Genomic DNA, 72,089 nt, shown 5'->3' on the forward strand with positions numbered 1-72,089 from the left:
TTACTTCACGACAGACATGTGTGTCTTGCATTACTGCTGTTATTTAATGCACAGGTTGAACTCTGAGGTCGCTCGATTCTGGGCAGCTGTGGAGTGGATCCAGCTTTTGCATGTTTTCACGGCTTCTGCTCTTTTACAATGGCAATTATTGCCAAATGATTATGAAGTAGAGATTTTTAACAGATTACACAGTTAACAAAGATTACAATTATGACTGCCACAGGAAATTATTGAACCATTTGTATTATTTTTTTTATGTCAGCAAATAACAAAAAAAATATATAATTATGCAAATTATTTCCATATCAGGTGACGGAAAAAAATATTGAAACAATAATTAAATATAAATGTCTGTCATTTAGAAGGGGTGGAAACTATTAGCTATTAAATTATATAATGGCATATAACCATGTAATAAACACAATCAAGTCAAAGCGCATTAAAGTGCATTTTTAAGATATTAAAAAAATATATATTCTCCAAATATTTCAGAATATGCATAATCTAAATCACAATCAGGGATGCTAACAACTTGAAAACACCAACTCAACATTTAAAGAGTGCATTTCCTCAATCTTGTACATTCTGTGTCTGAGAACATGCGTGGCTATTGCAACATAGTATATGACAATATTATTATTGTCATTATGGCTAATTTTTAATCATGATCAATTATTCAATTATGTAATAGATTCAATAAATTTGTTTATATCATTGGATCAATGCATGTTTTTACATGCTTTTGCGTATATCAGTTAATGGCCACCTTACCTTCTATCTGTATTGGCTTCAGTTAAGTTACTATGACTGATTTTTAAGATTAGTTGGCCTTGGCAGCTTGACCGTGAATTTAATCAATTTAATAGTTTAGGTCACAAAGTAAACAACAATGCTTAAACATCAGAAATAATGAATTTTATTAACATGATAAAACTTACACTGTCATCGAGAGGATGATTAAACGTGTTCATGAAGAGGTTTATTTTTGCGGAAAGATGCAAAAAATTCACTGAGGATAAGAAGATGGCGTTCCCTTTCCCTCTATGGGTTAAAAACAATAAACCGCTTGCCATCTTCATTATTAGTAGACAGAAATGAATGTCGTTTTCAATAAAGAGTTTGCAGATATCTCCCACACACAGTGAATATGATTCTTCTCAGATAGAAATGCTTTCCCACCCCTTTTTAAACGTCAGGAGTCACTCCAGACGGGCAGCTGCAGTCTCATCTCCTGGCTTTCCTTCTCTTTCACAGTTTTTTGCTCTCCTCTCGTCTCCTCTTGTTGACGGGGTTTGCGTGGATCATAGATCTCAAACGTGTCTCCGTCCTGCATATTGGCATCTTTTTACCTTTCTGTTTTGTTCATCAAAGTTCAGAACATGGGCCATCCTAAATCACAAGGGGAAACAGAGCTCAGTTCTAAAAAACAGCAAAGCGCAGCTCACGGGCCACTAAATCATCAAAATCAGTGTTACAAGGGCTGGGAATTTCCCGGCGGAACAGATCAGATCAGAGCAGACTTCCGACTCGGATGAGTCCACAAACAATCTGTTTTTAAAGCATCTTTAAAGAAATAACTCATCCAAAAATGAAAAATGTGTCATGTACTCCCAACTGTGAGTGGTGCCTAAACTAAACTAAACTAAACTAAGCTAAACTAAACTAAAATAAAATATAAAAAATATTAATAAAAAAGTTAATATTTTAATGATAAGATGAATTAATAAATAGTATAAAATATATAATAATTTATTAGCAGTAGTAGTGGTAGTTATTGTTGTTGATATACTTATTTTTATTATAGTTTTGTACAATAACAATTATTATTATTATTAATGGGTTTGGAATGACATTAGGTTGAGTAAATGATGACAGAATTTTAATTTCTGGACTAACTATCCCTTTAACTTTAATATAGCATTGGCGGCACATCTTTTGTCACAATCGAATTCATGCATGACGTGTGATTGAGCTGACCAATGACTGATTGATTGGTTTGGCAAAAAAAAACGTTTCAAATTTGCACAGACATGCAATTGCCTTTCAACAGATTAACTGACTGAATATCTCATTACATAATTTGAGCACACTATTCAGCACAGCAGCAAACCAGTCAGATTGGTACTTGCAATTTTCTATATGTATGCGACTATGGGTAGGGTTAACTGAAGGACTGATCTTCAGCGTTGCCCCATGCAGATGGTCTCAATAATACAGCACAGATGCTCATCTACATTGTATTTGTTCAGTAATGCTCTCCTTCTCTCTCTCTCCTCACGGCAGCGCTGTAGGTGATTGGCAGGAAGAATAACATTCCACGGAGCATTCCTGAGTGCCAGCATCAGAAAGAAGAGCTCACAGCTGGCTAAAGTCGCTTACTGAGGACTCCTGAAGACTGCAGCTCAATCCAAGACAGAGTTTACACTACGCCAACAGGACACAGAACTACAGTTTTCTGAGTAGTTCTACTAAGGCTTCTATGATTTCAGAGTCCACACAAAGATCTTTAAAGATAAATTACTCCAATGTTGTTCCAAAACCCATCCATTTTTTTTTCTTCTTCTTTGTATTCGCAAATCACAGTCCTGAATCATTCTTTAAAATATCGTCTTTCATGTTCTACAGAAGAAGTTAGTCATACAAGTTTGGAATGATGTGAGTAAATGATGAATGGATTTTCATTCTGTTTGAGGTCATATTTGCGGCACTGTTTTTGGAGTAAGCCTAGGATGAGGTGCATATCCACATATCACACCTCTGCTCTGCTGACCTGCATTTCATACTGAGATGATGGCTACAGAGGAACTGTCTGAATCAAGACATGAAGAGAACCTCTAAGAAACGTCAGGAAGGGTGAAACAGGTCATTGTTATACATCACGGACACGGCTGGATGGCTCTCTGGGGTCTAATCTAAACCAAAGAAAGATGCTAAAGGAACTGACATTCCACACCTGTTGGAGCTATTCTGGTGAAGGTCAGAATTTCTGGAACGACTCTATTCTTCACAAATCCAAATCTGCGGTGCAGGTCACATACTAAACACACTCGCCTCCAAAGCCCAGGGCTGGTTTGAAAGAACAATACGTGACGGGACGTTTCAATAATTCAACGACTCCCAGCTGTCATTCAATACGGTGCAAGTTTTGGTGGTTTCGCAGAAGTGTGACAGGAAGTAACTGTAGGAGCTGAAGGCAGATTTTTAAATTGAGCTGGTTGTCCGAGTCAAGACGAATGCATGAAGGAACCGAGAATGGAAGCGGGCTTCTCTCTAAAATTATGAGTCCTCTCGTTGGTAAGTAATCCGCCACGCTGCTATTTCTGAGCCATCACAGAACCCCTGGATTCAGCCAAAGAGACGCATAAAGAGTCTGCGAGTGCGTGCGCGAGCACATTTTTAAGTCTTCGGCTGAGTGTGTGTGTGTGTGCATGCTTGCATCCATTTGAAGTCCGTAGGAGATGTGACAGCTCATCTAGAATGTCATGGCTATACTCTGGCAGACCCGCAGGACTCCCGTTACGTAAAGCAGCCGGCTCTGATAATTTGTCTAGCAGTCTCAGTGATGACAGCCCACCGGAGTCCTCGCCTAGAGTTATTGCTTGCGCACAAATCCCACCATTTGATTGGGGCTCTTATCAGGGAGGGGCTCCCGCCATGATGCCGAGGCCCTCGGAAGCCTCTTCCTGAATTTATTTTTCTTTTGCTTTTGCAAAAGAGGGGGAAGTGGAAGCGGAGGCCTGGGGCTCCTGGGCGAAATGGGGTTTTTGTAGACACAGACACAGATGGAATAGTTTACAATCTGGCCCAGACTTGACTTCCAGTGTCTGACCTGTTGTAACCCATGTTCCATTCGTGGGGTGCAACAGGCGTTCAGAAAGTGGTGCAGACTTTCCCACTGCTGTTTTTTCCTAGCACTGGGGGCCTCCTGTCCCTCCTCCTCTCTCGGAGTCAGACCTAAAACGCCCCAGCATCGTGGGGGTCCTTAGACAGTAATGACAGTCCATCCTGAAGACAAGGAGTAACTGATAGGAAACACGTAGGAACCCGGGCTCAGACAGCACCCCCCCATCCCCTTTTGTGCTCACATGTGGTATTTGTTTGGAGTATTTGAGTGCATATATTTAGATAAAGACTCAAGGTCTTTGATGAAAAGTGAATACGAGAGAAAAACACACCATGTCCATTCATTTCCCTGTGGTGGTTTGCAGCGTGAAAAGGGAGGACGACGGTCTGACAGATCTTCGCTTTATCCTCAGCACGTCACTGCTGCGGCTGCTCGCACACCCTTTAATACTGATAATTAATCAATAGCGGAAAGACATTACTCTCCACAGAGGCATGCGCCCGACCGCATTCTTTACATTTGATTGTGATTTACAGTTTTCCTGCGAAAGCGCAAAATGATTGCAGCGGACGTCTACCAAACGGTTAAGTGAAGTTTCTGCCACATCCAACCCTCACAGTCACTTCAAACGCTTCCAATGGAAAACTACCCTAGGTTTTCAATGAACTGTATCAATGGATAGGGTATACGTTATTGTGGGACCCAAAACAGCAAACCGCTGAAACTATACGTTTTAACTGAGACCGAAAAAAACTAAACAGAATGATTTACCAGTCTGCTTCCCGTAATCCTCGGAAAAAACTAGAAGTGCTGTGTGATGCATTGGTCATGGCAGGGCGTTAGAAATGAAGCGTACTTATGAATCACAGTAATGTCCAATCACGTTGAGCGTTCATTAAATAGAAAAACACATATTTCAAACTGAAAGCCATAAATGTGGATGAGCAAAATCAGTTTTTAAGTACCTACCGCCATCTCAGAGGCCGTACTTACAAACACATGCATCTTCATCACATGTGCTAGGAAAATTATGGAGAAAACAGAATCAAACTGAAACATTTCTAATTGATATTCTATTTGTGTACCTAAGCGCACAATCATGGCCATAACTTTGTCCCTCGCAAAGCGCATTAAGATTGATGCTCCCTGGAGCCTTATTCATTTCACAGCATCATAAATGTTATCCTGGCCAGAGAACTCAGCTGTCAATAACACCCTCGGCCCGACATGGAAACGGTTCCCTCAGATCAGGACCAAAAAAATATAAAAAAAAATCTAGAGGATGCCAAAAAGAAAATCTAAGCTGTGTTTAGTCTTCATATTTAACAGAGTGCAAAAATAAATCCGAACAGACTTAATATTTGCTCAGTGAGTGGTGTGTGTGATTTAGTGATCTAGCACCGCTGTGACATGGTAATTATTTAATTTCTGTCTTCAAAATCTTGTAGTATGCTGTTGGATTGGAATGTCTCCAGTGACATACAGACAGATGAAACATACAACAACGTCTGGACACAACGCCTAGTAGTGAGCGATGTTGCGAAAACAATCAGTAGGGAAAAGTGGGGTAAGATGTGCCGCTTTTACTAATACTATTTAATATGACTTCTCAATAAAAAGTTGTAAAACTTGCCCTGCGTTGGGGTAAACATGTAAAGGAATAAACTGAAGCATTGGGAAAAATGTAAGTGATTTACAATCCAAATAAAAATATGAACATCAGCAATAACAAACAATCCCATTCTCAAGTACCATTTTTCTGCACATTATCTGCATTTTCATAAACTTTCCAGAAAAAAGGTTTAACATTCTCAATATTTTAATGCAGTATTAAAAAAAATAGTAGTCGCTGGCACGGGTACCATTTAGGAAAAATGTTTTAATAATTAATGACTAAAAATATAGCCTAAAAAATTACATGATTCAAGCACTGAACATTCACACATCATATATATTTTGGGCCCAGGAAAAGTTTGCAACGACAAAATTAATTTTAGCTGTCATGTCACAAGCAGCTGGATGTGATGGAATTTTTTTAAATATATAGTTGCATGTAAAAAAAATTAGGTTTTCTGGATTAAGAGGTGCGACACACCCCACTCTTCAAGTCAAACTAGGACATGTCTGACAGAATAGACAGTAGACATTCATTTTCAAATTCAGCAATCTGAGGAGACATGGGCGACCGGTAGTGATGCAGGCAGTTAGTTCTGGTTTGGTGTTGGTCTAGCTAGATCCTGTTGACCATCAAAACTTGACAGACCGAAACTAGCGAGTTGACCAGCTCGCTAGTTATGCTGATTAAAAAGCCTGGTATGGACACCAGCATGCCTATATCCAAAACATATGCTGGTGTATGGAAAATTCCAACAATGGTTTATCACCCGGTGCTGGTTCTGGTGACACTCGTAATGAGCATCTGTTAAAAAAGACAGCACGCGTCTGACTGCAGGTTGACGTGCCTTGTCTGGCGTACGGTGGGTGTGACACGTTCCATCCTGCTGGAGCAGTTATTTACTCAGTTAAGTCAGCTGAGAAAACTACTTCTCCACAAGTGGCTATTGCAGCGCAGCAAAAACAAACACTGCATACTGTTCTAATGGTGTCAGCGCGCTGCAGAGCCAAGCGCATTACTTGGCTGGAGAGCGAGGTGGCTCAGGCTCACTTAGGCAAGCAGCTGTGCCTGATGTGGAGAATGGTATGAACGTTTCGCTATGTCAGTCCAAATAAATAGCTCTGCTACCATAATGCGAAACAGTAGCTGTGCATTGGGACAACCAATGAGGCACGGGTTTTTGAGAATGCATTTGATCACAGACAACTGCAAGTCCATTAGTGCATTAAACCTCTGTAGGAATGGAGAAGCAAGTAAAAGCAACTCACCAGCCCTTATCGTCATCCTCGCCAAGTTCCTCGACGTCTTCCATGGGAACGCTAGGAGACTCCGAAATCGCAGATGATAGTTTGGATTTGAAGCGTTCCAAAAGAGCGAGTGTCTTTAAATGCAAAAGACAGTGTGCTATTTTGACTTGGGGTATTTTTAAATAATAATAAAAAAAAGGCTCTGCGCTTAGACACAATTACCTGAGACTCTCGGCCAGAGCCTTTCTTCAGTTTCTGCTTCCTTTTGTCTTCATACTTCTTCCTGCTCTCCAGGTACTCGGTCACCGCCTCACTGATCGGCTTACTGTCACCTTTGAGAGAAAGAAGAGCAATTACAATCTACATAGATAAGATAGTTATTACTATGAACATAACTATGAAATACATAAAGTTTTTACTGCTATAAACTTAGATGAAGATGACAGCTCCTGTGGGCCGCTTCCTTCCAAGAATAATCATATCGCCAATGCCAAAATTTAGGTCCTTAGACCCTCACCAGTGCAAATGCTAAAACTGATGACTTTTGCAATCCAAATGAGTTTCTGTGCCAAAAAGTGATGGATTTTATTAAAATTATTAGGAAACACAAGTGATATACAGAAATATACAGTCATGGCCAAAAATGATTGGACAACCTTGGTAAAATATGATCAAAGAAGGCTGTGAAAGTAATCTGCATTGTTAATCCTTTGATCTTTATTTAACCAAACTCACACAATCTAACCTTTTTCATTGGATACCTACGAATTTAAAATCGGGAAAGGAAATATCATATGGACATAAATGTTTTTCTCAAATAACTGTTGGAACACAATTATTGGACCCTAGAAATTCTTATGAGTAAAATATCGCTGAGTATATTTTCCTATTCCTATTCACAATTGTAAGCACTCCAGGTGATGAATATGAAATTATCCAGCCATGGCTTCTGTTTCACAAGAAATAGAAATCAGGAGGGAAAACAAAGCCCAAATCCCCCTTAATCATCCATTACAATTGGAGGGAAAAAACCAAAGAATATTAATCTTCTGAGTGTGCAGCAAAAAGAGTATTGCGCTTCACAAATTAGTGAACTGTCTTAAAAAAAGAAGGATCAGAGCAGTGAGATTCCCATTTCCACCATCACGGGCCAATAATAAAGAATTTCCAATCAACAGAAAATCGTTACAAAACTGCTTGGAAAGAGGGACGTGTGTATTAATCGTCCTAATGTGCGGTGAGAACGGAGAGTTGAGTTAGACTAAAAGACTCTACACGGACCCACCAGCTAGAGAAATGCAGAAAAATAGTATCGGGGTCAGAAGGAAAACACCTAACAAAACAGAAAATTGTCAAACAGCACCTAATCCCCACATTTTGATGGGGAGGGGTTCAAAGAAAAAAATTCTCTCGCTCATCCAAAATAAAACACCAGCATATTCAGTATATAAGGACACGACTGGAATTTCAAACGGGACTGGGCTATATGATCAGAGAAACTAAAAAATTATCTTTTGCGCAGCAAACACTCAAGATGGCTTTGGTTGAACACAGGATAAAGTACCTAGAACCCCATGTTGTACAATGAAATATACGGCTATTGGATTTTTGCTGTTCGTGGGCCTTATTTCTGCTTGAGACCGTCCTGGGACATCTGTGTTTAGATGCAGTGGCCATCATGGATTCTACAAAAATACCAAACAGATTAAAAAATCAGGTAAGTGACTGGACTCTATTAAAAATCTATAATGGGCCACTGTTTGGATAGCTACAATCCGCAAACTACTTCCAAACAGCAGAACCTCACAAAACAACACAAAAAATGGTACACTGCGGACAAAACCAAGATTCTGCTATAGCAATTCCAGTCCTATGAACCTGAAAACCTACGAGAAAATTGAGAGGGATGGAACGGACAGAGAAGACCCACCAAACATGGAGCTGGAAAATCTACGGCTAGGGTCTGGATAGCTTCTGGATTGAAGGATCATGGTCTCATGTCCGGTGTTCTCTCGCCTCATCCGGTCATTATAGGAGGGACAATTAGAAGCTGTTAGACTGGCCAATAAAGGTCTTCTTCAAAAAAGTGGATTGACATTAACCAAGGGGTAGCCCGTACTTGTGGCCAATGTGTATTAGAGAAACAACATGTATTTCATGACTGATATTTCTCCCCATTTTTAAATTCTTATTATCCCCGACAAGGTTTGATTTTTGAGATTTTTTTAAATAACACGATCAACACGGATTAACAATGCCGCTTAATTTCAACAGCCTTCTTTGATCATATTTACCAAGGATGCCAATATTTTTGGCCATGTCCATGTTATCACTGACACCCGGGCTTTAACACAAACTGCATATGGGAAACACATCAAAATGTTTGTTTATGTGTAACACTGAGGACTCTCCCATTTTCAAAATACATTACACGCGGTAACACTACCACAAATGAAGAAACAACACTAGACATATTGAGAAAAATGCAAACTGTCCGCATGTAATCATCTTAAGGAGAATAAAACAGTTATGTCATGTCATTTCTGATATTATAACAGTCTTGGCACCTTTGACAGCGTTAAATGTGGCACAACATGCCTATTCCATTTTTCCATTCAAAGTGAAATGTCAATCAGACAATATGACAATTAAGCAATATGTCACAAGATATGATTGTCGTGTGACAGTGGTTTCACCCAGAGACCAATGGGGTTTTGGCCACTACTTTGTGAAAGACATTTATAAAACAAGATAGGCAATGGTCAACTTACATAGTTACATTAATGAAAATAATTGGAAAAGTAATATAAATAACAACTAATTTGCAAAATAATATAGTTCATAGAACCCAACCTGTTCACAGTTTTCAACTAAAAAGGGCCTCTTTGCTCTTTAAAAAACACATTCATCCAGAATTTACAACTACTGTGCACAAGTCTTTAGGACCTTAGTATTTTTTCACCGAACCCAACAAAAACAAATGCGTTTTTTTTTTTTTAACGCAGTTAGTTTAGCTTTTGCCGTATTCTTGTATCAGTAGGACATATCCAGTTTCCCTTTCTCACCCATTCTTGTGCCATCATTGTCCTATTCCAGCGCGGAGTTGTGTTATGGCACAAGGCGATGTTGACAAAGCCCGTGATCTCTGCTAATTCAATCGCCAGTCTGTCTGAGATTACTATGAACAAACTGAGGACGGCACCTTAAATCCAGTAAGAAAAACTGTGGCGACGTCTAACAGCTGCTTCACGCAACCTGCCCAGGCTACAGACTGTGAAAAGCTTTAGGCACTTGTTTAAAAAAACTGTACGTAGTGAGGCATATGCTTTCATAAAATAATGTTCAAAATTAGATTTTCTCAATTAACTTCTATTATACTAAACTCAAAGCAACATTTTGCTATGAACCACACTTTGCATTTAAAACAGCTTTTTGTCCGAGGTACACTTACAGTTTTTTTCAGGTACCTTTGCAGTCCTCAGTTTGTTCTGTTTGTTCAGTAATCTACAGACAAGACACTGGATGATGATCAGATCAGATCTCTTGTGTGCAGCACTGGCGTGCGTCCTCAACCTCACTGCCTTATTACAATTAGTTGGCAAAATAAATGAAAAACTGATATTTCCCTACTGACACACTACCAGCAAAAGATTTAAAACTTCTTTTTTTGTTTTTTGGTGGAAAATTACTAATGGCCTAAGACTTTTGCACAGTAATGTATGTAAAGCTAGTTTTCTTTATAGTGGGAGACGTGGGGGAAAGATGTGTGAGGGTGAAATATTTAATAAATATTCACTAATAAATATTCAGAAAGGCCAATCATATACATTTTCCTGTAAGTGCATTTTAATGCAAGTTTATTTGATATTTCATCCACATTTTTCTATACATGGCAGGTAAAATCAATATTATGTTAAAGCAAAAAATATCCAAATTAGCAAATGCCAATGTATAAATCAACATAAAAAATGCTTTTGGCTAAATATAAAAGAAAATACTTTTCTTTAAAATTTTCCTTTTTTGCTTTTAAAAATTGTAGCTGAATATTTGAATGGTTAGCTAAATATTAGATATTTTCCGGCTGGTTTAAAGAAAAAACAAAGACTATGGACCTGAGTAATGGAATGTTTAAACTCTTACCATGTTTAAAGAAATGACAACAAACCTGGGACAAAACAGCTCATCATGTGATGTACGACCCAATGCTGAAACATAGTATTTTTTATCATGAAATGAGCTTCCGTGCAAAAACCCTGAACCCTGCAAGAGGATATAATGGTAGCATATACAATTCTCTCCTAATCATTTTGCAACCAATTTGAAAGGTGCCTAAATATAAAGGGTATTCTACAAATCCCATGCTTAGAATTGCAGGAATTGGAAAAGTCAATAACATCAAGGCTGGACTGTTGACATGGTGTCCTATCAGGCATAATGTGCACTGCAAATTCCCCAGCTCAGACGTCAACAGATCACCCGGCAGCGTACAGAGCCTCTTTCGACCCACACCTGCCCTCATGGCAACTATGACTGAAGAATCTCCACAACAAGCCTCAAGAGGAACAAAACTGCATCAGGTATACGGAGCCTCCATGCATTTGGGTGATTTATTTCATGTTAGTGCTGTCATGTAACAAAAAATCTTTTCCCCTCACAAATGGAACACTTTGTTTATTTTCGTATTTATGGGTGCATTGAAAACCGCATGGAGAGGCTGGAAAATGTGTTTTTCAGCACACGAGAGCGTGCCATCCATTCGTCTGAGAGCCACTGACTGTGTTTGAAAATGTTTAGTCTGTGGCATGAGGCTAATAGAACACTAGAAAGACAGAAAGAAAGTACCTGAGCCAAAGACTATTAAACAACATTGACTTGTTAGAAAACAGAACACTTTACATCTTTTCAAATCTATAAAACAAGGGATGTGAATATGAGCTGGAAAGCATGTTTATCAATGGCTGCTGTCCAGACAGTGAAAGATAAAGCTTTGATAGGACTGAAATAAAACATGTGTATTAAAACAAAGTACAAGAACTTCTACATTCTTTGAGTAGTTTGTAGATGCTGTGCATAAATTGCAATAAATTCATAAATGAATATTGCTGCAACAGGTTGAATGTTCTTTTAAAGGACTATTATATTATATTATATTATATTATATTATTATTATATTATATTATATTATATTATTATATATTATAAAAACACTATCATCCGTTTAGTCTGTCAGTCATACAAGCTCTTAAGTTAGACAAAACCTGAGGTTACTGACGAGCGTGTTAATAACTGCAATCATCAGAAGTAGTTGAATAATTTTAAATAATTGTTTAGATTAGAACCAAATTATTGTTAGTTGTGATTGATGTTTCATTTGACTTTAGGTGAGACCCTCTTTATCATGACATAAGAACCTGATAAAAAACATTAGTGTCATGACATGGCTCTAAAGCCATGACAAAAATAGAAGGACGCAGTTTTAACCCACAAAAATGAACTTTATTAACTAAACAAAAACACCAATACAACAACTAACATAACCACTAATACAACAGTGTCGTGTGAGAATCAGTAACAGCCAGTAGAATGAGGTGCATGTTTGGATGAATGGACCGTATACTGTTGCGTGTTGCATGAACAAAAAAATAGTGCACGGGAGAGAAGGGCCTCTCCCCCCTAACAAAGAATGGTAGGTTTTATAAAGGCATGAAACACACCTGGGCCCAGGTGTCCCCAATCTTGCTGAAAAATGATAGCCACGCCCCCTTCAACAGAGAACATACCAGACACAAGGCGTCAGGAAAATCAGGCCGACAGGCCCTGACCAAGAGCCCATCCACCCCCCCCCCCCCTCTAAGAACGGGGTCCCAAATGGAATCCCGTCATCAACATATACTAGTAACTCAATTCATAATCTCGTTAAGAAAAATAAAAGAAAAAAAAAATATATGAAGGGTGATTATTAAACAAAGCTACATAAATCAACAAACCTTCTCTTACTTGACCGTAATCAGTCCCCAGTTCCACAAGTTCACCACCCCCTTTACCACTTCCCCCCCCCTTAGCTCAGCAACCCGTGCACCTAGGAAGCAAATTGAGAATTTGGGGAAAAAAAAAAAAACAGGAGGGGAGCCTTAAGCCCGTAGTTTTAAACCTGTGGGTCTCCTAGACAACGCGTCCTGCCCACCACGTTGTCAGTCCCCTTAATGTAACGGACATCCAGGCAATACGATAAGCAGGAACAGGGACTCCACCCTATTAATCTCTGTTCGGACACTGTAACGAATTAAGAAAATTAAAGGATTGTGGTCGGTGAAGACCACAACCGGAGCACTACCACCAACATCAAACCTCATAAATGTATTAATGCCAATTATCCGAGACATGGGTTTCCTTCTCAACTGTTGGAGTAATACAACTGACAAGAGTTGAACTTTCATGAGAAGAACTCACAGGCTTGTCCAATACCCCGGTCACCTCCTGCCATCAAAACACCCCCAGCACCGACCTGACTGGCATCCACATACAACTTAAAGGATGATCAAAAATGTGGCGCCGCCAAGACAGGAGCAGTACAAAGGAGTGTTTTAACTGCCAAAAAGGCGATTTGACACACAGGAGACCAAATTCGGTGAGAGGTGTCACAAACGTAGAGAAGTTCCTACAGAAGCTTTTGTAGTAGCCCAGGCAAGGCCAGGGAAACGGCATTAGCTCTTTTTTTAGTAGTTGTGCGCTGGAAAACAGCTCAATCGCTTCAACCTTTGCACTAACAAGGACGCACATGCCCCTTGTCCCAACAACTCGACCAAGGTAGGTAGGCCTCGCCTCTGCCAAACGAATAAAAAGCTCCCTAATACGCTTAAGATGAACATCCCAGATATCTGAATATAGTACTACATCATCCAAGTACACCACACAGCCCTGCATATCCCCAATAAAATGATTCATGAGACGTTGGAACGTGGCAGGCGCATTCCGAAGCCCAAATGGGCCATCACAGAATAATGAATACAAGCCTTTGGTGTAACAAAAGCAGCAATCTCACGTGCACGATTGGGACAAAGGGGAACTTGCCAGTCTCCTTTCAGTAAATCAAGTTTTACTCACAAATTTTGCAGAGCCCATTTTGGTCAATGCAGTCATCCATTGCTTGGAAGTGGAAAGAATCTGGCTTCGTGACAGCATTTACTTTGCGAAAGTCCGACCAAAAGCGCAAAGTACCATCTGACTTGGGAAACAAGCAAACACGGAGAAGCCCAACTGGAAGAGCTGGGTTCTGCTATACCATTTTCCAACATGTATGTAACTTCAGCATCTAAACATTTAAGTCTTTCAGCCCTTCACACGATATAGAACCTTTGTCTATTGGCTTTTGCATCTCCAATGTTCAAATATCGTGTTCAAACCAGAGGTTTACGACCCGAGTGTCAGAAAAGAGACATGGAAAACCTCCGTATAAGATCTGCCAACTCTGTTGAACTCGGCGCAGACAAAATGAGCCAACAACTTTTCCATAGTAGCTAGGGCCTCAGAGTTATTAAAACGCCCAACCCACAAATTGTTGCTGCGCCTGGCATACGCAGGCAGAATCCTGTTCCCCAGGAATAGAATCCCCCAACCGTGATCTCAGACAACACATCTTCTGACCTAGAACCGCGTCCACACTTGAGGGGGCGCAACACAACGATGGCTGGGGCATGCCGGGAATAATAGGGTTTTTAAAAAAATTCACTGACAAAGCTGGTGTGCTCTTCCTGCGATCCGCGGTGTCGTCGCAATCACATAATTTTGCTCCGTCACTTGTTTCACCAACCATATAAGGTCCTGCAAATTTGGCTTGGAATGGCGACTGGAATAATAGGGAACAAAGCAAGCACCTGGTCACCTGGATTAAAAACTCTCTGCTCTGTATTCCCTATAATACCAGGACTTCATTTTCACCTGTGTTGAAGTCAACTTCGCTTTAGCCAGGTTGCCTGCAGTATACAGACGATGGCGAAAAAACCATTCACAAAGTCAATTAGTTCTTAGGAAGCCTCTGTCCTCCCTCCAATGGTCGGCCAGTGCAGCCAATGGACGCACGAACAGTGTGGGAAAATACAAGTTTCATTTTTTTTGGGCTAAACCCAAGGCTTTCTGCGTTACCTCTCTGGCCGACAACATTAACCATGGTAATCCCTCTTCCCATTCCCTACCCAACTCAGTGCAGTATGAACGGAGAAGTGATTTCAATGACTGGTGAAAGCGTTCCAACGCCCCCTCACTCTGTGCATGATAGGCCGAGGCTTGATTGTGTTGAACTCGAAGTTGTTTTAAAACTTGCGCAAACACATGAGAACAGAAATTTGACCCTCGGTCAGATTGAACTATTTTTGGAATACCAAAAATTGAAATAAACTGAGAAAGAGCACAAACTACTGACCTGGCTGAAATAGTGCGCAACGGATATGCGGCTGGATAGCGGGTGCTCTGACACATAACCGTTAATAAATAGACAGCGCCAGACATTGATCGCGGGTTTAAAGGCCAACACAGTCGATAATCAAATGCTCGAATGGCTGACTAACAGCAGGAATGGGGATACAGTGGGGCAGATTTCAAAACTTGGTTAGGCTTGTCTGTCAGCTGACACGTATGACACGTTTTAAATATATAAGGAAACATCTCTTTTTAAACAAGGCCAAAAAAAAAAATGTCTCAACAAACGATCATATGTCTTTTTTACACCAGAGTGTCCCCGACTCATTGTGTGCAATTTTTAACACTGACTGCCTAAGCTTAGCTGGTAGAACAAGCTGGAAGGTAGGATCCCCAACAACATTACCCCGTGCGAAGTCCATTTTCTCACCAACAGAGAATTCTGCAGAAAATATCCACAGGCGCTGTCCTCGACCTCCCCGTCAGGCCTGACCTGATCATACAACCCTGTCAGTGAAGGATCTAATTGCTGCTCCGCCACCAACTCACTATGGGACAGAGATACAGGGAAATCAGCCAAAGGCAATGACAACTTTTTTAAACATTTACCAGTGTGAAAAACAGATTCATGCTCAGTGTTGGTACGCGCCATAGCGCGGGTTACAGCGCAGGCTGCAAATGCCTCAAGAAAATCCCATTGGCATTCATCAGGATCTTGCCTCAAACCGCGGCACAAACTCGGCAACAATGGGCGGAATAACATCAGGCCAAAACCCGACTACCCGCCAACTTGTGTACCGAGAATCAAAGAGACTCCCTCAATTGGCAACGCTGGGCGCACAGCAAGCGCAGCTCACCCTGAAACAAATCACAATCAATAACCACTCTATGTAATGGTACAGACAAAACATTCAAGCCCATTCCACGAACTGGAATAAAACTGCCAACCTCAGACTCTTTGGATAAAGGTAACACGCCTGCCTGAATAAATGAATCAAATGCTCCCGTGTCCCTCAAAATATTCACCGGCACTTTTACCTCACTGCCAACCATATTCACATAACCCCTTCTCACAAACGGCAAATAAGATTTCATAGCAGCTGAACACGAGCTGTTTACAGGGTAACCCGAATCTCCGGTGGTCAGATTTCCAGGCACAGCCAAGCCCGCGCCTTTTCACCTGAGAACCTGGAACAAATTTTGTCTTATGAGCCTTAAGCATGTAGCAGTCAGCCTCCCAATGACCGCGTTTTATGACAATAGTTGCAACATTTATCCGCTTCACGTGAACCACCACCCCCGTCGGACTGAAAAACTCTATTTGTACGAGACGAAACATCAAAGAATTGTATTCATCCCAGTCCCTATATAATTCGTTGGAACCCTGTGTTCAACAAATGCATGTTTATGTATCAACACAAAATCATCAGCCAGCGCAGCTGCTTCAGCCGCAGTTTTTGCCTTTTGCTCACTGATACGGCAACACGTTCGGGAACTGAGTCTTTAAACTGTTCCAATATAACGAGTTCCCATAAACTCTCAAAATCAGTGACCTCAGCAGACGCACACCATCGTGAAAAGCAAGTGGTTAAATCCCACACAAATTCTAGATGGCTCTGCTTTGGACCTTTTTTCCAAGATCTATATCTTTTTCTGTAATATTCTGGAACGCGTTCATAAGCCTTCAACAATGCAGCTTTCACCTTTGCATAATCTTGACTATCTGCCGCAGTTACTGCTGAATAGGCCTCTTGAGCTTTACCAGTTAACACGCATTGAAGCATCAAAGCATGAGCTGCGGCCGGCCAGTTACGTGCATCTGCAACCCTTTCAAATAGCAGAAAAAAAGAATCTGGATCACTCTCCGAAAACTTCGGCACCAGTCGCAAATTTCCCAACACATCAAAATCAGAGCTAAGCTGCTGAGGATCTGACGCTAACCTCCCAGATGCACTCCAGGTCGAGCTGTACTTTTACCCTCGCGAAATCACCTCGAGTTGATGTTCCAAATCCAAGCGCGTTTGCTCAGTTTGCTGACGCAACTTTTCCACAGCCAAATCTTTCTCGATTGTGGCATTCACTTTATATTTATCATATTCTATGTGCAACATAAAAAGTTCTTTCCTCTCTGCAAAACTCCATTGATACAGGCGCAAAAGACGAAGCAAAACATTTTTCTTCCACCAAAATTTTCTGTTCAACCAATTTACTCTTTACACTGCCTTTTATTTTTTATTTTTTAGAACTGCTACTAACCTCAACTTGATAGTAGTCTGCTAACTGCAGCAACTGCTCTTTTGTACATTGCTCAAACGCCTCTTTTGACGGACAAGCAATAAATTCCTCCACAATCGACATTATCAAAATGCGCGAAACAGCTCAGCAAGTGTATGACTCAAAGCACACAACGGCCAAGATCTAAAAGCAAAGGATGTCCCCCTAGCTAACTCAGCCCCCAAAAGCTACCTACCTAAACTAAAACCTTTCTCTTCATGCAGTTACCGGCGGTGGGCATTTAAGCACCAACGCCCGATGGACAGGACAAGCAACCAGAACCTGGCGACTCGCCCCAGACCACGGATGTGCGCCCGAGACAATTGCTCTAACCGCCTTCACCACAACACTACCAAACCCAGCCCAACAAAAATTCAAAAGGGCAACGCCACTACACTTAACAGGGACACCGATTGCAGCCAATGAATACTCAGTAACACAGTCATACACTTACCTGAATTGTTGCGCACCAGACTTAGCTGAGGAATAATGTTCAGGTAGAGTGGCACATAATTGAACAACTAAAGTTTGAGTGAAACAGGTTATTTGAAGAGAATGGCTATCATTAGCTACTCAAACCATGCAATTACTTATTTACAGAAGTATTCGACACATGAATGCCACAAACTCGGAGATGTGATTGAAATCACCTTTCTGAAAAGTCAGCACTAGTAACAACCCTTTTCTTGGTGATTTATGTGAGCAAAAAGTGATGCCTTCCACTCGGCTTGCTCAGCGCTCGTGCTCGGGCCCAGCTGCAGACCGCGACTCGCAGGCCTGCTGAATGATGGCACCCTTAGGGCCTACAACAGCAGCACACTCCATCGACTCCAGCTGGTGTTTTGCTAAATACTGTCTTTGAGTTTGACGGCTATTCTAACACATTCCATCCATCCCTCTCCTGTCGCTCGGGCCAAAAAGAGCTACAAATCAAGCAACCGGCAACAGGGGGTTGATGGGGACGACAAACACCTCGTCATTTGGGAGGTGGATTATTTCCCATTTGCTGGTCAAGACCGAGGGGATGAATTCAAGGCTTCTTGAAGCTACAGTAACTGTGATCTATCAGTCAGCACTGACCTCTTCAGCACAGGAAGACCAGAGCTTCTGCTGTGCGTTACACTGTGTAATTCAATGTCAAAGATCTAAGCTTAAACAGAAGGAACACAGTTTATAATCCAGTGTTCAAGACACCACCATAACTTCTGTGTAGGACTGCTATCATCCTAAAAATGAAGGCTACCAAAAGCAATTACACATGAAGGCAGTAGTTCTCAACCTTTGTATATCCAAAGTCAGATTCTGTTGAAGTCAATATTTGAAGGCCCTTCTACACAGGCATATTTACTTTTGGTGAAATAACAGAGTTGCTTTTTTCTGGCTTTTTATTAATAGAAATTGTGGCTCTCAATACACCTCTTCTATTCTTAAAAAAAAAAACTGCTCAGATGACATTTAAAACAGCAGTGAACGGCCAATTTTGGAGCATTTAAAATGAGCATTTAAAAATCTTACATACAGCAAAGAATCCTGAAAAAAAATTGTGATTTCTACAAAATATTATCCAACAAAAATGATTTTCAACACTGATAATAATAAAAATTGTTATTTATAATTGAGCACCAATGATACTTGATAATAAATGAGCAGCAAATCAAAATTATTAGAATGATTTCTGAAGGATCGTGTGACACTGAAGACTGGAGTAATGATGCTGAAAATTCAGCTTTGATCACAGGAATAAATTACATTTTAAAATATATTCTAATAGAAAACAGTTATTTTAAATTTCACAGTATTACTGCTTTACTGTATTTTAGTAAACTTTTCCAATTCACAGCTACCAACTAAGAGTTTTACTTTAAAAAATGAAAAATATGATGTTGATATTTACAAATTTAGTGCAAGTACACAAATGCACTGAAATACTTTGATAAGAAATAAATTGCTATTATGTCTTTTTTCATAAGATTACACTCTCACAATTTCTCTTGCACATCAACATGTTTGACTGACAAGGCACCATCGAAATAAAACTCCCTGTGCACACAGGCATAACCTGTATAAATAACTCAGAGTGGTAGAAAGAATGTTGCCACATCATTTAGGGTGGGTATAAAACGGACAGTGTTTTTAGCATGTCTCTCTTATTTTTGGCTCTCACAAATCACAGCCATGCCAAGAAAGAGAAAACCAGACTAGACGAACATGCTATAATTTATGTCTTGAAAACTGAAGAGATGTCTGTCGAAAATAATAATTCAAAAAGGTACAAATGTCTTCTACTTTGCTTGCTGAATTGTGGAGGAGACAATTGGCTTCTTCCTAAAATAAGATACCAGATGCCAAGAGAGTGGCTTGCTGTTATTAGAGAGAGGAGAGGAATGTGTTTGCTTTTGAGACTGAATACAAAGCTGGAAGTAGCCTCTGTGGACACATGAACACTAGAGAAGCGGGCTCAAACCCAAACATTGAGATTAGGAGGTGGGACCAGATGACTAGATGGGAAGAGAGACAACTTTCACTTTAACCGAGATGGAAGCAGAACATCAGTGAGGCTAGTAAGGGCTTAAGTTCAGTTTTAAACATGGTTTACACCGCGTCTACAACGGATGTAACAGCTAAAGTCTGTCTACACTGGACACGACTGTTTTATATATATATATATATATATATATATATATACAGTATATTAAGGATGCACGATAAATATTGGCATGATATTAATGCGCATCTCATGAGTAAAGCCGGTTCTGTATTCAGCGGTAAACCTCTACACGTGCATGCTTTCACACGGAGCAGCATTTACTACACAGAGCCGTTGTTCACTGACAAGCTGCGCAAAACATACGCAAAATATGATCGTGGTTTTGCGCAGCTTGTCAATGAACAACGGCTCTGTGTAGTAAATGCTGCTCTACAGTACATGAAAGCACGCACATGTAGAGATTTACCGCTGATTACAGAACCGGCTTTACTGACGAGATGCGCATTAATATTGTGCCGATATTTATAGTGCATCCCTAATATTCTTTTTATAATTCCTTTTTTGCTTTTAATAAGGATTTCAATTTAGTTTGTTAGTTTATTTCAATTAACACTATATTTTATTATTCCTAAATATGCTTATTATAATTTACACTGTCAACAAACAAACAAATAAATAAAATCTGGAAAGGTACTGTAGTTAAGCCAGGATATAACCAATATATTATAAAATTTCTTTAAGAACCCTTTAAACCCTTTAAACACAACACAATGCAATGCATAATTCAAAATACAGATTAAAATACCTTTGGGAATTCAATATGGAAAATTCCTCAATATTAACAAACTACATTGTGCCCTATTTTATGAACTTTTCTTAAAGTAAAGTTATATTTATTTAATTTGTTTATTATTATAATAATAATAATAAAAATACTTAAAGAATATATAGAAATTAAGGAATTATTATTATTATTGAGGAATTAAATAAATTTCCCTACAGTCAGAGCAATTTATGCACAGAGTATTGTTAAACATTTAAAACTTTTTTTTTTTTTTTTTTGGACACGGCTTCTTAAAAGCATGGCACTTGTGCACAGTCTGTTTACAAAGACAATTAATAAATGGGTTCCTGTGGTCAAAAGTCCATTTCTGCCACTGTAATTTTTTTCTAGTGAATTATTAAATCAATACATACATATCTGCATATCAAACAACAGCAATTTGAGGATTTCATTTGTCTTTAACAGTTTGGAAAAACGTGTCTTTCATAGTCATTATATGAAAGCTGAAACACAAAACTGACAGTCTTAAAAACTGTCAGCATTACGATTTGTAACACTTACATTTTCATTTATTTATTTTAAATTGTATTGTATAAGCAAAGGCTGGACACTCCACATTGCCCACAAAAATGTGGATAATGTCAACACCATACTGGCACAAGTGACTGTTTAAGTGTTTTCTCAAGAAACTGTCATAGCACCAAATGAAGAGCCAATGAGAGAATGTTAAAGTCCTTCTCTACTATTGTACATTTACATGTGCAATTGAACTAACTAGATTTTTTACACATTACAAATTCTAAATGTTAAGCTGAACTAACTAAAGTTTAAATTTATGATTATGATATGATATTATGAATATACTATCGCACAAACTCTCTAAAATGGCTCTTTGTAATTCTTTTTTAATAAGTGCCGTCATTCTTGCTCAAGTAACAGGCCTGAAACATGCACTGACTGCTGAGTGTAAATAGGACATTCCAGGCCAAACGTTAAAAAACACTTGACTAGGGTGAGGGGAAACACCTTTGCCCTCTGAGAACACACAATGTGAAGACAGTGACATACAACAGGGCCACTGGAAAGCTCTGTAGAGGTCAAAGGTTTGTCTGTGCAAATCTCAAGCATGCAGAAATCCTCACAGGAAGCAAAAAACCTAGAGCGCTCTCTGAATCTGAGAAACTTCAAGTCCTGTTTGCACTTCCGGCAAGTTCCTAGAGTCTTTACCCAGGGCTCAACATTAAAGTGTTAGTTCACCCAAAAATGAAAATTATGTCATTAATTACTCACCCTCATGTCGTTCCAAACCCGTAAGACCTCCATTCATCTTCGGAACACAGTTTAAGATATTTTAGATTTAGTCCGAGAGCTGAGAAGACAATGCTGAATAAAGTCGGAATTTTTGTTATTTTTGGAGCAAAATGTATATTTGATGCTTCAACAAATTCTAACTGACCCTCTGATGTCACATGGACTACTTTGATGATGTTTTTATTACCTTTCTGGACATGGACAGTATACTGTACATACATTTTCAGTGGAGGGACAGAAAGCTCTCAGACTAAATCTAAAATATCTTAAACTGTGTTCCGAAGATGAATGGAGGTCTTACGGGTTTGGAAAGACATGAGGGTGAATCATTAATGACATAATTTTCAGTTTTGGCTGAACTAACCCTTTAACGCTTGTCCGGGATAAGTGGATTTTGTGAAGGGGCAAGTGAAAGAGAATTTTACTTTCCCAACCGGACAACTAATCTGATTCAAACGTCAATAACAAACAATAACTAGGGCAGGACGAAACCTTGGAGAGAACTATTCTGATTTTACTACTTTCAGTGTCAATGGTGACTGATAACGGATGATGTATTGACAGTAAGGCTGTGCAATTAATCGCATGCAATTGTCATGCACATCTCGCCAGTAAAGCCGGTTCTGTGATTAGCAGTCAATCTCCATCACCTGCTTTCAGACGAAGCGACAGCGAGTGTTAAACTGACTTGAAACAGTTATGCTTTGATTCAACTAAATGTTTTCAGTTTGAAAGAACATGTGTCAATTAAGTAGGTCAAAATACCATTTGGTGCTTGTTCAGTTTACCTAACAATTTAACATAACAGCCTATTCAGCTTTTCACATCAGAGCTGTGAGTGTAAATTTCAATTTACAAATATGAATGTTAATATGACAAGTTCTTACATTCAGATTTTCAACCTCTCGAGTTTAGCTACTGATTTACCTCCATACATTATTGACCGTTTTTGCTCCATTTCGCAAAAAATATAGTTCTAAGCAAAGCCACAGCAGAACAGTCGCGCCAAGGGAGTTGTGCAAAGGTTGCTTCTGAAAGAGGGATTGATACCAATGCTTCGTGCACGAACCTCAGCTGCAGAAATAGTAAGCATCGCGTAGGACTGTGGCGGTGGCAGAATTTTACCAGATTTCTTTTGGTGTTGAAAAAAAAAATTAATATTAATTATATATATATATATATATATATATATATATATATATATATATATATATATATATATATATATATATATATATATAATTTATGTATAAAAAATGTATATATTATATATATATATATATATATATATATAATATATATATATATATATAGATATATATTATATTTTTTAAACACAAATAATAATAAATGAGGCTCAATCATCTATTAACAAACGTGCGTGTTTATTTAAGCACTTCCGTCAGTGAATACGCAGCCTACAAAACACTAAAATAAATATCAAAGAAATAATACAGTTAAACAAGAAGGTAGCCTAAATAAGAAAGTTAAATACACACTGTCTACAAGATGCAAGAGGCACAGCACTACTATACTAGCTACTATTCTAGCTACTATACTATAGAACTCATTATAATTAGTGATGCTACATTGGATGCAGCACTACATGAAATGACAAATCCCCGACAGTACACTGCCTCATCTTATTTATGAGGTACTGACAGTGTTCAGATGTCCTGTGTAGACACTAGACAGACTCAACCTGTTGCGACGTGGTGTTGTTGCGTCCGGTGTAGATGGTTCACAGTTCCGCCGCCAAGCAGGCGGGTGCATTAACTCCTCGTCTGCATGCGCTCTCTTTATAAAAGTTAAGACTCGCCCATGCCCTCCTAAAACAACTCATTTAAACACACCCTCACATGTCTACATTACTGTGTTGGACGATTTGCATAAAACCACCCAAATGTTTACGCAAAGAAAGGTTCAGAGTTCAGTGGTGCATGGGGAAAAAGAGGGGAGGGGGGGCAAGGTCGGGAGGGAGTTCAGCTTCCTGACAGCCTGATGAATGAAGTGATGAATGATCAGTCTGCTGGTCTTGGCCTGGAGAAGCTATGTAACAGGTGGGTGGGATCACCTGTGATGCAGAGGGCTTTACGGGTGAGACGGGTTCCGTAAATGTCCTGGAGGGAGGGTATGGAGACACCAGCGATCTTCTCAGCTGCTCTCACTAAGGGTCTTCCGGCAGGACGCATTGCAGGCGCCATACCACACAGTGATGCAGCTAGTCAGGATGCTCTCGATGGTGCCTCTGTAGAAGGTGCACATGATGGGAGCAGACTTGATGTGGTGCATGACTAGCCGTTCAAAGCACTTCATGAGAATAGGAGAGCAAGTGCAACTGGACGGTAGTCATTGAAGCAGGATGGAGACCTGTTCCAGAACAGTTCAACCTAAATATTAGAGTGTGTGCAGCGCATTTTATGGAGGAATGTGTCCTGGGAGAGTAGCCTGTGGCACAAAGGTTGTTTCTATAAAGTGGGGCAGTTCCAACTTTGCAAGGACAGCCTGGCACTTCTGACTCACAGCCTGTAAGTAAGTTTTCATATTTAAAGAATTTGGCAATAATGATTCAAACGCGAGTTTTGAGCGGTGTAGAGTAGCGCTTGTTGTTTTTCGTTTTTCCTATCACAAATGCAGACATGGTTTTATGTTTACACGTGCGATATGCAACAAAATGCATTAAAAAAACAACAACAAAAAAAACAATATAAGCCATTATAAACAGTAATTATGTCCCCACTGGATGCAACAAATGCCTCGTTAGTAATGGGTTTCATCAGTTTTGTCTCGTCGCGCCAGGACACGGCATCACAGTATTTTAACAGGCGTAACATTTCTGTCACACACTTGAGACATTCAGCCAATCACAACGCACTGGATAGATGGCAAATCAGAGAACACTCAATTATCAGAACGATGAGTTTAGTAAAAAATTTATGTGTTTCAGAAAGGCAGGGCATAGAGGAGCAACAATAATGTACAGTATGTGGAAAATAATAATTTTTTTAACCTTAAACTGCATAAACACATTTCATCACACCAAATACACAAAATAATGTTCTTTTAAGCAACGTCATATGACCTCTTTAACATCTTTCATTTATCGCGGCCTCGTTTGTATTTAGCCAGTTTAGAGAAGGCCTCAACAAACATGACCAGCCAGGCATTTGCGATCATGGGAACTTGAAGACACTTGTACAAACGCGGATGGGTGACATGAATTCTTTTCATCGACATGAATTCAACATTCTTTTCGTCTCTTTAAACCCCTCCTTTCCTGAGCCTACTCTGCTTTAATTGGTCAGATGGCCCAGTCCTTTGTGACTGATCTACCACGTACAAATTATTCCCGGGCGGGCAATGTAGAACATAAGCGGGCATTATGCACATGTGTTGGCCTGTGACGTGTAGCCATCACGGAAATTTCTGATGACTCATTACGGCTGTTCAGAGTTGATTCTTCTTTCTTTTTTTTTTTTTTTTGTGAGAGAGACAATAACTTTATTTATCGTACACTGTCAGCTTCACAACTTTGCAGATTGTTTACATTCACAGACAGCTACAATACACGCTGCATTAAAGGGAATATTCCAAAATTCATAATAGCAGCACTTTAAAAAAGAAAAACATTGATCTTTAAAAATTATGTATTTGCAATTTTACTGTGTAAATGCATTTATGGAACCTCTTACCTTAAATACATCTAAATGGCACTTTTGATGCAGTTTCTGTGTTTGCTATGCCGTGGAAAGATGGGAGTTGTTTACACTGATTTCATTTGAATGGTAGCAACCATACAGTGTCTTATTATTCTAACTGAATGCATTGATAAAAGTTAAGAATTTGATGTAGATGATGACATTTAATACATTTAATATGGTTAGGAATATATTGCCCAGCAAAAGTGTCCTAGAAATCAATTTAAGGCAAATCACAAATAAATTGCTAATTAAAGTAAGACCTGATAGAGCACAGATGAGACCATTGCTTCAGAATAAATTATATTTATGACAAAAAAAAGTTAAAATTTCCCCCCACAAGTGACTTTTTTACTTGGACAAGTGAATGACGGATTCACTTGCACATGTCAAGGCTTATGTCGAGCCCTGCTTTATCAATTGACGTTAGACTGAAAAGGACTTCTTGCTCTTGTCTGATTTGGCCACAAAATATTAAGTTTGCAGACATTTGGGAGGTAGGGGCACATTTCTATGGTTTTGATAAATATTAGAAAGGAATGCTGTCAGACCACATAAAGATTTGACTTTGCAAACAGGAGAATATTAGAAACTAGACTTTAACTTTATTGTAATAACTTGACCCAGACTTGTCTTGAAGACCCACACCATTCCTTCACACGAGTTTGAGTGTCTAGTTACATTTGCTACAATCACACCAGCAAATGAGTGAATTGCTTGAAAATATGTCCTGGTTACATTTAACTTCAGTTTGAAGTGGAGGGAAAAAAAATGTAACTATATCTTGCATAATGAAAATAAATTTCCATTCATTTTTGCATTGTAATGGTATTTTTATATTAAGCAATAAAGCATACTTTTCCCCAAACTTTCATTACCACAAATAATTCATTTCAGATTCTCTTTACCACAACGCAACAGTTTATATTTTGCCATAGCAATAAATTTGTGTATTCTGTTTATCTTTTAATATCTGAAATCACTTTAAATTAAAAATGGTACAAAAATCAAATATTAAATACGAAATTAAAGAATACATCTGTTTATGTATGTTTTTTAATGCATTATAGTAATTTTCTTTAAGCAAAATATAATACTTTTTTTATTTCAGGGAGAAATTAAGACACAGATATGTTCTGTCAGATATGTTCTGTCAGATTTGAAAAAAAAAGGGGGTTTTAAAATAAGAAATAAATGCAAACTTATCCACTTTTAATGGATAACAACTTAAATATTGTCTGTTCCTTAGACAAAGGTATTGTATGGCTTCAAAAGACAAGCAGAAATATAGTGTCATATGGACCACTTTATTGGGCTTCTGCCATTTTAGAGATTGACAGACCCTGGTAACTTCTGCTTTCATTGGGGGATATGTAAACTTATCTAATTTAATGCATTTTACTGACCAAATATCTATCAGAAACACTCTGGCAAAGTGTGCAATTCCAGATGAACAGAAGTCCAATCAACATATGAAATGACAAATGAAAAAAGGCCCATTTTAGAACATCCTGCAAAATTTCTCCTTTTGTATACCCAAGATTTCACAGGTTAGGAATGGCATGGGGTTAAGTAAATGATTACCGAATAAAGCCTGAAAAAGTTTCACTGATCTTCAAAATGCTCACAAAAGGTAAGCAATTAACTAGGCATGTCTAAAAGAATCAACTAAATAACAGCTAGCAATGCCAAACGTTTAATGTTATTTGCACGCTCACTCACAGCCAACATTCAGGCTTTCAAAACACATACACACATAGCAGCTTCAGATATTTTTGACATAAAAAGCAAGGCCTGATGTAGAAAAAAAAAAACACAAATCAGTTGTTTGGAGGATCTCAGTACATGTTGACTTGATTTTGGGAAAGGTTGAAATACTTTCATTTCACAATGTGTATGAAATAAATGACGCTTTCACTGTTAAAATTTTACAAAACATAACATTTCAAAGAATACTAGCAATTTTTCAAATTCTGTCAATAAAAAGACAAACAGCTGTGATTTTTGTGGCACAGACACTCACCCTCACTGACATCCTCTTCTTTCTTCACACCATCTTCTTTTCATTGTTTGATTGCAAGTAATTCTTTCTTCAGCTGGCGAGCTTTTTTTCTCAATTCATCACTGTGGAAAGACATTCAACCGAGAGCTGGAATTAATTTCCAGGCTTGGAAGGATCACTTTCTCAAGTCTTGCAGAATGTAGAAGGGAAAAACATGTAACGGAAGGAAAAACATGTAGCACACTTTTTACACAAACCAAATTGAAGATATTTTCCTGCTATCTGAGATAAATCATTCAAGTAATGAATAAAACATTTTTAACAAGTTAACGTGACATGAATGGAAAATTACCAAATCTTAAATATACTCAAAAGACAAAAAAGTATTCAAGCACAAATTGGAATATAAAAATGTTTTAAAGGGTTAGTTCACCAAAATTTGTCCATGAATTACTCACCCTCAAGGCATCCTAGGTGTATATGACTTCCTTCTTTCAGATTAATCCAATCAGAGTCATATTAAAAATTTTCTTTGATCTTCCAAGCTGTTTAATGGCAGTCAGCAAGTGTTGCAGTGCATCAGTCCAAAAGAAGTGAAATAAAGCGCATCCATTTATATTAAAAAGTGTCTCACACGGCTCCTGGGGGGTAAACAAAGGCCTCCTTTAGCGAATCGATGCGTTTTTGTCAGAAAAATATCTATATTCAAAATGTAATAATCACTTTAATCTAGCTTGCGCCAACAGTTGTACACGGTATCAGTTCCGATCACATAACATATCAGCTCATCGCCTCTCCCATTCAATCTAGTCAAAACAAAACCAATGTTTGTTTACATGATCAAAGGAAGCAAAGTTTCCTTACTTTACTTTCCTTACTCTTGGCTTATATCGAAATCCTCCGACATTCTCCTTTACAAATCCTCGGGTTGGTACTTCTAATTAGTGACTGTAGTTTTGTCCTGATCTCTCCACTGTGCTTCTGCGTTCGTCACTTCTGAGTGGCGCATACGCAATGCCAAAGTCTTACGTCATCTGCCCAGAACTGCTTCCGTGTACAACTGTTGGCGCAAGCTAGATTAAAGTGATTATTACATTATGATTATGAATATAGATATTTTTCTGACCAAAAACACATTGATTTGCTACAGGAGGCCTTTGTTCACCCCCCGGAGCCGTGTGAGGCACTTTTTTATTATGAATGGATGTGCTTTATTTCACTTCTTTTGGATTGATGCACTGCAACACCTGCTGACTGCCATTAAACAGCTTAAAAGATCAAAGAGAATTTTTTATATAACTCTGATTGGATTCATCTGAAAGAAGAAAGACATATACGCCCATGCCTTGAGGGTGAGTAATTCATTGACTAATTTTCATTTTTGGGTGAACTAATCCTTTAAGTATTAAAAAAACAAAAAAAAAACCTTGAATGTAGCCAAGTCATGAAATATTTCCAATATGAGTAACCATTAGTTTGTTCTAACAAAAGAGCAGCAGCCTCGTAAAATTCAGTGATTTTTTTCTTTGTTCTGTGCAAATGTGTGCAGATACTTCCATAAGCCTTCCTCCAAGTTATTTGTTGACACGTTGACACAAATCAAATCGAGCTGCTCTATGTGTGAGGTTTCGCAAGAGCGAACTTCGAGAGTAACTAAAGTCAAGGAGCAAACAAGAACATTTCTGAATGTCTGCAGGGTGCTGATCTTCATTTTTTATTATTATTTATTTAAAATGGTTGATATGAAAACACAATCCCCAGAAAAGCACACAGGATATGAACATCTCCACAGCTCCGGGGTTTCCAAATGATTAAGCTTTTCATTCCACAATTAACAAGGGGATTGAGTGTTCACATAAAACAGGAACAAAACCAACAATTATCTTAGGCATAATGTTTCAACATGTGTCAGAAACAAACACGTGCATTAGAAGTACAAAATTCTCTAATAAATTGTGTGGCGCCATGGTAGATCAAAAGTTCAGCATGTCTTCCAGACAGTCCAGGGTTCTGGCACCTCAAGAAGGGATGTTGTGGCTGAAGCGATACACCTCAACCCCACTGTGCTCCAACAGCGAGGTCTTATTATGATCTTGAGCATGCCTGTGGACCTGATCAGTGCTCTCAAACTGGCAACAGACATCTACATCACTAAAGTACCACACACAAGTCCGCTTCAAAACTGGTGAATATCAATTCTTATAAAACAGTTAGTGCCTGTCCTCGATTCAGATTGGCCAGCTGCTGTGTTTATTCGCGATAAAGCATGGCTATGTCCTCTTCATCCAATGGTTCTGTGTATCACTGCGCAACACCCTTAGCACATAAACAATCAATAATAGAGCATCAAAACTGTCCCATGAATTACATATTTCAGCAAAATTAACCATTTATTGTTTATTTGATGAAGTATGAGTGACCTCTACTGCTGTGTGTACAGTTTGTTGCTCTTCCCACTGTCAAAGAAATGTGGGAGATGCGTTAATGTGTGCGTGTAATGAAGCTTGCAAACTCGCACTGTGCCGCGAATAGGTCCATTTTAAACTTAAGACAGAAAACAGACACTTTTATTATGCTAAGAGATAAGCAGATGTATATGTGTGAGAAAATATCACATATGATGTTAAAAATAAAATCAGTGACATATAGCGGATGAGAATAGTTCCTGTTCTGTTTTTCTTTGAGCTCCGTAATATGAGGCATGTTACACTGAAACGTTTTCTTGCCGTTAACTGATGCTGTCAGGAACAATTTTTAGCGCAAGGATAGCATTTCATGAATTTACTTTAAAAAAGAAACATATAAAATTTAAATACGTAAAGTTCTAATATTTGTATGGCGTGATAACCGTTTTATAAAACTCGAGGCGTGCTGTATTGTGAATAAGTAACGGCTAAAGGGGTAGCAGGCACCCCGCTTCGGTTATTTACAATACAGCATGGCCTCTCATACCTTATTACTTACATATAGACTGCAGAACTGTTCAAAATAAGTATGAAAGCAATCTGGCCCAATTTTGACTTGAGGCCTCCGCATTTAAAAAACAAAACAAAACAAAAACAACATTCTAAAGAAAGAAATTAAGACAGTTAAGTTAAAATGTAAGCAGTTTGTTAGAATGTTCAATTGAAATTCCTGAAAAAAATTCTTAAGAAATTCTCAAATATTTTCGGAAGAACGCCTTTTTTCTCATGGCTGTGGTGTTGTCTGATTGTATGGTGCTTTTTACCGAAGACTAGCAGATCAGTTTAATGAAAAACACCTCAATTGCATTTTATTGCACTACCTGTAGATTAATAATCATAATAAGCATGCAGACCATTTATTATATATATCCCTATTCAACTTGTTTTTGTACAGCTGTTACTGGATTTAGGATTTAGCATAATCATGACCAATCATTGTTTACATCAGTCATTTTGTCACTTCAGAGTACTTGTCATCCCTAGTAATTGTAATATGTATCACATGTTGCTAATGTTATGTTGTAATGCTTAATATTTGTAACTACCTAAATAAATTCATTAAATATGACCTTCGGGGAATTAAAACATGTTGGACATGTTGGGGGGGTATATGTGTTGAACAGTAGATCATTATCATTTAAAGAGACAGGCACCGAAACGAGTCGCTGTGAACAGAGTTTTTGACAAGGTAAAGAGGGTATTGATTTACATGACCATTAAGGAATTTTAACCACAGTATCTTATAGACATTTCATGAAGACCCAAAAGAAACATACCAACTTGTGGAAAATGAGCATCTGATGTCCCCTTTAAGAAAAGTTTTCCCTTTAGAATAATCTTAAGAGATAAGAGTATTCTTAAGACATGTTTTTGGAAATACAAAAATAACCTTAATATTATTTTTAAATTAGAAAATAAGACAAAACTGGAGTTAAGAAGAATTGGAGTCTTAAGATTATTTAATGAATTTGGCCCATATAGGTGAAGGTGGTGGAATCAAACTAGGGTTCAAACTAACCTTGGCAATATTCCTGCATGTCTTGTAACTGAAGACTATCACAGCATTAACATTCTGCTAAACATCTCCTTTTATGTTGCATGGAAGAACTTCATATGTGTTTGAAATATCATGAGGTTGAGTAAACCATTGCTTTAAACGACCTCGGCAGATTTATAACAATTGGTTTACATGTTTAAACCACATGGGGGAGCAACCAATGAACTACCATTTTGCCACTGAGCAAGGCATTTTTTCCTCAAGCTGCTCCTTGGGGATTGTTGGTTAAAATCATAAGATCTGGTTCATGCTCCATGGAGGCTTGCAGAAAAGGTACCATCACTGCTGTCCAGCTACGCAAGTGACAATCAAATCTGTTTAACTGGTCTTACATCAGACCTAATCTAAACCCCACAAAACTTACAGTCAGTGCTCTTATTCAGACAATAAATGCAGATGTCACAGGACGGCTGATAAGGACAGGCCCAGGCAGACACACACTTCCAAGGTGTGAGGTCCTCATAGATAAACTGCCAAGCAAGTCAGTGAGAGGAAGTTGCTTCCATGTGCAAACAGTGCCCCCACCCACATCTACCTTTCAGAGAACAGAGTCTTCTGGCAGCTCCCAAGACAGCATCTTCTATTGGGGTATAATAATATTTTCATAGGACTTGACAGCTATGTTTTGATGCCAGGTTCTTACATGGCTACAAAACACAGGTAAGCTGCAGAGTCTGGGCCTCCAGCCCAGAAACACGTGAGCCATTTAAACCCGTAAACAATGACTGCTTTTGTTCCATCCATCTGCTCCTCTCAGCTGACACACATTCTCTCAGGCAGCTCTCTTCTGTTACTCCTGTTGAACCTTGGATCCCCAACCTCCAGGTTCCTAGTTTCTAGGTTCTCAGGGGACAAAAGTAGGGCATTGTGAATGATTTAAAGGTTGACCTAGCAGAGGACCTCTTCTCGGTGTCCACACTGTTTGAGCACTAAAGGGGCACCAGACTGAAACTGGTATTTTTTGTTCTCCTCTATAGGTCTCCAGTCCTGAAAAGAGTGCATCACCTTCAGCGAAACAACTCAACAGAATTCCACTGCTGGGGATCTTGGTAGACATACGATTACAGAGCCTTCTGTCTTAGTTAAAGCTGACAATCTCATTTCCTGCATATGGTATGTTTTAGATTTAGAGTTAGGGTGAAGGTCAGGTCATCTCGGCTGGTTGAGGTGCTTACCGATGTCAAACCTGGCTAGGGTGGAGGGCAACTTTGATTTTGGTTTGTTTCTCACACAAAGCTCTTCACAAGATTTGGAATACAGTGCACATTTCCACTATGGATCACAATTAAGGTGTTTTTATGGTGGGGTTCTTTCCTTTTGAGCCTGACAGGCCATTAACTTGCACGACTAGTTGATTAGATTTACCACAATGTGCTGAGTCTGTATTGACGAAGCTACAGATAGACAGCTATTTTGCAATTTGTATATTTGCAAGCCATGCTGGTCAAATGCATTTTAATTGTACAGAGAGAGAAAAAACATTTTAGTGTTAACTATTACTTTAAGATCCATTGTGTTGGAATGAGCAAATAAACATTTCAGCAAGAAACAAGAGAATACGTGACAATTCCACAAGCATGAAGAGTTATCTATTAGAGGCCTACATTGACCCTTGGTCGGAAATTAGCAGGTCATATGGGGAAACACCTACAACTAAGTGATAATTTTGCTTGCCTAGACATGCTACCATTTACCAAACAAGAGAAGCATATCCTAGGCAACAGCAACACAATTGGGCCCTCAGCCAGAGTGCCAATAAGAGTGGAGAAAGCCGAGAAAAATGCAAAGAGAGAGGAACACCTGCTTATTTACTCCTCAGGGCTCAACAAATTCCTCTGAGTATCCTTTTCCATTCTCCACCACATTCGCTAAATAATCAATGTGTCATAGACTGTGTTTGTGAAGATATATTTCATTATCATCACACTATACTTTCAAGATACAGATTTTAAACATTCGGTTTTGGTTTCAAAGTGTAATCACAAGGGGTTCTGCCTACTTCTAAGGCTTTATATTTGTAGTATTTATATTAGACACTTTAAAGGGGTCATATGATGTGATTTCAAGTTTTCCCTTCTCTTTGGAGTGTTACAAGCTGTTTGTGAATAGATAAGATCCCTAAAGTTGCAAAGACTAAAGTCTCAAACCCAAAGAGATATTCTTTATAAAAGTAAACACTTGTCCACGCCACCCTAAAACGCCTCATTTAAACATGCCCCCACATGTCTATGTCACTGTGTGGGAAGATTTGCATAACACCGCCAAAATGTTCACGCAAAGAAAGAAGGCGTAACTTTTATTCTCGCTGTAGTATTGTTGCCGCCGCCGCCATGTCATGGATGAAATACTGTGTGTTTTGTTGTGAAAGCGTAACTACTTTGTTTGGCCTTCCAAAAGAGGACACAACTAGAAATCAGCAGTTAAGTTGTATTTACAACACTGTTCCAGAACAGTTCAACCCAAATATTCAGATGTGTGCAGCGCATTTTATGGAGGACTGCTTCCTGAACCTGGAAGAGTAGCCTACAATGCGTCTGTGGCACAAAGGCTGTTTCCATAAAGCGGGGCTGTTCCAACTTTGCAAGGACAGTCTGGTGCTTCTGATTCACAGCCTGTAAGTACATTTTCATATTAAAAAAAGTTGCCACTGACGACTCAAATGCGAGTTTCGAGCAGTGCAGAGTAGCGCTTGTTGTTTGTCATTTCTCCGATCACAACATGGTTTTATGTTTATGCGGCATGATATGCAACACAACACGTAAAAAGACAGCATAAGTCATTATAATCAGTAATTATGTCCCCACTGGATGCTACAAATGCCTCGTTTGTAATGGGTTTCAATGGGTTTTTTTCTCGTCGTGCCAGGACACGGCATCACAGTATAGTAAGGGGCATAACATTTCCATCACACGCTTGAGGTATTCAGCCAATCACAATGCACTGGATAGCTGGCAAATCAGAGCACACCTCATTTCAGAATGATGAGCTTCGTAAAAATCGACGTGTTGCAGAAAGGCGGGGCATAGAGCAGCAACAATAATGTACAGTATGTGAAAAATAATGTTTTTTGAACCTTAAACTGCATTAACACATAGCATCATACCAAATACATAAAATAATGTTCTTTTTAACAACATCGTATGACCCCTTTAACTTATTTTAACCGAACTAAATAGTCCATATGACGTCAGTCCTTCAACTTGAATTTTATAAAGCTACAAAAATACTTTTTGTGTTTGGACACAATTTTTTTTTTTGGAACAACATGACAGTTAGTAATTAATGACAGAATTTTCATTTTTGGGTGAACTATAACCTTCAAAACTGTTGCTCTGCCATGGTGAAACAATGCGCTGTGAAATTGAGCTTGCATAACTAGAAGCATTTGCACAGAAGCGCTTACGTTCGCATACTTGTGAAAATATCTCACATCTAAAACACAAAAACCAAAATATACTCAAAAAAAAAACAACAGAAAAACAAAAAATATCATCATTTCATCAATAAAAAAATCTCCAACCTAAAACTACAAGAACAAAAAAAAAAAAAAATCAAGTAGTCCCAAAGTACAGAATGGAGTAAAATACACAAAACAGCAGCCAAACCATCTGTAGAAAGCCATTTCTATAAACAGATTAAAGTAATTGTGATCCTGACATTTATAAAATTAGGCAATTTGTCTGAAATAGCAAAGCTATTAATAAACAGCACTGCGCTGAAGTGTGATGGGCTGTTTAAAATAGCAGAGCTGTGAGATATGCCCTTGATAGACAGCAGTGCCAGATAAAAAGACATTTGTTAACTCAAGAAAAGAAAAGAACAGTGTGATAAAGTGTCCTTGTGATAAAAGGAGGAGGGTATGAGAGTTTATTAATGAGTGAGCGCTTTGAAGAGGAGCCAAAGTGTGCCCACTGTCTTGCGGCCTCATCAGCCAGGGGGCACAGACATCCCCCCTCAGCCAACACAATGACAGCATTCACACCAAACCCTCCAGGCCGCCAGCGGGGGAAGAGACCGTTCATTTCACAAATCAGACAGGAGCGATTTTTTTGATATGAAGTGCTGGACGAGACCTGACGCACACATTTAAAGTCTGAGGAGCAGAGGAAAGACTCTCACATCTCACACCTCCCCACAACACCACACAGACACTCTCTCACACACAAAACAAAAAAAATAAGCGAAACCCGGGGAGCTCTGGATGATTTACTTTTCATAAAGAAAGCACAAAAAGTGACTGGCCACCAACCAATCTTTCTCATGAATCGAGACTTAAACATTTAACCCTCGCCCCTCCACCAGCCCGCGGTTGTGTCCAAAAGAACGTTTTGTGAGCAGGAGATCTGTTTTTCTAAAACGGATGCAGAGTGGCTCCTTGCATTTTGCAGGAGTGGAAATACAGTTCCTTGAGTTCCACTCGTACTGATTTGGACTTTTATAATCAAGCAGTATAATCTCAGTGTTGCTTGGCGAGGGCAAATGTCTCCAAGGTCTTGAAGCAGATTGTTAAAGCAGTGTCGGTGTATAATAATCATACAATATCATGTTTCAAGGAGGATGGTTAAGAATAATAGTTTTCCAGGTCTCCTTCTGACTCAAATGCGAAGTCTAAGTATATAAAGAGACTGAATATTTGAATAACTGAGAGTTCCATAATAAATATTAATGATGGAGTTGATGAGTCAAGTGGTGGCTAAACACATGACATAAGCGGCAGAGTGCACAAATTGTAACCATAATACAGAGGCTGCATATAACAGCATCCTTCAACCACTCGCTTGCTCACAAATTAACTAATTTTATCATGACTAAAGCTCCAAACCGCAAGAATGTGTGCATCACCACAAGTAAAGTTAGCAAACACATGTCGAGTACTTGCTGGACGTGAAATTACAGTTCATTAGTAGACATCTGAGATTCCAAAACACACTTAATTAGAATACAACTCGCTATGCTGCATAAACTGATCGTTTTGCTAATAATATGAGAGAAAAGACAGTTTAGTATTTTGTCAGTGAACTCTATAATCTCCTACAAGGCAATGACATACCTTTTGAGGAGTGAACTATAATACATTAATGACTACTTAGGCTCCAGACTAAAAAATGTCTCTAAATCCTATTAGGTGTATTTTTGTAGGTGCTACATTTTTTCCGCAGATGAACAGAAAATTACTTAAGTACACAAATTTTTTGGTTTGGTGTGATAAAACATATCATTTTAACTGCATCACACAACTGTGATTTAATCACAAAAAAGACAAAACTTCCAAAAAAAAAAAAGTCTTCTTTGGAAAACCTACATTATAACGTTACAAATATATAAAAGAACTCTGAAATGTGGCATCCAAAGTGGTAAGATCAGACTGAAATTATCAGAAAACTGGCAGATTCATTGGGATTCTTCAAAAAAAAATGCAGAGCTGTAGGTGCTACACACCGAAACGGCATGAGATCTGGCAAACTTTCCAGCACATTATTGTTAGTTCTTCTGGTGCTCAGATACAAGGGCACATTTTTGAACTCACTGATGTGCAAATGTGTTTGGTCATGTGTTGATATATTCATGTTAGAGGTAAGAAAATTGTCAAGAATTCATTGGTTTCCAGCTTAGTTTCAATAAATGCTATTTCAGATAATTTCATTAGGATATCAAGATATTTTAATCTTAAAAGGTCAAGGAAAATATATATATAACACTTCAGTAATAACAGCATGGGTATTTTGGGCTTGTTCATTTACAACAGTGAACAAATACAGAGATGCTCCGTTATTTCTTAGCTCTGCTCGGCTGAACGTCAAAAGATCTTCACATGCTGTAGTCTTGATTCGCTCTGTCAGACTGCCCCATACAGGGCACAAATGCTACAGCGGGGCTATAAACCCACAAACCTGCAGAACAGCTGCAAAGAATCAAATAAATACATTATCCCTTCCACACAAAAAACAAACAGGGACTGTGCTTTACTGATCCGGGTGACCTTTCCCTGAGAGGCTGATAGAGCATCGGATTATGATGGACGACAACTGACAGGAGCGGTCAATTAGAAACCGTGACACTGCACCCAAAAGAAATTGTCTTTGGCGCGTAATTGCTTTTTGGACTCTCTTGAAAGAGACATTTCCATTGTCTCAAAAGGCAGATAATGACAGGAGTCCACTTTAGATTATCCAATAATTCAGATGGCTGCAAATCCACGTTACTGTTGCCCCTCTTGCACTTCACTGGTACAGATCAGAGGCCACAAGGACAGGAGACTTAATGCAAAGCCAAGGGGCTCTTGATGAGACAGTCATTCTGAGTCTTTCAGCTAATGGATGCTGGGAACCCTGTCTGGACAAACTTTAACATGAGGGAAAAACTTTTTCAATATCTGACTTGCTTGGCTTCCTTAGTTCTGCTCAACATCAACAGAGCATCACATGTTAAAATCACCTTAAAAGTATCTGTAGGAAGTGTTTATATAGTATGTAAAAAAAACTATATATATACACACACACACACACACGCAAACACAAACATTTAAAATACATAAAAATAATGTTTATTGAAATATAAAAAAAAAATTATATAAAAAAAAATAATTTCATTTGGTAACACTTTATTTTAAGAACCTATTGTCACTATTAACTAGCATATTAAGCATATTAATGCCTTACTCTGCACGATCATATTTTAGATCCCTTAATCCGACCCCATACCTAAATTTAACAACTATCTTACTAACTATTAATAAGCAGCAAGATTTTATTGAGGGAAAATTCTTTGTTAATAGTGAATGTGTTCCTTAATGTAAAGTGGTACATTTTATTTTATATTTTTAAATTTCATATATTTATTTTGATATTTTATTTTAATTCATATGAATCATTAATTTAATTATATACTGTCGTTACACAGTACTAATATATTTAATTGCATTTTAAAGAGATAGATAAATTTATTAAAATACATGTAATTTAGTTTTTTTAAACATTTAATTATTATTATAAATAAATAATTATAGTTACGTTTATTGAAATATGTCTTTTTTTATTATACATTTAAGTAAAAATAATAATAATACTGTTTTTATTGAAATGTATGCAAGGATTATTTTATTACATGTTGTCTAGATAACGTTGCTAAGAAAGTGCCAGGTGCGTGTCTGCCTATTCTTTTGCCCAAGGATTTATAGTTTTCTCTCTTGAAGTTGTGGCTGTGGTATATCACTCCGGTTTAAATTAAAATATTAAGAGCGTATGGCTATATCCAAGAGCCATATGGAAGCACTTTGTATTCTTAGTTATGCCCTGTCAGGTTTAGTGTAAGTGTGGCGCTACCATCTGCACTGTGTGGTGATGCCGGGACTCCCATCAGCATGCTGTTTTATTCATTAATGCCACCTCAAAGCTAACGATACGGACAATGATAAGTGTTTATATCTTTTGGTGGACAACAAAGATCACATTAATTTCCATATAAAGAATACAGTTTGATTGTAGCACCCCAAAAAACCCAGCTGAACTTAACCAAAAAGCACAGAAAGCCAACCAGGATATGAATCCTATCTTAAGCAGTAGACATGGATCCAGAAGAGCTAGATTTTAGCTAGTGCCCTCCCTAGACTTATTCCAAGCAACATCAGATCCATCCTACAGCCTGTGCTTCCTTCCAGGTGACGGCAACCAAAGCGTCTCCCTTCACCTATAAGCTCCTGTAAGCCGAGTGGAAAGAGCTCTGGGGCTGCAAAACAATGCTCTCTTTGTCTTGCACCAACACTCTACCTACCAGCCACTCTTTGATTGCGAGCCAAGAAAAACCACTGTGTTGGGTTACAGTTCTTGTAGCCAAACACCATGCTTGTGTTTAATATACTAGTCTTTCTGCATTTTGCTTCCTGTCAATCAAAGCGGCAAGACTCGGTGGGTTTGGTCATTACTTCATTACATAGAAAAAGAAAAGGGCATGTTTATTATGATCGGAAAATTATCCAGACACATAACGGCCGATGGTGGAGATAAGGCAGGTGTGCTCCAGAGAAGCGGGTTTGTGAGGAGGAGCGCCTCAGGCAGTGGTGAGGGTTATGAATCCTTAACCCCCCCGTTTTCAAGGTCACACGCTGATTTGAAGGATCACATGAAAGAGAAAGAGATGGCGACTGTGACAATGAGTCTGATGTGAGACGGGGTTGAAAAATGAGTTTAAAGATGAGACGATACAATCTTTGCTCAAGTAGTTTTGTTTAGTTTTTGCTTGATGCGCAAAAGTAATTCTATAATTTCCCTATGTAAAGCATCTCTAATTTTCCCATAAAAAGTAATTTTTTTTGGGGGGGGGGGTCTACATTTTGGGGGGGGGGTTTCTGAGAGTTTTCGGTGACAATTGATACTCAATTTGAGATTTGTTCACGGTCAGGGATTTAAACAAACCCTTTATCTAAAGTAGTACATTTTGGCATGTAACTTTGATATTGATGCATAATTTACCAGAGACGAACATTTTTTAGCCATTAGCTGTATTACTAAGTGAAAAGCGCCAAGTTATGGTCAGTTTTTTGCGAATGTGCGAGCGCTTCATTTCAACAACAAAAGATATGGGAAGTTGCTTTCTCCTTTTCAAAAGTCTTTTATTTCACTAATCTTAAGAAGCTTAACTAAGTGTATTTTATATAGTTATTCACAACATATCAGTACCATATTGGTTAGTGGCTGATATCACAGATTTTTTTATTTATTTATTAGTGTTAGATATTCATTAGGAAATATGAAATTGTATATTACCGATCAAAAGTTTGGGGGGGGGGGGTCATTTATTGATCAAAAATACAGTAAAAACAATTACTGTGAACAAATGGTAACACTTTATTTTTTGGTCTCTTATAGTTGCTTATTAGCATGCATATTACTACAATATTAGCCATTTATTGGTACTAATTAAGCACATATTAATCCCTTATTCTACATCCCTAATCCTACCCAATACCTAAACTTAACGACCTTACTAACTATTAAATAGCAGCAAATTAGGAATTTATTGAAGGAAAAGTCGTAGTTAATAATGAATAAGTGTTCCCTTTCTAACTGTTACTGAACAAATATTGTGAAATGTTATGACAATTTAAATAAATATTTCTATGTGAACATAATCTAAAATCAAATTTATTCCTGTGATGTAAAGTTGTATTTTCAGCATCATTACTCCAGTCTTCAGTGTCACATGATCCTTCAGAAATCATTCTGATTTACTGATCAAGAAACATTTCTGATTATCATCAATGTGGAAAATCAGTTGTGCTGCTTCACACTTTCATAACTCAAAACAACAGCTTGTTAAAACTTAAGTATAGAGACCGATTGTCACTATTAACTAGTTTGCTTATTAACATGCCTATAATTAACATATTGGTCTGTTTATTAGTACTTATCGGTCATGAAGAATATGTGCTTTATTTATACATCCCTAATCCTGCCCAATACCTAAACTTAACAACTACCTTACTAACTATTAATAAGCAGCAAATTAGGAATTTATTGAAGCAAAAATCATAGTTATGGTTTGTTAATAGTGAGAAATCAGTAACCAGAGGTCAGGTCCACGCAGAGATCAGTAAACTGTGTTTTCAACTGTTATTGTGGGCTTTATGTTCCCCTTGGTTTTTAAGCCATGATTTACCCTGGAAATGTAATTCATGGTTACCAGTACTAGAACTAGCCATTAACACAGATAAAACCTGCTACAAGGAGTTTCATCTTTTAATTAATTTTCTTTAAAACACCAAAGCAACTTCTTCTATTTACTAAAACAAATTAAGAGAGAATGACTAACTAAGATAGTTTTCATATTTTAAGAGTTCATAAATTTACTGAATTAAAATTTGTTGATCATCGCCCTCTTTGTTATTTGTGTGTTTGTCTACCAGGGTAACATGCGGTTTAAAGAGGCAAGTCAAGCCGCTTGTCTACCAGTCTCGTAATATGCGGTTTTAAGAGTGGGCAAACTCAAGCGTAAAACTGAAAGAGTGAGGTTTGTAGCTCCTTGCATTGCAAAAGTTTTTAATTGCCTTGACAATATTTCTAAAATTCAACAGACTGCTTGTTACTCATTAGAAGAACATAAGTATTTAAGCTGTCAGTTGTTGAGTTAACTAAACAAGATGATTGTTAAAGGTTGCATTGTTTTTTTTAAGTTCAAGGTCAACTTTTTTACCGCACTGATCATGTCTCTTTTATTCAGTGCTTGGGGTTAAGATGATGTGTCAAGATAAAAATACATAAACCTTAAGAAATGTGTCTCAAGGTCTTTACCATTGTGAACCACTGAGAGCTGGATAAAATCCATAATAATCGCTTCCTAAACCGTGCTTGATCTGTGCATATTTCTCTCCTGAGATCAGATGAGATGACTTTTTCACTGGAGGAAGTAAAATTATGGATTATGGACCATTTCAGTAACTGTTTGAAGTAAAAAAAAAAACACCTTGATGATAAATTAGTTTCTTACAAACATCAGTGTTTCACTTCACATGATGGAAATAATTTTTTCAGGAAATAATTAAGTTAAGAGTCTTTAAAAAAAAAAGCATGAAAATCCATATCTAGAAAAACACTACACTGAGGTCACTCATAATATCACTAAAGTATCAAACTGTCTAATATTTTCACAATTAATTACAACCAGACGTCTCTCCTTCAGGTTGCGAGACACAAAGCTGACCAGACAAAGATCATTTCATAGCAGGGGTTGAAAATTAGTGTTTTAAAGGACCGTGTTGTATCAACCAATCAGGTTCTTATTAACTGGCCCATATAGAAACAATAACTTATAAAATTCAATAAGAGTTCTAAGTCATAAAAAACCAGAGATACCAAAAAGGGCTAGATTACTTAAAGCTGTCATATTAACTTGGAACAGGCAAAAATATAAGGTTGCAGCACACTTCAGGGAAACACAAAGAACACATAAAACAGTTGTGACACTAATGCCAAAGGAACTCATCCAAAACCCTGAAGAGAAAATGTGTCTGAACTTCACAGAGCAGCAGTGCCTCCTGCTGGACACCACTTTAACTGCTCGATCCACAGGAGTGAACCAACATCCTGCAGACATCACCTCCCTCCTGCAACAAAACACCCTACAAGAATCTACCAGCACTCTGAAACACCTCGATCCGCTGGTTAATGTGTGTCGGAGCTAAACAATTCAGGAGCAAGATTGGGCGAAAAAACTGGTGCAAGTAAACCAGGAATCATTTAGTTTAGGCTCACCACAGAGATTTGTGGCACAGGCTTATACTTTATCCTATACCTTGTCAGTTTGTAATTAAGTAACTCAAAATCACATTGGTCCAAAATCCTGCCCTAAGTGATTGCATTTTTAAATTATGATCCAATATACATTAGCATAGATAACTCCACACAACTGCAATGTTCTAGACTTATAGGTGCTAGAGAATGAACTTCATCAGAAGGGAATTTCGCGGCAATACTGCCCTAGCGGAGGTCTCTTCATCACTGTGTCTGGATTGGTCTTCTGCACACAGTATGATATCTTCAGAAATCACCTTCTGTGAGATGTTCTCTCACACAAACCCTAAAACAGAACTCATCACCTGCATACTATGGCAGACACAGTATGATATCTTCAGAAATCACCGAACTGAACACAAATCGTAAAAGAGAACGTACCTCAAAATCATCTCCTTGGTTCCTTTAAATACAGAAACCAAAAATAGATTTTACATAACATCTGCATTATGTAACAAAGACATTACAATAGAAAGGGGAATTATTCAGGTGAAGGTTTTTCTCCTGACCTGTCAACGACTGGAACCGAGCTCTACTTTTATTAGCTGACATAAAAAATATACAGTACAGACCAAAAGTTTGGAATCATTACTATTTTTAATGTTTTTGAAAGAAGTCTCTTCTGCTCATCAAGCCTTGCATTTATGTGATCAAAAATACAGAAAAAACAGTATATTGTGAAATATTTATTACAACTTAAAATAATAGTTTTCCTATTTTGAAATATACTTTAAAAAAAATATTAAAATTAAAATTCCTTGTGATGCAAAGTCTGAATTTTTCAGCAATCATAACTCCAGCCTTCATTGTGCACATGTAACATCCAGTCCTATCACATGATCATTTAGAAATCATTTCTAAGATTCTGATTTATTATGAGGTGTTGGAAACAGTTCTGCTGTCGAATAGGATTTGAATGAATAAAAGGGTTAAAAAAACTGCATTTATTCAAAATAAAATAAAAATTCTAATAATATATATACTAATAATATATTTTCTTTACTATCAACTGCGTTTGTAAATCAATTTAACACATCCTTGCTGAATAAAAGTATTGATTTATTTAAAAAGAAAGAAAAAAAAATTACTGACCAGTAGTGATATTGTTTATTACAAAATATTTATAGTTTAAAAACATAAGTCTTCTTGCTTTTTTTTTTTTTTTTTTACCTTTTTATTCAGCATATTCATTTTAACATTGTTAGAATATATCACAATATACACACCTGTTTTTTATGGTATTTTTTATCAAATAAATGCAGGCTTGATGAGCAGAAGAAACGTTCATTTCAAAACAGTAAAATAGTAATGTTTCCAAACTTTTTTGTCCTGTACTGTACATTAGACCAAAACATAAACGTAAAAAAAAAGTTTGAAGCATGTCGCTAAAGGTTGAAGAAACTAAAATTGCAAAAAAATAAACTAAAAGCAAATTTTATAATTTTACTACATACTCACAATGGTCTAATAAAAATAATAAAAAACTGCCATGTAATATTGCTTTTGAGGAAGCATGTTTAGTTTTTCCCTCCATTTTTTATTGAAGGATAGACAGTTCTTGAAACTTCTGGAATCATAAAATTTAACTGAGGCTAAATTACACTAAATCACTCAAAATAAAAAACTAAAAAAAAATAAAAGACAATACTCATAATATACAAAATAACCACAGAAATAGTGAAAATATCTTTGCGTTGGGCAACAGGGATAAGTTCATTTCACAAAGTTTGCATACATCACCTTCATAGACAGGAAAGCGTTGTGACTGATTTGTATCATGTTGTCTTCTAATGCTGGTCTCTACATGAAATGAAAGAAATTCATAAAAGTTTTTTAAGAGTGTACAGTGTGCCCATACTTTGTTGCTTTGGACTGTGATATTCTTTCCCTTCTTCTTTGTTTTTTCTCTTTTTTAACTTTAATTTCATCTGTGCGAAGAAGCTCGCACGGTTCGCAACTCCTGCTTGCCATCAAGGGAGGAAGGTAAGAACAACATGCCACGAAACCAACGACTCCATATAAAAATCCAAAGGTCGCCATAAAAGATTTTCAAGGCCAATGCATGAGAGGGACTGAACAACCTCTGTGGGATCTAATCTTGTGTGTGTTGAGCTGCCGTTCATCTCTCTGTCACACTCCACCTCTGCGAGCCCCGTAAGAATGTTTATAACCCCACCGTATCTAACTGTGACCTGCAGCCAAAGCACAACACACAAACAATGGAAATCAAAGAAACAAAGAAAAATAAGAAATCAAATCAGTAAATGAGATTCACGAAACGTAACTGGATAAATGAGCAAGAACTTACGCCCAACAGTTCGTCTCAAAATTGTAGTCAAAAAAGTCCTTGTGTGTTCACTCGCAAGCTGCAGCGGTATTGAACAAACATAACAGCGCTATACTTCTGTGTGAAATATAATTGCAATCTAAAATAACGGTTTTTTCTATTGTAATATATTGTAAAATGAGGGTGATTCCTGTGATGCAATGCTGAATCGTTCAGCATCATTACTCCAGTCTCCCAGGGTCCACATGATAAATGCATTCACCTTGTATTATTATTAGTAATTATTATTAGCAGATCGCAGACAGTTGTCGCTGCGGCTTAATATTTTTTGGGAAATGTATGCATTTCTTTTTGCTTTTTCAGGATTCTTCGAGGACAAAAATTGAAAAGAAGAGCATTCATTTAAAATAGAAATCTTTTGTAACATTATAAATCTCTTGACTCCTGATCAATTTAATGCATCCTATTAAAAAAAAAAAGTCCTAAACCATTTTTTCGGTAAACTACCCCCTTAAACAGGTCATAAAACCTTAAACATTTTGTGAAACATCACCTTTCCAAAAATGGTGTGTTTGTTGTTGAGTTCATCGGCCCGTCCAAGAGTGAAGACGAACTGGCTCCCATCATCATGGGGTCCTGGCGTTTGCCATACACCAAACCTCATGTGAAATTCATCCTGCAAATGAGAAACCCAAACAGTTTAAAAACAGTAACCTTTACAATGCTTTCCAGCGACAGTCTTATACTACCTTTGTCTTAATCTTCCTTAAATAACCAATTCTTCACCAAAGTCAGGGACCAACTTATAAAACCGGTAGATGGACTCCCCGCCCGTCCCAGTGCCTGTGGGATCTCCTCCTTGAACGATGAAATTCTGGCACACACGCGTGAAAGACTGTGCCATCAATAGTAACCTGCAACGACTACAGGACAAGACCATGTGGACGATGAGTAATCAAGGGATTTCATTTAAGCAACATGACATCATGACAAGTGCCTCGTCTTGGTTTGCATTAACTCTCTGCATATACTCACAGTATGACGCCACCTACCCTCCATACAGATCTGAGGAAGTTTCTAACACGCCTCGGGATCTTCCTTAGACCAGAGCTCTCATATCAATATCCACCCGCGTGAGTGGTCTTCAGCAACACGGACACTTGTTTGTCACCAATCCACAGTGTTGTCATTACACAGATACACGGTCCTTGGTGCTTTAACAAGAGTTTTTTTTTTTTTCAGGGTGCGACATTAGAAAATACGCCATCAGGACAAAGAAAAATAACATAGCAACAACAGCCACTCAACATTACCCACCCCAAAAAAGGCTATTGTATTATATTTGATAAGAAAATGTATATGGCCTCTAAATAAAAAAAATAAAATAAAATAAAATAAAACCTTGTTCCCAATGTTAGTTTTAATACTTTTTTAGCAAAGAAAAAGGCCTTTTAGTTTTTAATTAATGGTCCACAATAATGTCCTGATTTTTATGCTTTTTTTTTGTTTTTTGTAATCTTTACTTTTTAATAAGTTTAAACATATACAGATAAGTTAGTATGTCTTAGTACTGATCTCAAGATAAACACTTACAAACTGAAGGCAACTCTCTTAGTGTTTGATTACCCATACATCTTTATTGTTTTTTTGGGTTTATGTTTAAATGTTAGTGTTCATTATCTATGGTTCGATATAGTTCTGTTTTGCTCCAGTGCTTTCACCATTGTATTTCATTGCATTATTTGTTTCGCACCCCCACAATTACAACTACAGAGCTTTGATCATAAAACTAAGCATTTAAATATCAAATTACTAAGACATAACATATTATTAGAAGATTTAGGAGAGACAACCGACTCATATATTTATGTCTGGTGTCCATTACACTCATATAAAGATCTCACTGACTAACATTACAGAATTTCATTTCTTTGGCCATATAAATATCAGCAATAGAACCAAATTGCATATTTTGCTCAGATTTACCCTCTAAATAAATAAAACTGAGGTGTTTTTCCCTCCTCGAATATGAGATCCATAATCTCAAAATATAATATTATCCATAAAAGCCTGATACCTCAAATACGACACTCTACAAAACACACATGCAAACTGTTCCAACTTTAAAAAAAAAAAAAAAAAAAAAAAAAAAAAAAAAAAAAAATATATATATATATATATATATATATATATATATATATATATATATATATATATATATATATATATATATATATATATTATTTCATATGACAGGCTTTAAAAAGGCTAATAACACAAAAAGTAAATACATGTAATAATATTACTACATTGTTTAAAAAAAAAAAAATACCAAGTGTTGCATGATAACTCTTACTTAAGATACAAAAAGACAAAAAAAAAAAAAAACAGATGATGAATATATCGGGCTTACATTACATTATTTTCCATGAATATGAGTTTGACATGTTTCCATTCGTGGGTGGCTCTTGAATGTATATGTTGCTCATCTTTAACGCGTATTATTTGGGTATATTTCTCTCAGAGCTGTACAGAATATACGCAGATATTACAAGAACATCACTAGCACGTCCAACAAATATTAAGTATTTTCTAATGTGATGTTTACAAGCGAACTCAAGTCCTGCCGCCAGAGAGTTTCACTGACTCGCTCCTGCAGCGCTTGTTCGGTCTTATCGCCCCCTACTGGAACGGAGGATTGCAATGGTACATATTTATTTATCATGTCATAGACTATTATCAGAAGATGTAGCATTCAAATGACGGATAGTAATCACTGACCTATTTTCAATGTGCAATTTTGAATATATAAAAGCTCGATATACAAGTGTACTTAAGCCTCTCCGTTGATTGTGTTGTCAGGTGGTATATGTTACTTTTCTCCGCGTTGGTGAAGATGGACCAATCACAGCCGCTTATGATTACAGGGTTGATTAATACGTTTATAAAAAAGAAATAAAATAAAATAAATCAGGGAAGGTTTTCATTTATATATCAGGTATAAAGTGCACGTACAACTCTGTCTTCATTACAACATCTTGCTCTTTAGTTGTCATCTCTCTGCTGGGGGAAATGTAAAGGTCTGTAAGGGGGAACCACAGCGTACTCGACGTTTCCAGCCGGAGTTTTTTACCAAACGGATACACGTTTTGAAAAGCGGCGGAGTAGAAACCATAGACAGTAAAAGAAACAGACGAGTTGTTTTGCTGTTTTATAATTGAGATCAGTAAGCGCTCGAGTATATCATGGCTGCCCCAGGTACGCGTTTGCAGAGACTGTCCATTAGTTTTGCTGGTTGTTGTTGATATGCCGCTTCTGGAATGTTCTAGAAAGTGTCCCTCACTTCATTAGTATCTTCACATCAGACACAGATCCTTATATTTCAGACTTCTTATTTTACTCTTAGGTGGTGGTAAGATATGCTGTGTATAGCTATCCATGTTTGGTTAATGCAGCTGCTCGATGTTTTCTGGTGAGATCAGTTCTGAAATCTTTGTAGATTTAGATTAACGTTAAATGTTTCTACGAAACACGTTTTTTCCTCCAGATAGTTGTTTTTGGTAATAAGTGGAGATGAATTCACGTCTAATGTGAAATGTTTTTGCTACAGCCCAAACCAGGACAAACATCAGATCGGCGCAAACGATGTGGATATCGTAGTGGTACGTCCTCTGGCCATTGTATCTCTTTCTTGGTGTCCTAGTCTAGCTGTGTAGGTGTGTGTGGTGTCTTTTGTATTGCATTGAATGATATAATATGATTAAATGTCTAAAAGTGCTTGTACGCCGTAAATAATTATGAAAATATTGCTCAATAAGATGATCTGTTAGTTGCAAAACTAATTCCCTCCAATCCAAAGAGATATTCTTTGTAAAAGTTGCGACTCCGTCCTCACCCTCCTGAAACGCTCGTTCTAACACACCCCACATGTCTACGTCCAGTGTGTGTGGGAAGATTTGCATAACGCCGCCCTGATGTTCACGCAAAGAAGAGCGGGTATCCGACCTTTTATTCTCGTTGGTAGTAATTTGTTTGTTGTCGCCGCCGCCATGTCGTATAGACACTGTGTGGTTCACTTTGAAATATTAAACCTTCTTTGTTTTTGCCTTCCAAAAGAAGACGCGACTAGAAATCATGTTTTATAATCACGTTTATAATGGGTTTTATGTTTTTTGTCTCGTCGCTCCAGCCGGACAGGGCATCACAATATGTTTACGAGCAATAGACTGTATAAAAACATGGACCGTAGTGTCCGTGACGTCACCCATAGAGACTCCTGAAGAGTGTTTTTTGATGAGCTCAAGTGTGTCAGAGCGGTCTTCCACCATCTTGGCGCGCACTCCTCCCGGATCAACGCAAAATGGGCTAAAAGGCGGGAGCTGGTTGCTGAAGCCACGCCCACCTAGCCGCGACTGCAAGTTTCAGCAGCGGGGCAATCCACCTGTCACTCAAGTGGCCACGCCCTTAATTATTGCCTGAACTTTAAAGCTTAATAATAATTTAAACGGATTTAGTTATAAATAAAAAAAAAATTCACCCCCTCACAGTTATCATGAATGGCACTAAATAGCTGTTATAGACCAAATCATTTTTCTGAACCAGGCTGTAAATGTTTTTTTATTTTTTGCTGTAAAGTTGGGCATTTTAACATGGGAGTCTATGGGACTGACTCCCATTTGCAGGCCTCCTCTAGCGTCCAGTCGATGAAATTGCTGTTTTAGTCACTTTTCTTGTTGGCTTCACGAAAGAGAGTCGGGAGGTTGCCGCTCGGTTAAGGGTGTAACATTTCCGTTCCACCTCTTGAGGCATTCGGCTAATCACAACGCACTGAATAGCTGGCCATTCACACACACACCTCGCTTTTCAGAGCGATGAGCTTTGTAATAAATCGACGCGTTTCAGAATGCGAAAGGACTAGAGGAAAAACAAATATGTACAGTATGTGGAAAAGTAATGTGTTTTTTACCCTTACAACACTTACATTACACCAAATAACACACAATAATTGTTTCTTTTTAGGGCAGGCATCATATGACCCCCTTTAAATAAATCATAACACGAACCTTACATAATTCTTAAAGATCATAAGTTAATATAAGTTCACATAGCTAGAAATATGAGATAATGTGCTTATTTAATGTTTTACTAATGGGTGGTAGATTGATGTGTCATTTTTTTTATTAACAATCAGTTTAGACATAAGGCGCAACATAACCCAATGTCACTCTATCTATCTATCTATCTATCTATCCTATCTGACTATCTATCTTTCTATCTCGTTCAGTATGTTATTTTGTCTTTCCTGTCTCCTATAATCTAGCGTTTTGGGTTTTGTTTTCTGTGTCTATCATCCATCTATCTGTCTGTACATATAATTTGTCTATCTTGATGTTCGTCTGTCTCTTTTTTCTGTATATCTATCCTATTATTTCAGTTCATCCATTTGTAATGGTTCTTTTCTTGTCATCATCCATTGTTTTTTCTTCAGCTGGTCATTTGCCTTTTGAATTGTCCGTAATTTTGTCGTGTGTATCCGAGGAAGGACATTGTTTTGGATGTGAGCCCACAGCAGTGAGAAGTGAAGAGGATGCAGGAAGCCCTGTCAGTAAAGAGAAGATCTCGACAGCATCATTCAAAAGGTCCTTCACTGTGTTGTCACCAATGTTTTTAGGTTTCCTCGTCTGTCTCAGGTCTTCCGGGCTGTTGTGCATGCGATATATACTAAAACTTTCACTGAATACTGAGGATATTGTTAATAATGATCATTTGGTCAACTGAATTGCTTTTTTGTGATTGGGAAACATTTTTGGTGTTTTTAAATACCATGCTTCGTTGCCACAGGCTCTCATGAAGATTCCCGAAAAGAAAAATGTAAAAAAGAAAAGTGCAAGGCACAGATCCCTCCGTAAGGCCAACAAAGAGGTAAACATTTGATAAATAACACTTTTTTCCACCTACATAGATTTATTTTGAACTAAACCAGCTATTTTAATAGGATAAGCAAAAATCTTGCCATGTGCATATTGATATGAGATTTTTGTAGATTATGAGGCTGTTACTTTACTGCCCTGTGTGATAATATCTTATTGTCTTTTATACTCTCAGTGTCTTATTCCATCAAGTGATGATGAGGTAGGAAGTAAGCAAGAAGAAGAAAAAGCACAAGAGTTCACAGTAAGAAAGGGAAAAGGAAAAAAGGGAGAAAGAGAAGAAACACAAGAAAAAACATAAAAAGAAACGAGACCGAATCCTCTTCATCTGACAGCTCTACTGGATCCATCAGACACAGACTGAAGCTTTGACATGACCACAGCATCACAGCAAAGATAAGGACACTGGAAAATACCTTTCTGCCAGAGCCATTTTGTACATAAGACACCTTTATACTTTTTAGAAACAAGTCTTTTTTCTTTTATAGAGTTATCTCTGGAGAGTTTGGAGTGATGGGCTATTTTGTGATGTTTCTAATGACGACTGTATTTTGTATATAAATGAATGCACAAAACAACCTAAAAGTGCTTTCAGGTGAATACTTTTACAAAGTTTGTGTTTTTTTTTTTAATGTTTTACTAGAACTTCTGAGGGAAAAAAGGGGGGGGGGGTCATCATAGGCAATTATTTTTACCTTTTAACTCGGTGACGGTGACCTGGCAGCTTTAATTTACCATTTAGCAGTCATTATACAAATACTTAGACTGCAGAATTGCATGAAAACCAGAGATATAATATGGGCAATCTCATAATTTCCTCTGGTTTATCTTACAGTAGTGTGGTTAAGTCTTTCTGCGTCGTAATCTAAAAGTGATGTACTGCCGAACAGTTTGAAGGGGTAGAGATGTTAAAGTCATCCAGATTGCTCAAATTCATATTTTCTTTTACGTTTAAATGTTTTATTGTCCTGACTCTGAGGGGGTGAGTCCAGTCCCGTAGACTTTATCCGAGAGAGGAAAGAAATGACCCACGCACACTTGATTGACAGCTTCTTTTCTATACACTGTCACATACAGCATAAGCCCAGCTGTTTTTTTGTTTGTTGTTGTTGTTTGTGTTTTGTTTTTTTTAACAGATGGCCAGTAACCCCCATGTTTCATTGCCTGTTTCTGCCCAGTCTCATAGGAAATAGATTTTTTTTTGTCCGTATTCTACAATACGCTAATTATTAGTTTCCAAATTACAAGTTTATACGTTTCAACTTTTTTTTTTTTTTTTTTTTGGGAGTTTTTTTGTCAAATTAGTTGTGGCAGACATGAGAGGTGTGGCAGCAAAGAAACATCAAGGTTGTTGAAAGCAATTATCAATCCTTGTGAAAAAGTTATTTGTGGCTATTAATAATCATTTAGCTATATCTAGTGTAACTGGAGCTTTGAACCTAATAAGAAGAGCAAAGTTTATTTTTGACTATAAAAAAATTGTAAATTACATTTTCCTATTTATTTTCCGAGGGTGGGTCTTAACATGTTGACGTTTTGCAAACCCTATAATAATCGCTGGCACATTGTGCACGTTTTCAGTAGTGGAATAGCCTGACCCAACTGAGAAAGATCAGGAAAATCAGGTTAAAATCCAAGCTGCAATGAAATTTACCTACTTTTTGGTAAGCTTTCTGTATAAGTTAAACACTACATTTAAAAGTCGAGTTAACTAACAAAATCTTTTCAATTCTATGGGTGGTTATAGGTTAGAAATGCCTTTGGAGGAAAAACTATTTTATCAGTAAATAACATAGATAGGGCCCTATTTATTTACAGTTTTGTGTACTTTGCATCTGCAGTGATCTATGTGTAATGTCTGGATGGGTTGCATACTGGCTTGCTTAGGTTGTGCAGCCTGCCAAATGAAGAGAGACATCGACAACCTAAGGAGAGTAATGGAACACTGAAACCATGAGAAGTGAAAAAGAAGCATGATTCTATCTACACTACTATAACAAGTCCTTATGTTATTGCTCTCAGAAATTTCATATTAAAGAAAGGTATAAAATGTCTTTGGTAGCAGAAGTTTAATTAGGCCAAAAAAAAAAAAAACACAACGTGTTTCCATTTACTAAGTTTGGAGGGTTTATTTCACCCCAAAATAGGCAAAATACTCATCCTTCCCATGCAGTAATTGTTATCCATAATGTAGGTTCAGTGGTGTAACCAACACATTCTGATTATGTGTGGCCTGTTGGTTTGTGTTTGTGAACATATTTGTGCCTATGTATGCAGTTAAAGAGAAGCATAATTATGGATATATTGTAGAACTTCCTTGGCAATGCTACCGTAGATTAATAATCTAAACTATTTGTAACAATGTGTTCATTTATTTCCAGTTAAAATGACTGCAAAGATGAATTCTTTTGTAAAGTTGCAGATATAATTGATTTTCTTTATATCTACTTCAGCACCACCCTCCCCTGGTCACCTGTGCGCGTTACCTGTCATGATTCCAGAGTATCCAGTCCCTCTTGGGAGGGAGGAGTAATGTCAGGTTATTGTTCTGTTTGGTTCTTAGTTTTCATTGTGTTTCTGTTGCCTCTTTGCCTGTTTGTGGGCTCTGCTTTCCCAATGATTTTGATGACTTGACCCCATTCACCTGCCATTAGATCACTTTTGTTTGCACTGTGTATTTAAGCTCTGTATTTTGTTTCTGTTTCAGTGTCTTATCTTCACGTTGTTACCTGGATGTCTGTTTCCATTTGTTGTTTTTTTTCTCATTACATGACTACTTAACTGATCTTCAAGACTGATCATTTCTGTATCAGTCAGCAAGCAGGGTTATAAAATTAATTTTTTGTATTAAATATTTAGAAAAATTCATATATATATACATATTAAGCATTACGATCAAAAAATACTAAAGCTGTGTTGTAATTGTTTTGTGTGTGACATAATTTGTCCCCGGTAAGTCATTAAAGCTAGACAACGTTTTGTTGTCACGTTGAATCCAGTATATCCCGGCATCACATGGGACAAATGTCTGACTGTTGACGTGTATACAGGATATTTCCAACTATTATGTACATCAATATTTTTTTTTCCTTATTGCTGATATTATAGTTCACTGATTAATAAAAGTTATGCCAAAAACTTATTTGAATGTGAAGCTGATTTTCCAAAACCCTAACTTTGAATTTTTTGCTATAAAGCTTTGTAATAATGCAATATTTCTATGCTTACAATCAGGAAATAAAATTTTTTTTTTTCCTATGTTCCATTTGTTTTGTTATTGGAGTATCATTGCATTGTCCTCCATCATTAAAGACTCTTTCTTAAAATCCCTCATTTGTTTTTCAACAAATTTTGCTTTAAGGTGTATATGTAAAATTTACGTTGAAGATAGTTGATGGGTCTTAGAACGGTCCTAGAACTCTTCAATAAAGAAGGTCAGTACAACACTTTAGGTAGGTCCACCAAGGTTTATTTTTTTTGAATAAGAAGAAAAGTGGGGGAAAGAAATTAATACTTTCATTCAACAATGACACAGTAACATTGATCAAACGTGACTGTGGTGTGGTGGCAACTGAAAACTGGAAGTAATGATGTTGAAAATTCATAACAGAACAAATTACATTTTAAAATATATTTAAATAGAAACAGTTATTTTCTACATTGTGAATAATATTTTACTGTATGTTTTGGCATACTGATATGTTGTGTCACTGTCTTTGTAAAAGCGATGGTTGCCAAGGATGTACTTGACGTGGCAGCACATTTCATCACTGAGAGGTGTGACCAGAAAACCAAATATGTGTCTTTTAAAACTATTTAGAACTTTGCTGGACCGTCCTAAAGGAAGTGCAATATATATTCCCACCAATACAGCTGTCCAGTATAAACTTTTATGACATTTATTCTGATTTACAGGGGTGTGGCTGAATTATGTGACCTCCCAACTGTATATTGAAGACAATCCTGTGCAGGCTTTGGTGGTTATAAGAATTTTTTTGACATCATCGAACAAAGAAGGCAAAGCTATATACACTTAAATAGACTTAATTGTTGAGCAACTTCTTGTATAAATCAATCCTCTACTTTAAATTTCACCTTAACCGAAATTTGTTTGAAAAATTTTAGCAATTTTGAAGAAAAAAACAAAAAAGTGTTTCAGCATAAATATTCACTAAGGCCTCACATTTCTTTACCTTCTAGATCATGGATGGTCACATCTCAGCCTGCTGCATTTGTTTGCACATTGGTTGACTTGCACACCCGGGCTAGTTGAGATGCTGTCTTGAAGACACCAGAGTATGTAATTGATTATCAATGGCACTAAACAAATACACTGTTACTACATTGTGTTGATAAAGTTTACGTCGTAATACACGTGACTTTAACATCAGTCATATATTTCCTATTAGTGGTTGTTATGAGCTGTTTCTGCCTCAACTGTTTGGGCTGTTTCCTTCGCCAGTGACATGAATGATTGCTTCTGATAAGCTTTAGCAATGCCGATCCCGAAGTGGTTACAGAACTACAATAAAACATACCAGTTAGTATATAGCTATCTATCTATCTATCTATCTTGCTCTATCTATTCTATCTAGCATATATCCTCTCTCTCTATCTGCTCTCTCTCCTCTCTCTCTCTATATCTATATTATATATACTCGATATATTATAGGATATATATCTATATATAAGATAGATCACAAATTAAAGGGATACTCCACCCCCAAACTGATATTTTGTCATTAATCTCTATCCCCCATGTCATTCCCAAGACCCGTAAAATGCTCCTTTCATCTTCGGAACACAATTTAAGATATTTTGGATGAAAACCGGGAGGCCTGTGACTGGGTCCCATGGACTGCCAAGTACGTTACCTGGCAAGGGGTACTTAAAGGTATAAAAGTCGTCGTCAGAATACTCCATCTAGAAAACAAACGTGCAATCTGGGTTATATGAAGCGATGGGAACACTTTTGGTAAGCGAAGAAAACAAAAATATAACAACTTTATTTCAACCACTTCCTTTGTCAACTGTCTCCTCTGTGTCCATATCACCGTATGCTGTGTATGCTCTTCTGTGTCATCCACCCCACAAGGATGTGCTGTTTTCTTTCAACTCAACGCTAAATACACTTAGAAACAGCGCATCCTTGTGCGCGGATGACACAGAAGAGCATACGCAGCATACGGTGATATGGAGAGACCACAGACGAGACTGCTGACAAAGGAATTGTTGAATAAAATCGTTATTTTTGTTTTCTTCGCTTACAAAAAGTGTTCCCATCACTTCATACAACCCAGATTGTACATCTGATGGCAGATGGAGCATTCTGACGACGACTTTCATATATTTTATGGACCTTGACATTGTTATTTACTTGGCAGTCTATGGGACAGTCACAGGCCTCCCGGTTTTCATCCAAAATATCTTAAATTGTGTTCCGAAGACGAACTGAGCTTTTACGGGTTTGGAATGACATGGGGGTAAGTGATTAATGACAAAATGTTCATTTTGGGGTGGAGTATCCCTTTAATATATATTTATATTTTGTCTTATCTCTGCAGGGATCCCTGTGTAATGACTTTTGGGCTGGTTACTTCTGCATGCCTTGCGCAGCCTGCCAGTTTGAAGAGAGACATTGACATCAGGAAGCGTAACTGAAGAATTCTGGAGGAAAATATATTTTACAAGGAAACAAGCCCTGAACATAATTATTCTGTGTGTTTGTTAAAGGCAACAGGGAAAATGCTATCTAGCAGCTAATCTACAGTACACTACCATATAGACAATTCATTATTGCCTTTTGGAACTCAATAAAAATAAATACTATTCGCAAATACTTTAAACTAATCAACTTTATGACTTCATGAAAGTAAAGGCTGTTATGAGCACTGGATTGATAATAGTTTTTGTACCACAGCCATCGTGTTACTCAAAATGGGCGTTGCTCAATGTCACAATTCCAGATTCCATTTATAATAGAGGTCCAATAGAGAAGAAATCACACTGATTATATTATCCAGATTATGCCATGTTGTTTGTGTTGTGAAACTATGTTGTGCCTGTCCGTCTTTTAGGACAATATAGTTTCATTTTGTATTGTTTTATTATTAATTTTGTATAATTTGCATCATGTTTCTTTTAATACATGTTAGAGTTACTGTAAAATGTATATTCTTATTCCAGTTACATCCACATAAATTTTTTGTAGTCAACTAATGCCTTACTATAATAAAGTTACAAAAGATGGTTCATAAAGCCTTCCAATGTAACAAATAAAATACAGAAATAAAGAAAATAATAGCCTCTTGGCTTTTTGAAGACATATGATTTAGCATGAGCTCCATTTCTCGATGCTAGGAAAACACTGGCCCAGGACAATATTCTCCATATTGCAAAGTTCAGACATTTAATCTAAACTTTTCTAAAAAGTCTAAAAGTCCACAGCAGGTGGCACTGTGCCACCTTTGATGACATGACATGAGTTTGAACAAAAACCACAGTGTGAGAACTATATGAGAATTTGTGAGTGTGACATTAAACCTTAAAAAAGGGGGGGGGGGTTTAATGTCACCATTTTTAGTATATGACACTCCCTGTGGACTGTTGACACTTTTAAACTGCACTTTCTGTTTTTGCCTGTTTATATATTAGTTTTTATGAATGGAAGGTGCCCGTGTATTTTTTTTTTTTTTATGTGAGTATGCATTGAAGCACTGCTGGGAGTGGTATCTGAAATTTGTTTGCGTTTCGATGCATGACAATAAAGGTTTCTTATCTATTATCCTATCCATGGAGCATAAACGCTAAAAATATTCTAAGAAACTTTCCATATGGCAACCTCAACTATGATTTTGCAGTTATTGGGGAGTTTTTTAGATCATCATCCTCTCTGTACACACACATGCATAGACATGCATGTTGTCACGTCCAGGCCCTCTAGGACTGAGTTTGGTGACCCCTGCTTTAAACTAATCAACTTTATGACTTCATGAAAGTAAAGGCTGTTATGAGCACTGGATTGATAACAGTTTTTGTACCACAGCCATCATGTTACTCAAAACGGGTGTTGATCGATGTCGTGCTTCCAGATTCCATTTATAATAGAGGACCAATAGTGTAGAAATCACACTGATGAGGCCCAGGACAATGTTCTCCATGTTGCATTTCTCTAAAGTGAAAGTGAAAGTGACGTGACATTCAGCCAAGTATGGTGACCCATACTCAGAATTCGTGCTCTGCATTTAACCCATCCGAAGTGCACACACACAGAGCAGTGAACACACACACACACTGTGAACACACACCCGGGGAGCAGTGGGCAGCCATTTTTATGCTGCGGCGCCCGGGAGCAGTTGGGGGTTCGATGCCTTGCTCAAGGTGCACCTAAGTCATGGTATTTGAAGGTGGAGAAAGAACGGTACATGCACTCCCCCCACCCAACAATTCCTGCCGGCCCGAGACTCGAACTCACAACCCTTCGATTGGGAGTCCGACTCTCTAACCATTAGGCCACGACTTCCCCAGGCTCTAAGTTCAGACTCCTCCAGCTCAAGTCACTTCAGTCTAGGATTGCTAGGGATTCTGGGCCCATTGCACAGAATTTACTATTGGGCCCCTAAATACTATTGATTTTTACAAAGGCTCATCGGCTCTGAAAAAGCGAGGTGTGCTGTGATTGGCCAGCTATCCAGCGTCTTGTGCTTGGCCGAATGCCTCAAGTGTTTGACGGAAATGTTAACGCCTCTTAACCATATTGTGATGGGCCTGTCCTGGACAGAGCGACAAGACATAAACATAAAACCCATTATAAACGTAATATAAACAGATTTTATTTTTTTTTATTTTTTTTCATTTTTGTCTTCTTTTTTTGGAAGGCAAAAACAAAGGTAGTTTTGGCTTTCCCCACTTAAAGAAACAGCGTCACAAACCTTGAGTGAGCAGAGGCTGGAGGCCTAGCGGTCTACCGTGGCCGGCTTGAGTGAAAAGAGGTGGGCGGCTTGAGGAGGATTCTGCGAAGGAGCATACCTTGTACTTGCAGCAACCACATGTGACAACCCCGGGCTGGACTCCGCTTCGTCCACGGGGAAAGCCCATTCTGCGATCCACAGTGCAAAATTGATGTATTTCCTCAGCCACCAGCACGGATCAGCCCCAGGCATGACGAAGCAGATATCGTCATCTTTTAGGAAGGTTAAATAAAGTAGTTTCGCTTTCACAGTGAAACACCACAGCGTCTATACGACTATGGCGGCGGCGGCAACAACATACTACAACGAGAATAAAGATACGCCATCTTTCTTTGCGTGAACTTCTGGGTGGTGTTATGCAAATATTTCCCGCATACTGACGTAGAGATGTGGGGGTTTGTGTTTAGAACAAGCCGTTTCAGGGGGGCTTGGACTAGTCTCACTTTTATAAAGAATATCTCTTTTGGATTTGAGACTTTTTAGGCCACAACCTTCTCGCCAGGCCACCCCGGGAATTCCTCCAGAATGCAGTGCTGCCGATGGTCAGTCCGGCCTGCACCCAAATCTGGTAGCTACTTGCCTAAAAAGATGGGCTCATGATTGCGCGTATTAAATACTTTTACTAACTCTGGAGTTGGTTCTCCCTCCGCCAGTTGTCCGCCCCCACTTTCTCTCAGACACACACATAAGTACACAACATAAGTTTACCTTTCAGAAGAGTGTGTGGAACTTTAAAACTCTTTAGTCATCACCGCAGCATCAAAAGTAGTTTGTATTCATGTCCTGCTATTTTATTCATTTTGATGGCATTTTTTGGATGTACATCATGTGTGTTTTACATGTAGAATATTGAAGAACGTGTAGAGATGCCGCTCTAAAAGTGGAGTGTGTGGCGGTGCAGAGCGGCACTACTATGATAAAAAAAAGTAAATTAGAATTAGAATAATGGGGTGAGTACACTCTTGTTTATTAATGCAATAATTCCAAACAAATTTTTCAATAAATAAAAATAAATAAATAAAAAAGTTCTCTCTCCTTTTTGTCAACCTGACTGTGCTATACTGCCTATTTCGCCTATACCACGCGCCAGGTAGAAGGGGATATAGCAAAAACTGGAAGCTAACAATAAATTTAATTTTCTATCTACCAGTAGATTGTGTTTTATTAATGTCTACACCCTACCCCAACACTAAAACCTACCCCTTACAATAATGCAAAAATAATAATTATTGTTGGTACAAGTGTTGAGAAAAATAATGCTATAACTGATGTGTGCATGGCCCAGCATACAGTACATCTGTTTGCAGGAATTCAGTCAGCGAGCACGCGCACTGAAACAAAACTCCGGCGTTTCAGCGATGACTCATCAAAATGCCTCTGATTGGCCATTGTGTTCATAAAATCAACGAAATCATGTGTGATTGGTTGTAATGCACAACACTGTTAAATTGCTGTAAAGCAGCATGAGCAGATCTAAATTTAATGGCGTAATTGACAATTTCGACCATGCATTTCATTTTATTCACTTTATTTTACGCCCACCCCTCAAAAATTTTTATGGGGGCATGTTGCTTGACAGTTATTAATACACACGGGCAACAACAATCATTGTCCAACTAGATTATACATAACCATCAGTAAAGTGATTTTGTATGTTGTTGTTGTTTTTGGTTTTTTTAAATAAACATCACTCACTTTATTAATGTTTTTTTTACGGTACAGTTGTGCAGTTTTGGGGATTTATTGGCTGATTTTATTTGTATTAACTTATATGCATTTCTAAAAAAAAATGTAAAATTTCAATTATTGGTTGGCAGAAGCGGGATTGGGGTTGGGGTTGGGTGTCTGTGTGTACCTGAGTAGTAGTGAGATTTGAAACAATCCTGCCAAATTTGGTGTTTCTAGGACAATTCACAATTTTGGTGAAAAAGAAGAAGAGTACAAATACAATAGGGCTCCGGCACCTTTGGTGCTTGGGCCCCTGAAAAATTTCTTTATGAACTTGTATACAATGTATTCAATGAAGCAATGAGTATCAGATGCGATAACTTAAACGTAGTCACTCTGATAACTGTTCAGAGCAATCCACAGATTACCTGATCTTCCTTGATACCTGCTTTTTCAGACAGTGCTTTTTTTTAGTTGTTGTGTCTTTGTGTTCTTGAAGGACCATTTCCATTTATAATGCCATCTTTCTTGACCACAGATTACCTGACAATCGTGTGTGTCCATGTGTTGGGACCATTTTTCCACTTACAATGACACCTCAATTGACCTTCAAAGGCCCTGAAAGAAAGTTTTCTTTTGAACCAGCTGGCAGTGCATTTGCAGGCCTTTTTGTGTTGGGATTATCTTCCCAGTATGTGTTTAAGATGGATTTTAAATGTCCCTTGTGACATCAATGAAAATAGCTCATTGTGGTGCAGTTTTACATGAGTTTTTGCCACCATCTCACTTTTTCATTGTAATGATGATTATTGACAAGCACATAAGGAATATTTTTTTGCAGTAATGGAACAGTAAAACCATGGAAGCAATGGAAGTGCATTGTTTTTTTTTTATGTCAATAATTAATGCACTCTCTGTTGCTTGTCTGTGGATAATTACAGTACTGATGATGGAGACTGGTAAATGGTGTGCCTTAAAAACAAAAGATAACTTGAAAACTTCCTGAGCAAACCTTTTGCAAAATGACAAAAACCCCGCTGCTGAAAATGCAGATATAAAAGTCCACGAAAGTATTTCACGAGTACACGTACCCTTTTTTATTTGTTTTGAATAGTGTACATTAGGACTTGCCACAATAGAAAATTTACAAGGTTATACCGTTTATAGGGGGAAGATACCAATATAATTTTGATAAAACTTAGGTCTAATTGACAACATTTGCTATACCTAGGTTATCCCAATATATAGAACATCCCAAAGTATAAGATATATATCCCAGTGTATATCCAAACTGAAATAGTCTTAAATACTGTATACTATATTCACCAGTGTCACAATATCAGTTTTTAGTTTGATTTTCTGTTCATTTCCTGTCTGTGTGTCTGATGTGTTTTTGCCATGGTTTTTGATTTGATTGTATCATCGTGTGCAGCTGTGTTTCACCCTTATCCTGTGTAATAAGGCTGCGTTTACACTTGGCAGTCACATGCGATCACCATGATCCATCCGACAATCAGATCAGATAATCAGAATCAGGGCCATTTCTCTGCAGACTTATTTAAATATTGCTCGGGAAAGACAGATCCGATCGTTATCCAGATAGAGAATGTCAGTTTGATGTTGCCAAGTGTAAACTTGCCATGTTCCTGAAAATCTGATCTGCTGTTCGGATCATCATGGTGATCGCATGTTTAATGCCAAGTGTAAAAGCACCTACCTCTGGACCAGGACATGCCTGCTGATCGGATAACAATTCCGATCAGAAGTGCATTTACACTTGTCCTTTTCATGTTAGCTTATGTGACAACATCCGGATAGAGGTTGCATGTTAATGCCCAAGTGTAAACGCAGCCTCTATTTGCATCCTCAATTGTTCAGTAATCGTCAGGTTATGTGGGTGTTCTTTATTTGTCTGCCTGCCTTTGAGTTTGTTCTGTTTAAATCTGTACTATTAAAAGTTATTTAATGTAGAATCTTCATCTTCCTCGTCGTGTTTTGGATTACCACGAATTGTGACAACCAGTACACATCAAGCTTTTCTTGTGATCTTGCCCCCTCTCAGATAGGTACATTTAATTTGTGAAACCTATGGTAACAAACAAAAAAGTAATTACGGGGCCAAGCAGTACTGATTTTGGTGAAAATCAGACAAACCGTCTAGGATGAGTTCGGAAAAGATATCTCTCTAACAACTAAAAAAAATGGCAAAAAACAAAACAAAAACATTTGTCTATTTGATTCGGCATGAGCCAAGGATTCATAGAAATAAATAAATAATTTTCCTGCTAGACCTTACATTGGACAAATTGTTGTGCTAGAGAGTTTGAGGTAGAGACACCTAACTTGCTGTGTTTAATCATGACACTGTCCTCTATTAGTGTGCCAAATTTCATAACTTTCTTGCAAGCGATTCATAGACTTCCAGAGCAGAAGATGAAGAACGCCAACAGTTAGGACACCTTTCGGGTGCTTGGCCCCTAATAATGGAACCTGTTGTTCAAAATATTTAGATCAGCATTAGTTTTGAAAATCCCAGGTAATCCATCCTCCTTTTTGTCGGTTTTTGGATTGAATCACCCTGATCCAGATACAAACTTTCACTCCAAATAGGGTTGTATTTTCACGATTTCAATGCTTCTGATTTCTGGGGGAAGGATCAAAGGTATGTAAGATTGGTATCCTAATTTTACTTATAAAATGACAAATTAGATCATCATCAAAACCCCAGACTGGATTTTTTGATCATAGTCCAATTTCAAAATTCCTTTTTTTTTTTTTTTTTTTAAACAAGAAGAAGAGATATTGTTGCAAGTTTTGATTAAAGGGGTCATATGATGCGATTTCAAGTTTTCCTTTCTCTTTGGAGTGTCACAAGCTTTTGGTGCATAAAGAAGATCTGTAAAGTTGCAAAGACTAAAGTCTCAAATCCAAAGAGATATTCTTTATAAAAGTTAAGACTTGTTCACGCCCTCCTAAAACGCCTTATTTAAGGACCCCCACATGTCTATGTAATGATTGGGAAAGATTTTTGCATAACCGCCTGCACAATGGTCATGCAAAGAAAAAACTCCTAAACTTTGATTCTCATTGTTGCCGCCGCCTTCACCATGTTTGTGGAGACACAGTTTCGTTGTGAAGCGAAAACATACAGTGGGTACGAAAAGTATTCAGACCCCCCTTAACATTTTTCACTTCTTTTATATTGCAGGGCCATTTGCTAAAATCATTTAAGTTCTTTTTTTCCTTATTAATGTACACACAGCACCCCATTTTGACAGAAAAACACAGAATGTTGACATTTTTTGCATATTTATTAAAAAGAAAAAACTGAAATATCACATGGTCCTAAGTATTCAACCCTTTGCTGTGCCACTCATATATTTAACTCAGGTGCTGTCCATTTCTTCTGATCATCCTTGAGATGGTTCTACACCTTCATTTGAGTCCAGCTGTGTTGATTATACTGATTGGACTTGATTAGGGAAAGCCATACACCTGTCTATATAAGACCTTAACAGCTCACAGTGCATGTCAGGTCAAAGGAACTGCCTGAAGAACTCAGAATTGTGGCAAGGCACAGATCTGCGCCAAGGATAACAAAAAAAATTCCGCTGCACTTAAGGTTCCTCAGACCACAGTGGCCTCCATGAATCCTTAAATTGAAAGAAGTTTGGGACGACCAGAACCCTTCCTAGAGCTGGCCGTACGGCCAAAACTGAGCTATCGGGGGAGAAGAGACGGAAGTGAGAGAGTTAAAGAAGAACCCAAAGATCACTGTGGCTGAGCTCCAGAGATGCAGTCGGGAGATGGGAGAAAGTTGTAGAAAGTCAACCATCACAGCAGCCCTCCACCAGTCGAGGCTTTATGGCAGAGTGGCAGACGGAAGACTCTCCTCAGTGCAAGACAGTGAAAGCACACCTGAAGGAACTCCAAGATGGTGTGAGAAATAAGATTCTCTGAGACCAAGATAAAACTTTTTGGCCTTAATTCTAAGCGGTATGTGTGGAGAAAACCAGGCACTGCTCATCACCTGTCCAATACAGTCCCATAAGTGAAGCATGGTGGTGGCAGCATCATGCCGTGGGGGTATTTTTCAGCTGCAGGGACAGGGCGACTCGTTGCAATCGAAGGAAAGATGAATGCAGCCAAGTACAGGGATATCCTGGACGAAAACCTTCTCCAGAGTGCTCAGGACCTCAGACTGGGCCCGAAGGTTCACCTTCCAACAAGACAATGACCCTAAGCACACAGCTAAAATAACGAAGGAGTGGCTTCACAACAACTCCGTGACTGTTCTTGAATGGCCCAGCCAGAGCCCTGACTTAAACCCAATTCAGCATCTCTGGAGAGACCTGAAAATGGCTGTCCACCAACGTTTACCATCCAACCATGACGAACTGGAGAGGATCTGCAAGCGAGGAATGGCAGAGGATCCCCAATCCAGGTGTGAAAAAACTTGTTGCATCTTTCCCAAAAAGACTCATGGCTGTATTAGATCAAAAGGGTGCTTCGACTAAATACTGAGCAAAGGGTCTGAATACTTAGGACCATGTGATATTTCAGTTTTTCTTTTTTAATAAATCTGCAAAAATGTCAACAATTCTTTGTTTTTCTGTCAATATGGGGTGCTGTGTGTACATTAATGAAATATAACAAAGAGTGAAAAATTTAAGGGGGTCTGAATACTTTCAGTACCCACTGTACTTTGTTTGGCCTTCCAAAAGAGGACACAACTAGAAACCAGTGGTTAAGTTGTGTTTACAACACTGTTTCAGAACAGTTCAACCCAAAATATTCAGAGTGTGCAGCATATTTTATGAAGGACTGTTTCCTGAACCTGGGAGAGTAGACTGCAATGCCGGCTGTTCTGACTTACAGTCTGTAAGTCCCGACTGGATACAACAAATGCCTCGTTTGTAATGGGTTTTATTGTTTTTGTTCTGACCGGGACATGCATCTGTAACCAAGGTTACCAGTGGAGTAACAGAAAAAATATTGTTATTAATATAACAATATAATAATGGGAGAGTTATTAAAAAGTATTCAAAATTAGTAATTTCATAAAAGAAAAATGTTACTTTCATACAAACATATATTTTCATTTGGTTAATACTATGACCAATTGTGATGAGTTTTGAACTTGAGACGAGCCAATACGAGCGCAGAATCTGGCGCCGCGGAAGAATTGATTTCCGGGTTTTGCACGCGGTATATGCGTGAAGTTAAGAGGCAACCTCTCTCCCCTCGCGTGCAGCACGGATGCCTGATGAGTGCTGTGTCTCGACGCTCCGGGAAACAGAAATATAGAAAATAGCCTTATAGATGAGTTTGGTAGATGGATTGATGTGAGTGAAAAGATGCATTTTATTTCCTATTACATATAAGTGTGGACGTGGTATCGTTATGAGAGTGAAAACGAACACTCATCTGTTTAATATAAAAGTGTATGCTGATTAGCACCTATACTTAAATAGCATAAGAGTATTGCTAAAAGTATTTATGAAGTGAATTTTTTGATTTAAAAAGGGTAAAAGGGAGCGATGTAATGGGGCGTGTTGTGCCTGCACCATTTCTGGAATTTTCTTTGAGTTAAAAACGATATCCTTGGTAAGTCAAATTGCTTTGTAACTGTTTACAAATCAAACTGTTCACGGTTGTATAAGACAAAAAGCAAGATAAAATAAATCTGTGAGTGATTTATATGTATTAAAGAAAAATGTTTAATGCTGTATAGGGTTAAATAACAGCTAAACTGTGGAGAAGAAGTGGTCAATATATGATCAGTTGTAATGTATATGTGAGAGAGAGTCACAAACTTGCCTATGTAAAGAAATATTTCTTTATTTTGAAAAATGTATTTACAAATGTTCAGGTTATGAGGAGTACCTTACTGTCAGTAAAAATTGTTTATTTTATGTTACAAGAAGATATATAATGATATTTCTGTGACCTGGATGTGTTCAAGTTCAGGTTTTTTTTTTTTTTTTCTGTTGTTCTGTCTTTTCCATATTCGCTGTGTATACTGGATCTGTCTGGTCTTCCAGTGGTTTCTGAGGAGGGTTGGGACTGGCGAGCCTCCCTTGATGTTGTTCTTGGATCTTTACTGTGGAAGAGTATTCGCACTTATTTGAACTGTGATGGTAGGAAAAGGAACTAACTTTTCCTCATCTTTTATTTTTTTTTTCCGGATGGAGACCTTTTTCATTACCAACAGATAAAGGACAATTATTTATTTTTTTATTTGGTTTTTTTTTTTTTTCTAAAAACTTTTCAAAGCACTCTTTCACAAAGACTGCAATTCTGATTGGATTTCATCGTAAAAAAAAAAAAAAGAAAGAAACATTTGTTGTGCAATTGGGTTGTATGTTGTTTATTTAGGATTTACCCTGTTTAAACCCAAGGCGAAAAAAATTGAGACCTAAAGTGTTGAGATCTTACATTCTGGTAGAAAAGGAAATACATATATATACATTTTATTTCCATTTCATTTTTATTTGTTATTCAACCAATGTAATTCACCATATTGTCATTCACCTGAAAATACAGTGTGTGTTCAAACGAGTATTCACTGTTGTTGTGGCATCTTTCTCAGCAGCGAATCTAGCCAGAGAGTAAGCGCTACACATCACAGTATGTTAAGGAGTGTAACATTTCCATCACACGCTTGAGGCATTCGGCCAATCACAAATTTTTTTTTTTTTTAACATTTTCCATCCACCACGCTTGAGGCTTCGGCCAATACAAAGCACTTGATAGCTGGCCAATCAGAGCACACCTCGCTTTTCAGACCGATGGGCAGGGCATAGAGGAGAAACAATAACACAGTATGTTGAAAATAATGTGTTTTTTGACCCTTAAACTGCATAAACACATTTCATTACACCAAATAGCCAAAATAATGTTCTTTTTAGCAACATCCTATGACCTCTTTAAAGATTACAAGGGCACACAAATCATTTTATAATAAACACCATATTCCATTAAAAAATTTGAAAATAAGAAATAGTCCACATTTTGGTTTTGTGGGGGACTTTAAGTGTGAATATACATATTCAATTTTTGGTTAAAAAATATCAAATTAATTTAGAATTACGCTGTTTGCATTTGGGGGGGGTGTTAAAATTATGATATTTGTGGCAAGTCTCTAGTGTACATTGTAATAAAAAGCATTCAGTCAAAATTAAATATTGTGGTAGTAATATCGTTATACTAATCACATAAGCACATGATTTATGTCTTCTAAGTTAAATCAAATTGTAAATCACAGACAGTATAGCTGTAGTCACTGAACTCATTTGTGCCTGATATCTTGCAATTAATTCATCATCTTTTCTTTTAAAGGAGATTGCCATTATGGTTTTATTTGGAGCATGTATCGTTTGGGCCTTCACAACTATAACACGATCTCACTGCATGCAACCACTTGCATATCAGTATAATACGTTTCTGCTGGAGGAGACCAACCACTATATAACAAAGGAATTTAAAAAAATGGCTAAAGATAAGGCAAAGAAAAGGGCAAAGGAACAAATAGAGGCTTTTTTAGATGTTTCAGAAACACAGCAACAGCAACCGGAGACTTCACCACAGTCTGCATCTGACCAAGCAAATGCAGAGCAACAAGATCGATCTTCATCCCTACATAGTTCATCATCAGAGCATTTTGAGGAAACAGATGAAACAAAACCTCTTTATAAGAAAAGTGAAGAGAAAAGTCCATTACATCAGTCTAATTGAAAATCATGGTTTCCATGGTTTAAACCAAATTTGTTCAGTTTGACTAAAAGCAAATAACCCTCCCCAAAGTAATAAAATAACAAATGTTTCAATAGTTTCGATTGACACCAGCGTGGATATTCAAAACACACTAACTGCAAAACATATTGTGGGTTTAATTACTTTTTCTGCAGTTTTTTTGTTAGAACGTAACAAAGTACATACATATACAAAGTATATTTTTAAAAAAGTCCTTTGAAATTTTCTTTATTTATTGTATGTAAGCTAACTTAAACCTTGCTTTTCAAAAATTTATTTATTGTTTGTTTATTTTCACGCATTACGTAATCACATTAGAAAGGTCATGCGTGGTTAGCTCTTCGTCTGTGTACTCCGCTTCAAACAGGTAAGGTAGGGTGAAAAATTCCATCTCATTTTCTCCTCCAACTTCAAAATCATCTGACATTGTTGTTTTACCTTTTTTTTTTTTTTTTTTTGTAAAGGACATTTGACTTTCTTTGCACATTCGATTTGTAAACACTGGGAAGTAGTTCCGCCTACAATCATGAGTGACCTTTCCAATGTGCTTAGGTAATGTATGAAGTCCAGCTAGTGCAAGATAAGCATTTGTGGTTTAAAAAGTATATACATTTTTATTTTTTTTTTAGAAAATGGCAGATCTTTTTGCTAGATAAGAATCTTATTCCTCGGCTGGGATCGTGTAGAGCCCTTTGAAGCTGCATTGAAACTGCAATTTGGACCCGTTGGTCCCTGTAAGGATGAAAGAACATCATATACTTTGATCTCCTGAGAAACAGACAATACAAACACACACAGGCATCTTCGAGACACCCCACAGAGTGGAGGTGCAGGAAACGCCTCTCTCACATATGCACCAGTTCCTTCTCTTCCCCTTCCTTCCCCTTAACCATACTCCCTCTGCTTGGTTCACTCAGAATGATCAATAGTATAATGATCTACATAATTGCAAATAAGATTTACAGTCATATTTTGTATCATTTGAATAGTCTCAATCTTACAAAAGTAGACTAAAAGATAATACAGATCCTAAGAGTTAAGAGATATTTTGATTACTGTAGAGGGTCATTCCATGCAAATTGCCTTCTGTTCCCATTGAGGTGGAAACCACACTGGTCTGGGACTTGGTTTAATGCAAATTCCAATTGTTTGTACATGTTGATGTTTTATCTTGGTTGTGTATTTAAAGGATTGCAGCAAAAGGGTTAGGGAGATTCTGCAGCCAGAATGAGCCCATAGCATGAAGTGTGTCAACACACTTCATACTACAGTAGTCAACATCTGAAGTGGGTCAAAACCTTTCATCAAAGTTGTCCTAAAACCTGAAACCAAGATGCGTTCTTGTCTTAGGACAACTTTGATGAACTTTTTTTGAGCCACTTCAAATGTTGACTATTGAAGGTTTTTTTTTTTTTTTTTTTTTTTGTTTTTTTTGTATAAGTCAGGTATGCATCTTACTCTTAGATTCATCTTTGAGAAGTTGATGTCATGTATTGATTTGATGTCTTTGAATTGGCTATGTAATTGGCATAATACATATTTACCTGACTAATAATAAATTGTTACATTTGATTCTATTCTGTTTTACTCTGTAATTATTGACTCTAGTAGCTTATGCTGTATCCTTGTTACCGCATTTCCTGCATCAGGTTAGTAACGGACTAAAATTCAGTTGAGATGGAGCATAGGGTGAACCAACTGTATATTTAGAGATCCGGCTAAAATTTGTTATTAGTTCAAGTGCACTTAGATTGTAAGGGCTTATAGGGAATTTCCATTTAGGTCAACTGGATGTTGTTCTACCAACATAAATAGGGTGAGCCTGACCTCTGTTTATTGTAATATTACTCTAGCTAAGTGTACATGGGGAAAGCAAGACCATACGAAAACTACTATCAGGGAAAGTAATGTTGGTTGGCTTATATCTATAGTAGTGGTCATGACCTCTGACTAGAAATAATGTTGCTTTATTCAAGTGTGTACAAATCTATGGGGGCTAATTAAACGTACTTTTAGAATGAGCAAGCATAGGAGCGGCTGTTTTGAATTATTAGCCAATTACCTCTGTCTAATAACCAAGACTAACGAGATTGTGACCGTAAGATATGCTAAGGCCAAAACAATATCTTTGTGCGACATGAGCACCCGAATGAATGAGTACAATAATATTAAAGAATAAATAGAATAATCAAATGTGAGAATAATTATAATTAGAAATGGTCAAGCAACCAATTCATATGTAAATTTGAGTCAGATTAGAGTTTAAATTAAATGTAATTATTAAGCAAGTCACAGTTCTCATTAAATATGGTGAGGAAGAAAGATCTTTCTGAAGATGAAAAGTATGAAAAAATGCAATGTCTTGCAAAAGCCATCAAAATAAACAATATTTTGTGAAAAGAGATTTTTGAACTGCCAAAAGATTTGTGAGTGACAGAGCACAGAAGATCTTGGTCAGATAAAGATTTATTAAGGAATGTTTCTGTCAAACAAATGAACTGTATTGTAATGCCATCTGTAAAAAAAAAAAAAGCCACTGCTGAGCAGCAGACAGGTGTTTGAAGCTACTGGAGTCTCAAGATCCTCTCCATGCAGACTGACAGTTGTGTGTAAAGCTGCGTTTCAGTCACTTCTAATCAAACCTCAACAATCTCACAGTGGCTGTAGAAACACATTTTCAAACTGTTTAGCACAATGAAATTTATGCAGCATGGGATAGTGTGTTATCCTGCATGAAAATCCTTTTATTTCCAAGAGCACTATTCTTCATTTTATACCACAGCAGAAAATGGTCAGTTATGAACTCCACGTATCTCCACAAATGACCTTTCATCTCACTTCCCAATATTCCAATCCAAATCATCACCCACCGCCTCCTTGCTGATGTTGCAGCCACGTTGGAAAAGGTTGGCCATTCATCAACTATCAGAAATCCATTTATCTGGACCATTAATTGTACTGCAGCATTCATAAGTGAATAAAACTATTTAAAAACAAGTCTTCATGTGTTTCTACAGCCACTGTGCAGGTTTCTCTTTGTGAGGTTTGGTTAGCAGTGACTGAAACGCAGCTTTACACACAACTGTCAGTCTGCATGGAGAGGATCTTGAGACTCCACATTCCACACTCACATTGTGTAATTAATTAGCTTAAAATTTTTAATTGACAGACAGCCTTAGTCTAAAGAAAATATGTTGATTAAGTATGGGAAAACACATAATGTTTACTCAGTCAAATTTTTTGTGATCTATGCAACAAAAATGTTGGATTTGATTGCTTTCTTTTTATTGTAATTATTTGAAATGCTAATGCTAGATATTACTAGATTCAGTTATAACAGGGAGTCATAATTTTCTTAAATCTATTGCATCTATTCACATTGTAAAAAAAAAATTATACATACATACATACATACATACACTCACCTAAAGGATTATTAGGAACACCATACTAATACTGTGTTTGACCCCCTTTCGCCTTCAGAACTGCCTTA

At 37.6% G+C, this 72,089-nt stretch overlaps 1 long non-coding RNA gene across 2 annotated transcripts; it reads right to left on the minus strand.

Moving 5' to 3' along the window:
- Window positions 1–1,343: 1,343 nt before the first annotated feature.
- On the minus strand, window positions 1,344–43,524 carry LOC122146393. Of its 2 annotated transcripts, XR_006160954.1 has the most exons (5): window positions 43,496–43,524; window positions 43,368–43,389; window positions 27,700–27,800; window positions 6,929–7,038; window positions 6,537–6,840 (listed from the first exon to the last, which is right to left on the minus strand). It is a non-coding gene; the product is annotated as an uncharacterized LOC122146393 (long non-coding RNA). The 2 variants fall into 2 exon arrangements; XR_006160953.1 differs by lacking the exons at window positions 43,368–43,389; window positions 43,496–43,524 and adding an exon at window positions 1,344–1,389 and having other exon boundaries at window positions 6,728–6,840; window positions 27,700–28,050.
- Window positions 43,525–72,089: the final 28,565 nt, after the last annotated feature.

The sequence above is a fragment of the Cyprinus carpio genome, chromosome A10 (assembly GCF_018340385.1).
Source record: "Cyprinus carpio isolate SPL01 chromosome A10, ASM1834038v1, whole genome shotgun sequence".
NCBI classification, from domain to species: domain Eukaryota; kingdom Metazoa; phylum Chordata; class Actinopteri; order Cypriniformes; family Cyprinidae; genus Cyprinus; species Cyprinus carpio.